Genomic DNA, 58,508 nt, shown 5'->3' on the forward strand with positions numbered 1-58,508 from the left:
CAGAAGCCAACTTGTGTAGCACAATTCTGTTACAGTGTGATATGAAATTACAAGTAAGATGGCTGGAGGAAATAATTGAGAAAATGTGAATACGCAAATGAGAGGGGTTTGTGCTGCCTGTGTTTAAAAGTATCTTAACTCGTTGGCATTGGCAAATAGGATCAGTAAGGAGTCAGGAAAAAGGAGCAGGCCAACTCACATAACAAGCGTACACAAAGAAAAAGGAATCAAAAGGCATTGACTGGAAACTCTGAAAGATAGAGTTCCCTCATTTGAGAAAAGGAATAGAGTAGATTTAACTAAAGGGAGTTGAATTTACAAGGAACAAAAGGAGTTACAGCTTAGAACAAGATAGAAGATAATAAAAATAATGATGCTCTCACCTCTCTGTACTATGCGATACGTTAACCACTGGCCACATGTGGTTGTTAAATTTAAATGAACTAAAATTAAATGAAGCTAAAAATTCAGTTCCTTGGTCATATAAAGCCACAGTTCATTTGCTCAGTAGCCATAGATGGTTAGTGGCTACTGGATAACACAGATAGAGAACATTTCCATGTCTCAAGAAGTTCTCCTGGACAATGCTACTCTGAAGAAATTAAAATAGTAGGAAAGAGGAAAAGGCAGGGAAAGAAGTGAAAGAAAAGGAATGATGATCCGTAAACTCCCTTTCCCACTTATGCTCCATGTCACTAGTCCTCATGTGACAGTTAAGATAGTCGCCGCTCTACTACAGCAAGGTTCTGACACACCTCCTCTCCGGAGAGCTGCCTGACAAATGCAAGAGTCTAGGTGTTGGGACTCTTGGAGCAGGGCATTGAGTTAAGGGTGGAGCCAGGGTTGGGCTTGAGGAAAGACTATCCAATGCATGAAGAGGGCCTGTGCACAACCTAGTACCATGCCCAGAATTCCAGGTGGATAGAACATTCATGCCATGCAAAGCTGCAAGAGTAGATTCTTTCATCTCTAGTGCTCAGTGAGTCTTCAGCCATTCACGGTCATACAATCCTACTACTAATATATTGCTCAGACTAAGTCATAGGTCGATACTCACATTCTATCTTACTCTACTAAGAGAATTTTAGCCTGACCCTCTCCTTTCATTTCATTTACTCATATCAACCAATTCTTATAAGCATTCTTATTCACCAATACTACAAATGGACATCATAGCACCTTCTCTCTAAGCCCCATGAGGAAGAGCATAATATTTCAAATCACTGTTGAGTAACCTTTTTTGCCACACATCTGTTGTGAAATGACAGCAATTTGTAGAGGTTCTGACCCTCAGAGACACCCTCCCTTTCTGGGACATGGTTAGCATCTTTTTGACCATAATCTACATCTTATCAGATGGGTCTCTTGTTCCACACTGCCATCTCGAGACTTCCTGCCACTCACAATATTTATACCCGACATAGCTGGGTAAAGAGAGGGTAACCCAAGAACATTTGCAAATGCTGCCTTGTGAGAGTCACTCTTCGGAAAGCTCAGGGCTGCATTCAATCTCCCATTTGTGTGTGTGGGCAGCCATTTCTTCAGTGCATTACCCATGTTCTAATTGGCTCACTATCCAGATTCTTGGCTCTGTGCTTGGGACTCGTCATTGCCTTTTCACCCACCTCACCTGCACAGCAGCTTTCCGTGCTTCCATTAGCATTTCAGGCACTGATCTTCATTCGTAAAATGGCCAACAAGATTTTAATTGGTGGCTCTGACTTTTACTATTAATCTGGCTTAGATACTTTAAATTTTGTTTTACTACATTTGAAAAGGGTGAAGTCTTAAAGAGAGAAAAATAATAATTGGGGAGAGAAGATACTCAGAGAAAAAACAGAGGCTTCTCTGGATTCTGGCTGTCCACTTAAAGAGAACTGAGACTTATGCAGGGGACCTTATCATTGTAAGTAGCATAGTTTTGCTTGTTTGGATTAATTCTTTTTTAAAAAAAAAGAACCCTCACTCTTAACATCAGCAAATTTTCTGGTTCTTTGATAATATCTTTAAAAAGTGACTGAATATTTTCTAACATCCACTGAAATGGAAAGCTTTTGATTTTTGATTAAGACCTGAGCGTCTGGTTATGAGTATGAACCGGATAATCTGTTTTGAAGATCAGCCTCCAGACTATACTTGGGTTTTTAAGAATGAAGGAGCTTAAACTACCTGTAAATAGAGCATAGGGGGCAAAGTCCCTATCAATTGTATCACTCTCCATCCCTCTGATCATTTTAAATGCCTGACACTGAAAACCTTCATCAAAGGAGTGAATCTTCCAACCCCACAGAGAGCTGCCTTTCAGCTGGAAGAAGGGTGTGTCCTGAGCTTTTACCGGGAGCAATGATGATCTTGTCAAGCATTTCACGGAGACCAGCCCAAGTTTTTAGGGTGGGGATCTAGACTGGTTATACGTACCTTGTGCTCTTCTCCCAGAGAAGGCAGAAACACCTCAAAGCCTGCATGTAAGAACATCTACTGAGAAATTATTTTAATCAGACACCAGTTGATTGGGGGAAAGAAAAAAGAACAGAGAACAAACAAAACTCTCTTGGTCTTGGATGTAAGAGAACCCAGCTGCAATGGACTGGCACTTTTTAAGAACAGCCACAGTGCTGCTCATTTTTCTGGTAAGTGGATTCTGTTAGAAACCCTCATAATCATGCTCATTGTAAACAAGGGAGAACTTTTTAGAAAGTGTTATTTAGTATTATTTCTAACCTAAACCCATTAAAAGTTTATGTTAATGACATGGTGATTTTACGAACTAGATTTTTAAGTAGTGTTTCTCTCTTTAATTGAAGACTCGAGCATATTAACACATCAGTGTTAACTCATCATATCACATCTCTGACACTGAAGTCAGTGCTAAGTCATGCTGGGAAAATACTAAATTTGGAAAAGTCTTATCACCACTTGATAGCATTTTGTTGTTCAAATTATTTTTTGCAGGTGGGCTCGTAAACTAACATCGCTGCTGTGTCCTGATCTTTACCCTAAACATTTTCTCATTCTCTGGGTATCTTTACTGGAAGATTCACTATAATTTTAAAGCATAAATATAGGATACATATAAATTTAAATCATAGCAGTTTGTGACTGGCCTCACAATCCAAATAATCTCATCAGTTCTATATGTGGTTGGTATCCATATCACTGATAGCAAAAGCCCCACAATGCTAAACTATGATTTTATTTAAAACAACATTTTTTAACCTCAAAAAACATGGCAGTATGGGAGATTTATAAATGATAAAATGATATAATAAGTGAAGGAATAGCTGTAATTAAGGAGTAAGTATAATTATTATGATACTGGTTCTTACTACTGGAAAGTAATGATCGTGATATAAAAGTTGTATATTTGATGTTTAGACAAATATAATGTGATGCTTTATCACTGTCTCCCTTATACGTTATTAATTTTCTCTTTTTAGAGATAACTAAGATAACAGTAGGTGTCATATCAAATTTCATACAGGTTGGAGAATTTTAAATCATAGTCTTTCTCACAGGAAAGTTAATGTAATCCAAAGAGGCAAGTGCCAGATAAATCACCCTCCAATTTGGCAGGATGTAGTGCTGTGGTTCATATTTGTTTCTACTTGCTTAATTTTTGAACTGGATTGTTGGGTTTCTATAATAACAAGTTAGACCTTTGAATCAAAGTATGCTGGTTAGTTTGAATTCAGTTTATTAAGTAAGAGAGGTAATACCAGTGGATTTGTTACAGATAAGCATCAATAAGCTGGTAGTTTTTCTTCCAAACTGGCTTCAAAGACCAGCCCTGTATCATGAACTTTTTAAATGGATCTTTAGGATCAGTTAATATCATAATTTGGGATGTGGTAGGGATTAACAAGCACTGTACCCTATGTTATTTGAGCATAGGGACAGCTGTATATCGCAAGGTAATTAAATACTTTTATTTTTAATTTCATATAAAGCTGATCCATTAAGGCCTATTCTAGTTTCAGTTGATTAGAGTTTATTCATATGCTTCGTGCTTTCATTAAATGTATAAAATATCTCATTTCTTTATTTTTATATTGTTTCTAATTAATTACATCCTATGAAATTCCTTTAAACACTGTCAAATTAGTCATTCTTCATAAAATGTATCATTTTATCAAAATCATGTATTCTCATTGACCTTTCTTTGTAGAAAAGCTTTCTGGACATTTACACTTTATTTTCTAAGTTTGGATAGTTTTGGTTTTTTGGTTTGTGGATTGTTTCCTTATTGCCATATTTTACTTTGGAATCAATCATAAGTTTCTCCTCCATCTTATGAAAATTATCTCTCTCAAATAAATAAATAAAATCTTTTAAAAAATAAAATAAAATATTTTCCCCTGAAAATTAACTACCACTATAGTGGTAAACTCTTCCACTTACCTTTCTGCTAGCCTCACCATGAAGATTTGCTTTTACAAAAAAAAAAAAAAAAAAGTCTTTATTCTTCTCTGCTGAAAGTCTATAATAAGTGAAAATCTACATTAGGGAGCATACTTGGACATACTTGGACAATTTTTAAAACCTTTAAGACATTTAAACTGGTCATATCTTTAATGCAAATCCATTTGAGAGCTGAGCAGCCATCTATTTACATGTACGTCGTGTAATCGGTTTAATATACCTGAAAGTTTAGGCTTTGTTCAGATTAGTGAGTTAGATCAAGGAGAATAAAGCTGAAAGATCTGTTCTTAAAACAAGCAAGCTGGCCACAGGACTACTCCGTTATTTAGACAAGCCTCCTAGAAAGACAAGAGCTTACACCTGTTATAACACTGCAAGCCAAAGAAATGTTACTGGACCCTCATTTATTTTTCTTTCTTTTTCTGTAGCTGCTAAATTAGCGTATTGAAAAGGGAGGATGTGGAATGCATTCGAGACCACAGAACAATGTCACTGAGGTAGCATACCCAAGAAATCTCTGTGAACGGTTGTAACAATGAGATAATGTATGGCAGGGCCCCACTGTAGGAAAGCAAAATAGATGCAGTATAATTTTTTTTATGCAGTAGAATTTCTATAGTTCTAATGATTTCTGAAAATTATTCGCAACTTTGCCAGATTCAATTAGTCACCACACATCAGTACAAACTCAAGGTGTCTTTTTATAGAAAGGCAAACTTCTGCAGCTTATACCCAAAGAACAAATAAATCTATCTTTACTGATTTCCAAGAATATCATGCTCTTGCATGGTTAATACTTGCCTTCAAAAGAAAACCTCTAAACAAAAAGAAAGAAAGAACACCTCTGGCCAGCTGATAAACCAGCTCCACAATTTCACTTAACTGAAATAAATTAGGATAGAAGCAGGAGTTTCCAAAGTATTTCTCAGCATGCAGGTTAAAATACACAGAAAAAATACATACTTCATTACATAGTTCATCAACTTACTTGAACCAGACATTTTAAATTTCCATAATTGTGTTCATTGATGCTTAAAGCAAGAGAAGGGCTAACAAACTAGTACGACCAAACAGAAAAAGGGAGGATTCTTTATGTTTTCTTTTGCACATAGTATAGTGATGCTAATTATAGACAACAGTATGTCAGTAAAATATTTTATAGAAAATGAAGATATTTTTGCTCACCTGTTCGATAAAATTTACAACTTGTGTTTTTTTAGCTTTATTTATTTATTCATGAGAGACACAGAGAGAGAGAGGCAGAGACATAGGCAGAGAGAGAAGCAGTCTCCTTGCAGGGAGCCTGAGGTGAGACATGATCCCAGATCCCGGGATCACGACCTGAGTCTAAGGCAGGCACCCAACCACTGAGCCATCCAGGCATCCCAAAATTTATAATTTGTATTTCAGGAAAACCATTTCCATTTCATAGTGTTCTTAAAAGCTTTATTATTTCACTGCAGATATAGGATCAGCATCTTCTTGCACCTTTGTAAAAACAGGAACTACAAATTTCCCATCATTTAATTGGTTGCCACAGAGTAAAACATTTTGCCACGCCCAACTTAGGTAACAGAAAAACCAAAAGCATTGAGAGATGCTGTCTCAATAAATTTGAAGGCCTGGCCCCTAAGGGACAAGGTTCACCTTTTTAACAAGGCTGATGAATGTAGAAAAGAAAACACTCTTGTCTATACCCAGAGCACATAATTTCTGGTAACTCTTTCTCCACTATACATTCACCAAGGACATCGGTGCCGAGTATCCCATTTCCTAACAGGTATTGCCTAAGGAATAAGCAGAACGCATGCTCAGCATTGCAGTTACTTATTATGCTTCTGTCAATGAGGGAACGCCCTACAGAGTGCTGGGACATGCCACTCTTGGTGGTTTGCTTGCCCTGCGAATTCCTTTAAAGGACTTAGGCAGGTCGAAGTAGTTTAAATGCCATTGGCTACTGATCTATATTTTCAATTGGTCCATGAGAATAGGGTGCAGCCTTTTACACTTGGCTAATGAAAAACTGCATCTCTACAAATTAATGGCTGCCGGTGGCTCATAAAACTACTTGACTGTAAGTTATTTGAGGGCAGATTCTGTGTCTGATTCATTTTTGTATCCTTTGTAGTGCCTCGCACCAGGGCAAGACTGCTCACTAGATGTTTAATCACACAAAGTAGGGGCATCAGAAGGCAATTTGGGGATAGTTTATATTTCTCTCCCCCTACACATTCCAAAAAGTGATCAAGAAATTAAACATAGAAATAATAAGGTTGAATTTCCCTAACACTTATTTTTATGGTGTTTTATTACATTTACTTTACATTTCATCTAAGGTTTGCCACAGTATTTTTTAGGGCTTAAGCCCTTTCATCCAGCCTTGAAGCCACTTAATATACATTCAATACATATTTTTGTCAAATAAATAAATAAACCAATAGCAAATAAGAAAACTCAACTTATCAAGGTATATCAACTCCAAACTGATAGTAATACAAAGACAAAACAGGAGTTTTTTAAAAAGAAGCAAATTATTATATTTTGGCTCTGTCTCAAGTTCATCCTTATGATGTAAAATACAGTTATCAAATATGTCAGCATTTGATGCTTAACAACTGGCAAGTGGCTATGGAAGACCATCTCCCAATTATTATATACAAGAGGTTTGCCTCATAAAAATTACTTATTACTTTCAAGACCATTTTATTGTTTGCAAAGAAATGTAAACCTCAGTATCAAAAGAGAAAAAATGACCTAAAAATGAGTTTAATTAGAGAACCATTGAAATTAGCATGCAATTTAGTGTCCTGTGGATTTTTTTTTAATATATGTGGATTGGCTCTTTAAATAGAAATGAAGGAAGGACATTGAGGATGCACTTCAAGTGAATTATATTCACTACTTTCTTAGAATGTTTGAATTAGAAAGGGCTTTAGTCTCATAAGTAGCCAATGAAACAGAGGCACAGAGGGACACACCCAGTAGACAAGAGAGATGAGATATGCTCAGCTTAATAATGCCTGTATTCATTTTTAAGTGAATCTCCATCATAAGCCTCCATAGTACCTATTTCCAACTCATTTAGGAATCCAAACTGCTCCCCTGATTATACTTACTCTACAGATAAGGTCTAGATCAATCAGATGATGTCCTTCAACTACCTCTTACAGTCTACTGATTTTAACCTCCATCCTTCTTCTCTTCCTTACCCTCTCTCCTTTCTTTCTGCCAATTCTCTCCTGCTCTGTTACACTCCTACCAAGTACTTTCTTTTTGAACCTCTCTTTCAAATAAAAATCTCCTACTTTTTTCTTTCTTCACCTTCAAAAATCCACATGTCCCTCTCCCAGAGTATTTCCTTGGACGCCATATCTCATTTTACCATCCCGTCTCTGTTTCCTTTTGTAGTCCAATTTCCTGGAAAAGAAGCCATCTTTATATCCCCTTCCCCTCCCGTTTATTCCTCAATCCCTTTCAGTCAAGAAGGACCCATTCCATCAAACTGAAAGGATACTTCTGGAGGTCACACAAAACCTCGGGATTCATTCCACTCCAGGATTTTAAGTCATCTGACACATGTTCACATCCCATATCTCTTTCAGTTCTCCCTTCCTTTGACATCTGGAACATTGCATTATATTTTCTTCCCACTTTGGCCACTTCTTTTCTCTTTTTCTTTTTGCTTGTTTCTGTTGCTGTTCCCTATTCTATAAATGTAGGAATTCCCCTTGTTTCATGCTCGGCCAGAGGCTGTTTCTTTGTTGTATTCCCTACTTTAGGGTCTTCAAATTCTCCCATGATTTAACTGTCCAACCTGAGCAGATCATATGAGATCTGAACATTGTTCATGGTGCTGATACATATTTCAAATTGCTAAGCACCTTCACCTGGCCATTTCTCTAGCATCTCAAAGTCCATGTGTTCTAATCTGCTACATTCTGCTACTGCCTTGCGCCTCACCTCTTAGTTTGAAACTGCCATCACTTGAGACTCTTCTTTCTCCTGACTCCCATGTCCTATTTGTTCTCAAGTCCCATCCATTTCAATTGTGTGGAATTTCTGCCTTGATCTTCCCTGTCTGTTACCACTGTCACACTGTCACAGCTTCTGTTCCTCCCTGCCTCATCTCTGGTCTGTTTTGATGTGGAACACTCAACTACTTGTGGCCTATAATCCTGCCTCTTTCTACCACCTGTGGACAGAATAATCTTTTAAACCCACAAGTTTACCATGCCTTTTCCATGATCAAATAACTGATATTTTCCTACTGCACACAGGGATTATGTGTTAGAATTGGAAAGTAACTTTATATAATGTATTCTCCCTCTCATTTTACAAATGAGAAAACTAAGGCTTAGAGAACTTAAGAAGTACATTGAAAGCTTTCTGACTCTACAAAGCACTATTTTTATCTCATTATTTTGCCTTTGAAAGTCCAAGAGTGACTTTGTTTCATCGCTTATTCTAGACTCTGAGCAAAACAATAAGGCTATGTCAACACAACATATTTTTAAGCAGACTTGGCAGTTTCTTAATTACTAATTCAATTGGGAGCCTGACACTATGGTGAAACTTACTTGGTCTTCTGCCTAAATTGCCTCTCATGGGAAAAAGAATGACCCAGCTTCATAAAGTTGGAAGGTTTATTAGTCACCAGGCATAGTTCTCCAAAACAAACAGTAGGCTCTGACACTTCAGTGTGGAAGGGAAGTGCAAGACAGAGAACACATGCCTACATAACTCTGTAGCTATGAAGAAATGGCTTCCAAATAGACAAATAAGGTATCCCTACACCCCCGTTCCATATCCACAAATGGGAGAGAGATAGAGTTCTCATGAGTCCACAGGTAGCATGAAGTAACATCATCTTAATTCTGTACCTGAGAGGGAGTCAACAATAACATTTGAGTTACTTATCTAAACCATTTGAACCATCTACGTCTTTTCCCCCTGGAATCACTATTGTTGTTGTTGTTGTTATATATGGACATTCCTGTTAGGCTAACATGAGATGAGATTAAAATCAGAATGTTTTGAATTCTCAAAGTTGTATTGTCAATTTTCCATAGTATAGCTTATTTAATAATTTAGTTGGAATAGGCTATCTTGCATTTTATTGTAAAACCCATATCACAAGCACAAATTTAGGCTGAATTGTATTGGATGATATTTAGCCATAAATTTGTATCCCAAACTCAATTTCCTCATCTGTAAAATGGAGATAATGAAATTATAGTATTGACCACCTGTATTTGTGAAGATTGAAGGCATGGATTTCTCTAAACACACTATCTAGTAATTAGTCACTATTCAGTGAATTGTAACAGTGATAATAATAATCAACATTAAATATATACCATAAGAATATAATTCCTATAAAAAAATCTCTTCACACTACTCTCATTAACCAAAAAATAGGTATTTTTCCTGAATTATCAATTATAACAATTTTTGAAAAATATGCACTTGGAAACCAAAATTTTATTTTTATCTAATGGTGAGATTGAAATTATAAAAAGTAACTTACTCTATCTTGAAGTTTCTATTATTAGTATTTTTAAAATGCAAGCTTCAATTTCTTTTATCAATGATGCAGATGAAGTCTAATTGTGATAATAAATTCATACGTTGCAGTTCTGAAAAAATTCAACTAGAAGTTGAAAATTTCTTAATTAGAGAGAAATAAAAACCAAGGATTTACATTATCTTTAATGACTTGAAGTGCAAGTTAAAACTTAATAAATGCAAATTAACCTTTACATCTACACCTAATTTTTAGATAGGTATTTTACTCTGTCTTAAGTATACTGACATTTTAAACTTAATATATAAAATCCATCTTTTTAGAAATGCTTTTGGGTTTTAGAGAAAAGTAATTTAAATTATCCTGATCTTTCACTACAAATCATATGTAAAGATCAAGATCAAGCTGAAATAAGGCAGAGCTCTACTTGAGTAGTAGCTCATTTGTTGAACAGGGAAAGTGTTTAATGCTGGAGAAGAGATTGCTAGAAGTTGCTTACCCACTAATTTGTCCCTACATGCCTACAATTTCTTCTCCTTGCTATGGAAGGATGCATTTATATCTCTCTTTTTTTTTTTTTTTTTTTTTTTTTAGGGCTAGCATAAAACATCAAACAGGAACTCATTTTTATAAAAGAAATCATTTGCGTGTTAGAACTTTTTATTCTCATATTTCAAAGCAAATCTATCATCTTAAGATTTTCAAAATACTAGAAAATCTCCCATTTAGAATTAGAATATGAAGGAGCAAATACTCTGAAACCTGTCAGATACTTTCAGTTCTATATGCTTTCTTTACTCTACTTTTTTTTTTCTATTTCCATCTATGGCTATTCAGATCCTGAAACTATAGTCAAAAGCTTAAGTATCTTAACTTACTGTTGAATATTACAGAATAGCATCAGAATAGCTCCTTAAGTGCAAGATTTATGAAGAAAGCCTAAATTTCCAACCCTCACTCCTCTTGCGTTCAATGTCTTAGGTCATATGATAATACATATCTGTGTAGGCGAAGAATGAAAGAGGTTAAAAAATAAAAGTAATTAAAAAGACAGGCATAACTGAAAAGTAAAGACAAAAAGAAAAGGAATCTATAACATCATCATTATACCTGGGAGATAAGCTAGATCCATCTCTATCTGGACTGATAAAATAATTCTAATGACTCACAAGATTTATTTGATTTTTAAATGATTGGATAACATGAATTGTAAAGCACTTAATGAAAATTAACTGTTGCGATTATTTTGTATTTTATAGGTGGTGGTGGAAATTAACAGTGAATTTCGAATCCAGGTAATACACAGCAAATCTATTTTTTTCCAAATTAGAAATAAGGAAAATAGTTTGGAAGTAACAACACATTTTCAAAGAAAATTCATCCTAATAAGTAAAAAATGAAGGTTATGCTAAAATTAATAGATTATCAAAGTTACCAATTTTCCTAATTGAACATCCTCTCTTTCTAATATTACAATTACCCTCTTCTCCAAAAACTTCAGTGGCATGTGAATTATGAATAAAAGTTAATAGATACTACTACTTTATCATGCCTATTCAAGGTAAGAGATTACAACACTAAAAATGGCACCATCAAGTGGCATTCAATCAGGAGGCAAAAACGTGAATGGATCAAGTTTGCTGCAGCCTGTCGTGAGGGTGAAGACAATTCAAAGAGGAACCCAATCGCCAAAGTAAGTATCAACACCAAAGCATAAAATCAAAAATCAGAATGGATGGGGTTAAGTTTCAAAAGAGCCTATCTTTTAAATATTTTATAAATATAACTCACTGAGAATTTATCATACAAAACAGAAGTATAGTCACTCATAGTATGAAAACTGAAGCCATTAAAAAGATAAATTAAGAAATTTAGGCACTGGGTTAAACAGCTAAACATTGACATGCCTCATTGGTAAAATAAGTATACATGATCATAATTTATCCCCAATTCTAGGTAGAAAAATACAGTGATTTAAATAATGAATTTAACACTTAGCACACTCAGAGGGAGTATTTAAATGTGTATTCTTTCTGCCTTGATCTATTAGAATTGAATTTCTACTTTTGGCTTTTTTTAAGTAAGAATTCACAATGTACCCTGTTTCATACTCCCTTTCATTTCCCTTTGTTTTCCTTTGTATAAATACACACACACACACTCACAAATATATCCCCACACACAGATTCACACACAGATACATATACATACATAGACACATATACAATATACGCAAACATTCAGACAGATATACACTCTCCAGTTAGATATGCTTAGAGTCATACAACATTGCATTTCAAAGAATGCAATGAATCCAGCTTCAATAAGCCATTTATTTGGGCGAAATTTCCTTATTTTCTGATAATACATCTTCCCCATTTTCAGAATTAAGGGCTTCTACACAGAGTCAGATAAGTCTTGTCACCTACATAAAACTACTTAAAATTTTCTTCTAAAACTACATTTTTAAAATTGTTTGGATCAAGAGATCAAAGTTATATAAAGACAACACTGGTAAACTGGAATTACCTACTCTAGTGCCAGTGCTAGCACAAAGCCTGAAAATAATATGATCAATTATAAATGTGGAAAGAAAGAATGAATAAATGAATGAATGGATGGATGATGACTACCTTGTCCTGGGTTTATTAAAGTGGTATGTTATTTTTTTCTTATTTGGTATAAATAGAAATTGAGTTTCTTTTATTAGATTGCTTGCTATTATGGAAAATACTAGAGTTGAAACTAGAAAAATAACTATTTCCAGCATTTCCCAAAAGATAACAGGTACTGACATTCTACAGTTCTCAAGAAAGATAGCTGTTTATCAAACCTAGCACTTTTTATTTGTTCTCTGTAATATTTTCACCTGTGCTTTCTCTGCAGATTCATTCAGATTGTGCTGCAAACCAGCAAGTTACATACCGCATCTCTGGAGTAGGAATTGATCAGCCACCTTATGGAATCTTCATCATCAATCAAAAAACTGGTGAAATTAATATTACATCCATAGTTGATCGAGAGGTCACCCCTTTTTTCATTGTGAGTTGGCTCCACACCAATATATGTGTTAAGCCTTAAATTATTTTTAGAATATTTTAAGCTCAGATCATATTTGATTTGATTTCAGGAATCCCAATATAATTTTTGGTTGTCTCAATTCATGAGCATCTTATGACCCAACAGAAACAAATAGATTAAGAGAAATGTCTTGCTGAAATGCCTTAGCAAAAAATGTTAGCTTCTGGTCTGTCCCCAGTGGCAAACTAGAATATTTTTTTTGGAAGGGCAGGGACTCTTACTTCTTTTTCTTTAATTCAGCTGAGAATATTGTTTCTCTTTAACTCCGTTGTCAAGTGATGATTTTTGAGCTACTATGGGAGGCTCTTCTGAGTAAACATACTTTATTATAAATTCACATTGCTCCAGCTCACCTGAGCTAGAAGGTGCTTTGGAAAAACTCCCATTCATCCTTAATTTAATCACACATCCATTCTGGACAGTGGCTGTGACATAGCTGCAAACCCACAACCTCATTAGCACTTAAAGCAGCTGACCTGATGATCAACTTCGTTAAAAGTCTGAGGCCTTCCATTACACACTCCCACAATTTTCTCTCCCCCGGTTCAGAAATATTCTGCATTAAATCCAAAAACAGGATTCATTTCCTACTTCTTCCCACAGTTTATCCTCAAGAAATTTCCATTGTTCCATAATTACCTGTTTCTTCAAGCACCTTATTCTACCAATTTTATTTTTCGTCTCTCTTATGCTTGTTCCTTGGCTGCTTCCATTTCCATTTATCATCATGGTCGACACTTGTTAATATTTAGAAAAAAAGGAAATACAGAAAACCCTTCTTGATCTTGTAGGCTCTTCAATGAAAACCTCACCCACCCATCTCCCCCAGACACCTTCAAATAGTAAGGGATGCTTGTGCTTTGTGTCATTACTGCTTACTGTGTATTCCTTAGGCTGCTTTAATTCCTTAGTCTTCTATTCCAAACCTATATTCCTGTCTTATTTCTGACAATGTTTGCCCACAAACTCTCTAGGTCAGCATGTCAACCTATTAGCTTTTCTCGAAGCACAAGGCATTTCTATAGTATAAGTAAAACAGCATACATTATACTTACATACCCTTCATATAGAAGTAATAATAACAACAGCAATAATAATACAAACACCCACAAAGTTACCACCTAGCTAATGAATACTACCTTTCTTTGAGCCCCCCCATGTGACTCTCCTTTACCCCATCCTCAAAGCCAATAGCCGCTACTCCTAATTTCAACAATGCATTTTCACTACTCTGCTTCTTTCCTCACATAAATCCCTTTTCTTGGAACATCTTGTCAAATCCCAGCTCCACTTTTTGGAATTCTCTCTCAAGATCTTTCTCATTCATTACATCCTCCTATTCTTTAAGTAACTTATCATGTTACCTTTTCTCAAATGGTATTTTGAGTTTGTATTTGCCTCCCCTTATTGATCATAGGTACTGCTTGTACCTACAGTCTAGTAGGAAATAATATGTCTTACTTTTTTTGGTTACCCTCAGTGCCTAGTATAGTATCCAAACAAAGTAAGAACTTAATAAATATCTGTTACAGGATGCCTGGGCGACTCAGTGGTTGAGTGTCTGCCTTTGGCTCAGGGTATGATCCTGGGGTCCTGAGATCGAATCCCACATCAGGCTCCCCACAGGGAGCCTGTTTCTCCCTCTGCCTGTCATCTCTGCCTCTCTCTCTCTCTGTTTCTCATGAATAAATAAAATCTTTAAAAAATAAAAAATAATAAAAATAAATAAATAAACATCTGTTGCACCAAATAATTATTCTTATCTTCTCTCCTAGATCTATTGCCGGGCTCTGAATTCACTGGGTCAAGATTTAGAGAGGCCTCTTGAGCTCAGAGTCAGGGTTCTGGATATAAATGACAATCCTCCAGTATTTTCTATGTCTACTTTCGTAGGACAAATAGAAGAAAATTCTAATGCAAGTAAGTAATCCATTTTATTAAGTAAACAAGAATACGTTGACTTCCAGATCACTCTTCACAGCCAGGCAATGAGATACCAAACTAAGAAGGTACTACTTCATCATGAATGTAAGAGACTAAGTACAGAAAACCATCCAGAACAGAAAGTCATTCTCAGTCTCCATAACAGCTTTCCCTTCAACTGTGGCAGCAGCTCCAGTTTGGCATACCCAAGGAGCAACTACAAAGAAATAAGAAGGGTTTTTTCATGTAACTCATACATCAGCTTTTTTTTAGATTCCTAAGGAGAAATCCCAAAATACTTTGTACAGTGGTGGCAGGGGCACTGGGAGGAGATTTAGCCTCCTAATCTGGCTGCTCTGAAGGGCAATTTCAACCATTTCTGTTCATACTGCCTTTTTTATTATTATTATTCATTTGAGAGAGAGAGAAAGAGCCCGAGAGCACGAGTGACAGTGAGAAGAGAGGCAAAGGCAGAGAATTTTCAAGCAGACTCCCACTGAGTGTAGAACCCTATATGTGGCTCGATCCCAGAACCCAAGAGATCATGACCTGGCAAAAATCAAGAGCCAGACCAGATGCCCAACTGACTGAGCCACCCAGGCACCCCCCCCAACCTTTTTTTTTTAAACCTATTTTAAAGTCATTAGTAGAAATCATTTCCAGATGATCTAGCTTTTGACCAAAATCTTCAAGATAAACACTAAACAAGCATCATTTTCCCTTTTTATATAAGATGAAATAAATACAGGTCTTGCTTACTTTTTACTCAAGTTACTGATTTTATGTATTTGAAATAGACTAGAAACTTAATCCTGTTCGGCCCACCATGCATATTGAAAACTATTGTTTGAAGTGGGGTTAATTGAGGGGTACCAGAAAACCTATAAACTAGATAGAGCATTTACCTGAACGAGCTTTGGTGATCTAAAGGTACAATGTCCTCCTTATGGATTACTGTAAATGGCAACATCTTAACTGTAAATATTCAGCCACTTCAGAAAATCAATTGCCTAGCATACCAGTAAAGAATGTCCTAAATATATTAAAAATAGCAGAGATGATTCTCATATGAATTCAAAACTTCAAGTTATCATAGTTACTTTTAACCTGAGTGGTGTATTTCTTATAAATTCCCAAAATCCTGACATTTTACTTTTATTCATTAAAATACTATACCTATTTTTGAATAGGTATCCATTCTAAAATACCATCCTAAAAGTGTTGTAAAAATTTACAGAATATGGTAAGTAAAAAATTGAATAGAAATCAATTCATTGTTTTCCATGGTACCATTCTTGAGGCAAGCACTATCATTAGTTACTTAGATATATATGTTTTATGCTTATATAAACATGCTTTTGGAAACAACTGGGAACATATTTTACATATTAATACATAATGTAAATTTTTGTTTAAAAATATTTTTAACATTTTTCCATATTAGGAAATGAAGATGTCTTCATTACTTTTAATAGCTGCATTGGATTTTTTGTATGCATGTATCATAATTAATTGCTTACTGAAAATATTTTAAAAGAATGCTGAAATGAATTACATAAACACACACAGAGATTGAGAGAGAGAATGAGAGGGAGAAAGTTCAACTCTTTCATGAATTCAGTGAGGACAGTACTATTATCATCCCCATTTATAGAGTGGAAACTGAAGCCAAAATCATAGAGAGTTGAGAGTCTTTAGTTGAGAGAGTTGGTCTGACTTTAATATCACCATTAGATTGTAGTGAAATAAAATGATATTATACTCGATAAATCACTGAACGCTGATAAATCATTGAACACTACATCTGTAACTAACTGTGTACTTTATGTCGACTAATTGAATTTAAATTAAAAAGAAAAGGATTACACTAAAATGAGAGAAGGAAAATCAGAGTAAAACATTTCTTTATTTTCTAACTATCAGTAATGTGTAAATTCCTGGTAAAATGTGATCTTTTTGTCAAGGCAAAGGTATAGAAAGGAGTTAAATTAATGATATGTTGGAGAAGTAGAAAGGAAAATGGTAGTGCGGGACACCTGGGTGGCTCCACAGTTAAGCGTCTGCCTTCAGCTCAGGTCATGATCCCGGAGTCCTGGAATCGAGTGCCACATCGGGCTCCCTGCATAGAGCCTACTTCTCCCTCTGCCTGTGTTACTGCCTCTCTCTGTGTGTCTCTCATGAATAAATAAATAAAATCTTTAAAAAAATGGTAGTGCATACATTGTACAGACCAACCAACCCTAACACCTTGTTAAAAAAGCAATGTACTATATTATAATGAAAATGCAAACTGTCCATTTGCAACCAATTTTTCTTGATTTCTAGATACTCTGGTGATGAGACTCAATGCTACTGATGCAGATGAACCAAATAACTTGAACTCAAAAATAGCCTTCAAGATCATAAGACAAGAACCTTCTGATTCACCAATGTTTATTATCAACAGAAACACTGGAGAAATTCGTACAATGAATAATTTTCTAGACAGAGAGGTAATATTGTTTTTCTTTGAATGGTTAGTTTCAAAGGAAGTAATTCTAAAAGCAAGAGTACCTAAGAAAGAAAAAGAAGACAATATGTTTAATTTTTAAATTATATAACCTTTTCATATAATGGTAATGATATAAGAAATATCTTCCAAATGAAATACATTAATATATTTCATAGTGAAATACTTAAATACATTTTAAACTGTTATTTCTCATTCAATCCTACTTGATATTTCTCTCAATTTAAGAAAACTATATTCTGAAAGTACACAAGAATATACATAAGGCGGAGGCACAGCTGTACTCTTCTTTTAAAAGTGTGATCTATAATGAAATAAATTTAAGAAACAATTGCTATTATGTCCCCCATCTTGGTAGGTCACAATGCATGAACATGGTAGAAGCTCCAAGCATTCTTACAGGCTAAGAAATTTATTTATCTTTCTTTAACCCAGAATATCCTAAGCTCATCTGAATATGAGCCAACAGAACTCTTCTTTTTCCTTCCTATATCTCACCTACTGACAGCCCAGATTATTTTTGGAAATTAATCAAAATGATGGATAGCAATTGAGTAACATTCAGACAAATCTTTTCACTTACAAATAATATAATTAGTGATAGTTAGCAAGTTAGAATCAGCATGGTTTCTATTAATACCATATGGTCCCATTATTTAATACAAAAGTATCAATTTTTTTATCATTTTTAAAATACTGATAGGATTTACCTGATCTGTATTTTAGAGATATAAATGAAGTTTTATTTTTGAATTGATAATTAAAATTTATTTTAATTATTATAGTTATTTTGAATGAGATCTGTTCAATCTCATGAACAGAGACTGTTAATGACTGTGAACACTGTTAATGACCCCTAGGTTTATAATAAATCAGATGATTTTCACACTTCTTAATGATCCAAATCCTATCAGTTTCTAAGTTACCTCTATCTTCTTTTTCACTTGTTCAAAAATAACCACTAGAAGAAATTTACTATTTACTTTTTCTCTCTCAAACTTCCTTAAAGGGGCCAGTGGGATTCCTTTCATACAAGAGTTTTAGTAGTGAAGAGATCTAAAAATGAAAGGAACTCTGTAGTCACTAGCAAGCCACCAAAGCAGACATTTTGAACCTAGAGTCCATGGAGAGACCTCAAGATGTCCCTAACAAAGAATCTTCTAAAATTATATCCACAATTTTGAATAAGGATGTGTGTATACACGTGTGTGTGAAAGGCTTCTCTGCTTTTGCTGACTTCTAAAAACTTAAGCACCATTGAGTAGAATCAAGAAGATAGAATTATCAATGACTCCACTGCTTCAGCCCACCATCCTGCCTCCCAGAAATGCAAACCATTTGTTATCTCTTTATTTTCTTGTACATTTCAGGGCTGATTATTTACAGCATGGAATTTTCATGTCATAAATTCTTGATAAACCTAATCTCTCTCCTCCTAAGCATTTTGGTCCACTTTACCCTTTATAAACTTTTTTCAACCTCTGGACATGAGGCCTTTAAATGTGTTTTCTTTTAAATGATGCTGGATAAGCATTGCTGGAAATAGAAGTGGCAACTGTTTGTGATATTTGATTCATGTGAGATATGTGGATTTTCAACATTCTGTGTTACCCCTATCTCAATCATAAATTTGTGTAAATGTTGAGCCAACATTTTAAAAGAATTTTGCATGAGACAAAATACGGACTGTCTGGATCAACTATGACATTTTTTGTAATGTGTGCTTTTAGCAATATAGCCAGTATTCCCTTGCTGTGAGAGGCTCAGACCGAGATGGTGGGGCAGATGGTATGTCAGCAGAGTGTGAGTGCAACATTAAAATCCTCGACGTTAATGATAACATCCCATACATGGAACCGTCTTCTGTAAGTATTTGTCCTTGAAATTAATAACTTTAATTCATTACATTCTAAAATTTGTTCAAACAATTCTATTTACAGAGGTGCATGTTATTTTTAGTGACATACAACCCAAATGCAGACACGTGTTTTGTCTTATGCTTGTTTATATATTACATAGGAAAAATATATGTATTTGGACAATGAAGCATGAGCCTATAAACACAGATCTCATTTCTAAGTAATGAATGACTGTAAACTTTCTTTGTAAGTCCAGAATAGTTCTTCTCTCACTCACACAGTTGTTAAGATTTTTTTTACTTCTTGTTTCAGCATATGGTTAGAATTGAAGAAAATGCTCTATCTCAAAATTTGGTCGAGATTAGAGTAATCGATTTGGATGAGGAGTTCTCAGCTAATTGGATGGCAGTAATTTTCTTTATCTCCGGAAATGAGGGAGGTTGGTTTGACATAGAAATGAATGAAAGGACAAATGTGGGAATTTTAAAGGTTATTAAGGTATGGTATAATTATCCTAAATATTTTGTTTTCTTGATCTTTTTCAAAATGCTAGTCTTAAAATAAAATGTTAACATGTCACAAAATTGAGGGGGTGAAAGAATAAAAATTACAGTTTTAAAATGATATATGATTATAGAGCTTTTTTAGCAGTTTTTCCGTTTATATCACTTTATAAAAACTGGCATTAAATTTGAACTTGAAACTCTCTTCTATTAGTATACTACTCTTTCAAAGATCATATAAACTTAGAGCATTTCTAAAAATGAATCTTATTTTATGCTTACAACAAAGTATAATCAATCCTTAAGATTTTGTTTTAGATGTTTAAATAATACTTTTTAAGCAGATTTCACATGACCTTAAAAAATATGTCTTTGTCAGCATTGTACATTAGTTATCATGCACTGAGAATATTCATCATGTAAATTAAAAGTTGTTTAGTTCTCTAAATGTTAAATGAGGTGTTTATATAAAATTAAAATTAAATTACTGTAATAGTAGGATTATCACATTCCATTCTTCCTGTAGCTCCTAATCAGGGCTTATTATGTATATAAATATACTAGAGATTTGGTCTAAGTGACAAAGATTTGGTCCAAGTCAACAGAATTCTCCTACGTTCCCTACATTAAGGATCCACCTCATGAGTGGATCATTGAATTTCCTCTAAGAGTTGGGGGGTAAAATGTGACTTCTACAGAGCTAATAGTGAAAGTTTCAGCCTGTGCTACAAGACTTGTGGAGTCTATTTTTTAAATCTGCAATAGCTATGCATGGATTGTGTATGATACAGGCAATATGTATTCTTTATGGTAAAATGTATTCCTTTCTAAACTATTTCCTTCCTTCATAATAGTCCTGGGAAATAGACTTCAAAGGGATTTTGTTCCCAGAAGAATGTGTGATCATTTATCTTATGTCTTCATAAAGTGTCATCATGCCTATAGCTTCCATTTACTGAGGCAGGGTGCGGATACCTTAGTTTTTTCCTCACAGCATCCCTGCAAATTAGGATATGCCCATATTGCAGATAAATACACTGAAGTTGAGAGAGAGTATGTAACCCACTCAAGTTCTGATAGCTAGTAAGTGGTACAGTTGACATTCAAACATAGATTTCTCTAGCTATTAAGTTCATATTTTCTCTACTACTCTATGATACCATGCTGGAGAAACAGTCCTAATCTATTTCACCCTGAACTACTATATTACTTTAAAAAATTAGTCTAGTTATCCTCAATATCTCTATCTGTAAAATGGGAATAATGTTGATTTTTCTCCCAGGCATGACATTATATGTTAATTCCTTTGTTATATGTATGTATGTATGTAACGTATATGTGAACATGATTTTATAGACAACGTTAAAGATTGAAAATTTTACTAAGTACAGAGTTTGTGAATTGACAGTCATCTAAATTACTCTCAAGTGAAATTTAGAAAAAATATATTTGGGGCTTACAGGCATAATGCATAGTTGTCTGTGAATTTCATAAGTAGTGGATATTGACACCGACTTTCATAATGAAAATGGCTACTTGAAATATTTTTTTCCAGAATATATTGAAGAAAATAAGTATTTTTATTATATTTATACTTTGTTCTATTTATTACTGGGCTTATTGAGAGAAGTCACACTTACAAAAGTAAAATTTCTTCTAAATAGTTCTTTATGGAGAAAACCAGTCACGTGATTGAACCTACTAGCTATTTGGCCCATACTTTGTAATAAATGGAGCTATTTGTGAGAAAAAATGAAATGACAGAAGCTAACTTAAACTGTCTTTGTGCTACAAAATGCATGGATTTGACCATCTATATTATTTTGAGTTTTTAAATTTGTTTGATGGATAATTATAACTCATGTCATGTACTTTCAACTTTTTTGACAAAAGATCTAGGGCAGTTGGATTTTTTTCTTCCTATATTTTCATGTGTTTATATTGCATTAAAGATAAAGACAGAATAGAGTGTATATTTGTATGTATTTATATTTAATTAAACAAAGGGATGTAAAAGTTTTCTGGCCTATTATCAAAGGATCTGTCTTTCTTCCAGAATGTTTTTTTCTTATAGTGAAACTATCTCACTCTGTATTTTCTAGCCCCTAGATTATGAAGCTGTGCAGAATCTGCAACTTAGTCTCGGTGTCAGAAATAAAGCTGACTTTCACCATTCAATTATGTCTCAATATAAAGTCACAGCAACTGCAATCTCTGTGACTGTGTTAAATGTAATTGAAGGTTCAGTGTTTCGTCCAGGTTCAAAGACATATGTAGTAAGGAGTGACATGGGACAGAATTATAAAGTGGGAGACTTTGTAGCTACTGACCTGGACACAGGTCTAGCTTCAACAACTGTTAGGTAAGACCAACATTTTCCAAATAATTTTTAACATATATTGAACTTAAGTATGTATGTTCTTTTTAGAAATTTTAAGTATCTGAATTAAAATATTTTTCATTATTTTTGAAACCATCATTCAATCATAAAAAGTACTAACTAGTGAACTATTATTTAATTCACAGCTTTTACCTTAGGAAAATATAAAAATTGTGCAAAAAGTAAAATGCAAAAAATGTAAAGATGCAAAATGTGGAAAATATTGGATCTTGAAAGTTTGACATTTCTGTATTTATGTATTTTATTGGTCATTTAGCTGATTACCATATATCATGGTTATTCCCCTAGAAGATTTTATGGACTGATTTTCCTATTGCAAATGGGTCCAGATTGAAATCAATTAGATTTAGTTAGCTCATTTCAGTTACTCTCTTCACTTTAGTGGCATTTAATATTGATAAACTATCTTGTATTCCACAGATGTGAGTTCACTGAGGGTAGATCATCCTACCTTCCCCACCCCACTCTGATCCTCCCAAAGTTCTATCCAGTCTTTGAGTTTAGCACAGTGCTTAAGACAGGGTTATTTAACCAATGTTTAACAAATATGCAAATGAGGAAATTCAAAAGAAGTCCTATAAAGTCATCATATATATGGGAAGGGTGAGTGAAAATAGGGAGATAATGAAGCACAAGCTGATGGAGAAGTAACTTTTTTGGTAAGAGAGTTAGAAGGAGCCCAAGAGGTCCCAGGATCTGGGTCTTCCAGGATAGTTCTAATGCTACCAAAACCAAATGAAAATAAGACTGTAAGAAGCAAAGATTATTCTGACATCCAAATGGGCGTGAGGTAGTTCCATCAGAAATGACTGCTAACAATTCATTTTTCTTAAATTTAAACCTTTTCTATTTCTGAATGTCTTCAAACAGAAGGCACTACCCTGAAAAAAAAAGAAGTCTCTAATAATTGCAAATGTTATGCAGAGGTTATAACCACTGACTTGAAACATGCCATTTATAATCAAAATCTGCCTCTTTTAGAAAGCTGACATTAATTCGTACTGTTTCGTCAAATACAGATATGTAATGGGAAATAATCCAGCTAACCTACTAAATGTTGACTCAAAAACAGGCGTAATTACTTTGAGAAATAAAGTTACCATGGAACAATATGAAATGCTTAATGGAAAATACCAAGGAACAATTCTATCTATAGATGGTAAGAAATCAACTTAACTTTTTTCCTGTCTAGAGGAAATTATATATACATTCAGAAATTAAAGTTTTAATTGTTGTATTTTGAAATAACCCTTTCCCAAAAACAACAACAACAACACAACAAATCATACTGGGTATTATATAATCAAATTTTTAATGATATGAGAGACAACATAACTCAGTGGCCAAGTTCATGAGCTCTAGAGTGAGACTGGATTGGTATCTTGTACCATCACTTAGTGGCTATGGGATTTTGGAGAAGTCATTTAACCCATTTATTCTTCAGTCTTTTCTTCTGTAAAATGGGACACTAACATGGATTTAGAGATCCCAAATAAGCTATTACATGTAAAGCACTTAGAAGAATGCTAGTATTCAATGTTAGTTCTTACTAATGTCAATAAATGATTTTTTAAAATTGTATTCTTAAATTACTTGCAAATAATTAGTCCAGAAGCAAAGTTAACTTTACATTATTTTTGGAAAGTTGATGTAAAACTTCATGCAAAGTAGCATGTTTGTATTATGTTTCCAAACCAACAAAATTAAAATTAAGCTGGTCACCAAAGGGATGGGAAAGGGGAGAGATGTTGGTCAAAAAGTACAAACTTCCAGTTACAAGACGAATAAGTTCTATGGATCTAATGCAGAGCTTTGCCTTGTGATCATTAATGACAATGCAATTGCTATATACTTAAAAGTTCCTAAAATAATAGATCTTAAATGTTCTCACCACAAAAAAGAAATAGTAGTCATGTGAGGTGATGGAGATGTTAGCTAATACTATGGTGGAAATCATACTGCAATGTATAAGTATATATCAGAATGACACACTGTATACCTTAAGTTTATACAATGTTATATCCTATTTATAAAGTTAAAAGAAGATAGCAGGAAAAAAGGCTTATCATGGAATTTTAAAAAATTGCTTAAGACATAACTACATATAAATAATTGTAAGTGGGTTATAGAAAAGGATAATGTTCCATCAGCATCATTCCTACACTGTAGTAAGAATTATTATAATCACCAATGTACAGCCAGAATCTCAGAGTTATGAAAGATTTCTAACCTAATAGGACGTGTTGGGGAAGAAGCTTTCCTATACAGTGGATGCTAGATTTTGGAAATCTTATCACTGAAGGAGAAAAAAAAAAAATCACACCTTGAACTTTCAGTATTGTGGGTTTTCTGCACTGAGCAATTCCTAATCAGAGATTATCACATATTCAAATCCTATGGAAAGCAGATAGTGCCAATGTGATGAATAAATCTCTGTCAAGGTAATTTAGGAGAGAATAAAGCAATTAACTACTGCACGTAAAATACAAATACAAGTAGCTTCCATTCATTTAAGTAGTATGTGGACTATGACTGATTTATTTATCTAAGGTGAATGACAGCACATACATGACATGGCATTTACTGTTTATATTTCTCAACATATGGGACAATCTTTCAGGAGCACGAATATTCATCATGGTTTGATTTAAAAACTGAGTCACAAGTAAGGGATGATTTGTGAAGTTACTGAATTCATGGGAATAAAGATGTTGACATAAGTTATTAACTCAAAAAATGGTTTTATCTTATTCAATGATTATTATACTAAATGTATTAAATATATCTTCCATTTTGAATCTTGTTGCAGATGCTCTTCAAAGAACTTGTACTGGAACAATTAATATTGACCTTCAAGGTTCTGGGTGGGAAAAAGATTCTGAAAAAGTTACCAGTTCACAAAACAGTGGAAGTTCTACTGGAGATAGCAGTGGAGGTACAGGTGGAGGTGGCAGAGAAAATCCTAGCGAAGGTGATACCACTACAAACACAGGTGGCAAAACTTCCACTGACTATGAAGACGGTGAAACCCAGACACAGAGCAACAACAACCATCAGGAATTAGGTAGTAATAATCTGTCAGATAATGTCCATTTTGGTCCTGCTGGCATCGGACTACTCATCATGGGATTCTTAGTCCTAGGATGTAAGTACTTTTAACAATCCTATTCATATGTGTCCCTCTCCCTGAAATTATGGGGAGGAGATAAGCTTTCTGATCCTATGATAAAGAATACTTTATAAATTCTTATTTTGTGCACTTATTAAGAAATGCCTATTTGCTGGTGGGTCTGTAAGATGAAAAAATCAAACTGCTTGACCCCTTATAGTGCAGTGGAGGATAAAAACTTCTTTGCATTCAATCTCAGTGCAATGGGAGAGTGCTATCACAGGCAGGGTTCAGATTGCTATTTAGGTAAAGAAGACAATCATAAATGATCCAAACAATCAGAAAAGGCTACATAGAGAAAGCAAACTTGCAGAATGTAACATAAAATACACGAGAAGAGATAATTCCCCAATTTCAATTTTTTAGCCCTATTAACTATTAAGCAGCATTTTAAAATTTTAAAATTAAGTACTTTATAAAAGTAATTTAATTACCCAGGTGTTGATTATCTCTACTGCAAGTAATATATGACTTTCACTTTGAGTTTATTGTTGATTGCCTTTGGGTAGCATAGTTTAAAAAATATTTAAAAATTATATATTTAGGGTCAAATACCTCTAGATTCAAAGCTTTCTCTAGCCCTAGCAAATTTTCAAGAAAGCAAAATACATAGGATTCTCTTCCTCCTTTCTTTCCTTTTCCCCTCTCTTACAATCCGTTCCTTATTGCTATCTTTTCTATGTTCTTTCCCCTCTACCTCACTTCCTTCTTGTTTCTTTCCTTCCTTTGTTGTATTTTCTATGTACACATCCTTTCCTTCATCTGTCCATTCATTCCAAATCATTTATCAAGATTCTATCATATAAAAGGCTCTGTGCTAGACATATATTTAGATGAACAAGAAAATCCAACTAGGTTAACAGAAAGACATCATTTGGCAGTGTAATATTCTCTATTTGTGCAAGCATGCTTTCAAGAAAAAAAAAAGCCATGTAGAGGAAAATAATAGAGGGAATAATTACTTGAAGCATGAGTAAGATTTTACTGCTGAAATTACAAAGGCAGGCATGGATGAAAGAAAAAAAAGTGAAGACATGGAAGAGGAACCGTAAAGACTCAAACATACTGCCTGTTTTGTGCAGCTCTCTTTTTTGACTCTAACATTTTCCTGAGTAATGACAGCAAAAAGTCTCATCTGTTTTAATAGTATAATACTATTTGTGAGTTGAATACTATATAACAAATGAAAATTGATTGTAGTCTAATATACTGAAGCTTACAATGATTCTGATATCTGACCATGACTCAGTTTGCTTATCGAAACTTTCATAATAATTTTAAAGTCAAATGCAGTTATATTAGGGTTTCAAATTTAATCATACAAAAGCAAGTTATTTTTTTAATGTGAAGTTTTTAACAGAAGTTCCTAATTCCAATATTCATTTCCTTTCACCAACAGTGGTCCCATTTTTGTTGATGTGCTGTGACTGTGGAGGTGCTCCTGGTGCAGGAGCTGGCTTTGAGCCTGTCCCTGAATGTTCAGATGGAGCAATTCACTCATGGGCAGTAGAAGGACCACAGCCACTTCCCACAGTAAGTGGCTAATTTGTAAGAAATGGCTTTGGTGGTCCCCAAAACTCAGCTTCATGTACATGAACCAAGATGTTGGCGATTGCTCACAGCCTATCTTATTCTTCATTCTGGGATAGCCAATGTGAAAAATGAAGAGAAGTCAAAGGTCCATCTGAATTAGATGGAAGTAACCAGGAAAGACTTTCTAAATGAGGTGCAGGTTTTAAATGGATTTCAGAAGTTTTATAAATAATGTTATTTTAGAATCTGGGGTATTTTGAGAACAAACCCAATATATAAGGATAGAAAGAAAAGAATGACTACAAGTGGGGATATGTTTCTTGTCTTTTAGGATGCGACCACGGTCTGTGTACCACCAATACCATCTGATAATGCAAATCTAATTGAATGCATTGACACATCCGGTAAGAAGTTTGCTTTTTGTTTGTTTTTTGTTTAATTTTAACAGCTCAAATGATGAAGGAATTCCATTCTGTCTTTACCTTACTATTTCTCAATTATCTTATTTGTCTTTAAAATTGTTTCTATCATTCATTTTTAGATGACTAATTTACAAATTAAATGGTAAGGGAAAACCTACAGTAATTATTATTCTTATATGTTGAATTTTTAAAGTCTTCCTCAATCATCAGAGAGTACTCAGGAAATGACTCTAGTAGGACCTATATAAGTAGGAGAGAAGAATTAATTACAAGTCAATTTTGGTCCAGGTTTTCTGTCTAATAGAGCAAACATTATTTACCAAAAAAAATACAGTTGACCCTTGAACAGCATAGGTGTTAGGGATGCCGATCCCTGTGCAGTCAAAAACACAAGTATTAACTTTTGATTTCCCCAAAACTTAACTATTACTTAACTACCAGAAGTCTTACTGTTAACATAAACAGTTGATTAACACACATTTTCTATGTTTTATATGTATTATATACTGTATTCTTACAATAAAGTAAACCAGAAAAAATAAATTGTTATTAAGAAAATCATAAGGAAGAGAAAAACATTTACATTACTAAATTGTATTCATTTAAAAAAAAATCTGCATTCAAACACACTCTGACCTCAGCTGCTATCATGACAAAGAAAAAAACTGCATCCATTCTCAGCATGTGCATAAAGTTGACATAAAACGATTTGTCTGGTTTCTTAAATTGAAAGTAAGTGTATGAAACACTATCAGAATCTTTCCAAGTTCTCAGCTGAGGCTGTGTGCAGGTGCTGGAGTCTCTCCTTGCACATAGTTAACCAAGACTTTTAAATACAAAAGGCCTTAAAACAGGGGTCTAGACCAGTTTGCAGGCAGAAGTGAGGGAATGATTAGAATGTCATAGCAAGAGGACAGCTACCATGCTAATAAAAAAATTCTTTTAAACTTTTTATTATCTTTGAAAACTGTTGTACCATCTTGCCTTTTCTCAGAGTAAACAAAAATAGATATTCTCTTCCTTTTCTCTGGGTCTTTTTAAAACTTGTCATCATTACTTTCCTACTTGCAACTCTTTAAAATAGAAGAGGTGTAGGAATGCCCAGAACTTGTAGAATTGCACTTTATTCAAAGACTAGACACAGTGGCCTCTAAACCTATTTCTCCTCCTGATGTCTCCATTTTTGGTAATGACATCAGCTCCTCTTACCCCAGAAGCAGCAGCCACTTGTCTTTTCTATCTCCCTATTCTTTAACATCCAATCCATTCTCAAGACTTGTCAAATCATCGTATCCATCAGGATTTATTTATGCATTTATCCCTTCATTACATCTAAAAGCCTTTACACAAATCTGGAACAAAGCACAGTTAGAGGCACCAGAGTCATTAAAGGATGAAAAATACACTGTCCCTAAAAATCAAGATTTTTAACATATTAAAGCCATGGGGCACATACCCCAGTCTCAACACTTTCCCTATCTATGGCTCTTCCATAGTCTGAGCCATCATTTTGACTAACTTAGCTTGAACATGGTAACAGGTTTCTATTCACCCATCACATCTAAGTGAAAACCCAAGATTCTCCATGCAAACCTTCCCCTCACCACAGCCATGACTACTCCTCTGAAAGCCAGTGGTTCTTGGGTCTTCTTCTGGATGCCCTGTACTCCTAATGTGTTGGGGTATTCTTATACTATTCAGCTTTTAGAATTTGGGTATCCCCCCCAAACTCCCTCAATTTGAAATCAAACTCTCTAAAGCATAGGTTCTTATAACCTCTATGCAGCCCTCCCTCTTCCAGCATGACATATAATTAGCAACAAATAATTAACATCAAACAATTAACAAATTAACAAACTGATTAATAATATTATTTTGAACTCAATATTGCATTTATAGCCCTTTACTTATTGTCTAGATTTTACTTCAATGAGGAAACTTACATTATAGAAAGTTATTTTTGGTCTATAATATACCAGAAAAAGAAAACTTAATTTTATCAACACTTTTAGGGGTTTACACAAATGAGTATGGTGGCAGAGAAATGCAAGATCTGGGAGGAGGAGAAAGAACAACAGGATTTGAACTAACAGAAGGAGTTAAAACGTCAGGAGTACCTGAAATATGTCAAGAATATTCTGGAACATTAAGAAGAAATTCTATGAGAGAATGTAGAGAAGGAGGTCTGAATATGAACTTCATGGAAAGCTACTTCTGTCAGGTAAGGTTTCTTTTTTTTTTTTTTTTTTCCAGGTAAGGTTTCTAGCACTGTGTCTTCCTCTCCATCCTGTGCCCCCGGCTCTACTCTAGGCTACCATTATTCCTCAACACGGCTTTCGCAGGTTCCCAGCCTCTAGTCTCTGCCTGACAGTCATACAGCTGCTGGATAAAATTTCTATAATTCTGAACTAACCACTTTAATCCTCTACTTGAAAATAGCCAATGGCACCTAGCTCTATTTACCCAAGGCATGAGGTCCAAACTCCTTAACATGACAAGATTATTCATAAAATGACCCCTTCTCTCACCTCCAATTCCTCCTCACCACCAACTCCACATACCAAGTGTCCTTGCCTTATTCACACTGGTCTATTCCCCTCCATGCCTTTGCCTATGCTGTGTCTCTCCTGCAATGCTTTTAACCATCACCTCTTTCATAAACTCCTACTCATCTTTTAAGGCTCAATCAAATATTACTGCCTCTGGAGTTTTGCTGTTAACCCTCACATTCAAAATAGAATAGATGTTTCTTTATCTGTATTTCTGTAGTGCTCTGTGTATAGTCTTTATAGAACTTTATCATTGCTAAAATATGTTTCTATGTCTATCATGGTTTTTAGCATCTTGTCCATATGTTCTCTACATGTTGCCAGTACCTAGCTCAGCTCCAGGCACATAGTAAACATTCAGTAAGCATGGGTTCAAGAGCCATAGCACACTTCCAGAATATTCTAAGAACTGGTAAGAATTAATTTTGCCACCCTCAGGAGACAGAATTGTCTGTGGATATGCACTATATGATACTTAAGCTTTCAGGAATTTTCTATCCCTGAAGCAGTCTCTGATAGATTTATATTCTTCTACATCCAAGTCTAAAATATCTTCTTTAACTCTCCCATTGGTTTAAAGGGAGGCTGATTATCTTGAAATAAAATACTAATGAAAGCCTTTCAAATAATGGGAGATAATAATAGGAGACTTGTTGAAATCCACAGGAATACTTCCTATCCATGTCCCTACAAGTGAATGTTATTTTCATGAAAAGTACAATTCTTCCTCAAAACTTTTGCACCTTGCAACTCCTTCTGCCCAGGACACTCTATCTGCTTTATTCCACCCACTGCTTTATTCCAACCGCTACTCAAACATCACTTTACGAAATGCTGCCCTTGGCCACTCTATCACCCTATCTCTTCACTCTGTGCATACCACCTCCTAACAAATATGTTTATGTATTGTCTGTCTCATCCTACTAAAATATAAGCCCTGTGAGAGAGAGACTTCAAATGTATTTCTTCACCCCTACATTGCCAATTTCCTAATAAAGTGTCTGGCATACAGTACAGATTCAAAAATATTTTTGAATGAAATAGTGAAATGACTTGGTTTGCTAATACAGATATTTCCGATACTTAACCTGAAAGTTTGCAATCCAATATTATGAAGGACAGAAATGAGATAAAAGTGCACATGTTTGGGACACCTCGGTGGCGCAGCTTGTTGAGCATCCAACTCTTGGTTTCAGGTCAGGTCGTGATCTCCAGGTTGTGAGATGGAGCCCCAAGTCAGGCTCTGTGCTCAGTGGAGAATCTGCTTGAGATTCTATCTCTATCTCTATCTCTATCTCTATCTCTCTCTCTCTCTCTCTCTCTCTATCTCTATCTCTATCTCTATCTATCTCCATCTCCATCTCTATCTCTCTCTATCTCTATCTCTCAAATTCATAAATAAATCTTACAGAAAAAAGTGCACGTCTCTGGGCTTTAGCTTTGAATTGAAGAAGATCCTATTTTAAAAAATCTTCAGTTTTGAATCCCAAAATGGCAAAGACATGTTCTGTTGTTTTGCTGGAAAAGCCATCTTGAAGTAAATCTTCACAGAACCATCAAATTCACTCCGCTGGAGAAAGGAGAGTGCAATACTGAATGAGCCCGAATCAACTATGAGCTACCTTTTATATACAAACAAAAAAAGAAAGAGAAAGAAAGAAAAAGAAGAAAGAAAGAAAGAAAGAAAGAAAGGAAGGAAGGAAGGAAGGAAGGAAGGAAGGAAGGAAGGAAGGAAGGAAGGAAGGAAGAGGGGAAGAAAGAAAGAGAAAAAGAAAGAAAAGAATAGAACCTCCCATACACACACACAATTGAGTGTACTTAATGTTCAGTGCTTCTAGGTATCTCCTTCCAATTTGGTTACAAAATAATTCATGTGATTTTTTTTGCATGTACTTTTGTATCCAAAGTGCACTATGATGAGGGAAGTCCATTTAAATAAATTTTAAAAATCAAAATGTATTAACAGGATTACAGTTAAAATAATATCCAACCAAATTCTTTCAAGAAATTATATGATGATTTTAATACATCTCTAGTAGAGGTTAGAATTTTGTCCTATATATTCTTCTTTGATAATGCCCCAGAAGCAAAAAGAATGATAAAGACTTCTATTATTGTTAAATATGTATCCATAATTTCATTTTTCTCTTTCCTCTACAAATCTAGAAAGCATATGCTTATGCAGATGAAGATGAAGGACGTCCATCCAATGACTGTTTGCTCATTTATGATATTGAAGGTGTAGGTTCTCCTGCTGGCTCCGTGGGTTGTTGTAGCTTCATTGGAGAAGATTTGGATGACAGCTTTTTGGACACACTGGGGCCTAAATTTAAGAAGTTGGCAGATATCAGCCTGGGAAAAGAAGTTGAACCTGATCCCTCTTGGCCACCTGAGAGCACTGAACCGATTTGCCCTCAGCAGGGAACAGAGCCCATCATTGGTGGACACCCACCCATCTCCCCACATTTCGGTACTACCACAGTCATTTCTGAGAATACCTACCCCTCAGGACCTGGTGTACAACATCCTATGCCTATTCCTGATCCTCTGGGCTATGGTAATGTCACTGTGACCGAGTCTTACACCACCTCTGGCACTCTGAAGCCCACTGTCCATGTTCATGATAATCGACATGCATCAAACGTAGTGGTGACAGAGAGGGTTGTTGGCCCAATCTCTGGCACTGATTTGCATGGAATGTTAGAGATGCCTGACTTGAGAGATGGGTCAAATGTTATAGTGACAGAAAGGGTAATAGCACCAAGCTCAAGTCTACCCACCTCTTTGACTATGCCTGATCCCAGAGAATCATCAAATGTGGTAGTGACAGAAAGAGTAATCCGACCAGCTTCTGGCATGATGGGCAATCTAAGTATACACCCTGAGTTATCAAATGCCCAAAATGTGATTGTGACAGAGAGGGTTGTTTCTGGCTCTGGCATAAGTGGTATTAGTGGCCCAGCTGGGATAAGTGGAGGCAGTGGCCTAGTTGGCAGTGCAATGGGAGTAAGTGGTGGTGGCATTGGGCTGAACAGCCTGGGAGGAGGTGGTGGCCTGAGTAGCAGCATGGGGGGCACAGCCACCATCGGTCATGTGAGGAGCTCCTCTGACCATCACTTTAGCCAGACCCTTGGATCTGCCTCCCCTAGTACTGCCCGAAGCCGAATCACAAAGTACAGTACAGTACAATATACTAAGTAGCCAGGATCCCAGTACATTTGTTCTCAGTAATGGTGATTTAGATTCCATTCCCACCACCAAAAAACTAATGATGTGTTTGATGATGTGCAGGTAGGTGCTAAAAAACTGTGGAACAAGGTCAGAAACCACAATGAGAAAGACGGAAACAGTGCTATTGGGCAAGAGCTCTCCCTAGCATTTGTAAACTTTTTTCTTATATTAATACTTATGGAATCATGACAGTGAAGTAAAACTTGAGACAGGGTCTTCTTTGCTTCTGTGTGGCCTGTCATATATCTCCAGCACAGGGAATAAATTAAACTCAGTCATGCAAAACCACTGGCCTTAAGATGGCTATCTGCACAACTCTCCTTACTCTGTTTTGATTTGCCATGTAGCTCAGGCAATATTAAAAAAGGACTAAACATGTAACATGAGCTCACATATGTAGGAAGAATTTGAAATATGTGCTAAGCACCTGGTCAGTTTCACAGATAATAGGAATAAAAATCCAACCATGTATTCAGACCATGATGAACCATTAAAGAAAACAAAATCTGGCTACACAATCCAGTTCACAAGCCATCAAGCACTCCTACCTTAATAATTGCACTAGATAAAATAAACCTCAAATGAGGAACAATTTCCTGGGAGGAAATTTCCACAAGGGAATGGCAATAGGGGAGATTCATTTGGGGAAAACTGGAAATGTCTGAACCTGAATCTTGAGATGGGGCCTCAGCTAAAATTCACATGGAGTCCAGGAGTTTTCTGATTCTAGTTTGTGTTTTGTGGTAGATGTGAAGTTGCAGAATATCACACTCGTTCTTCTTATCACTGTAGCTCTTACCTAAAGGCAGAAAGCTTGCCAAGTATACTTCTCTGACTGAAGCAAGTAACACCTGACATGGTTGTCATCCCTAATGGTAAATTACCTTCCAAGGAAGCAGATGGATACCACTTTGTATTTTCAGATGTGTGTTTAGTAAGTGTTATTCACCTACATCCAGCTCTCTATTATACATCTCTTAAGTTAAAATAATTTACTTAAGCTGAGCTGTGAAAAAACTCTGCAGTATGGTTAAGCTTTGGGGGGATTTTTTTAAGGGGATCTAAAAAAAGTTTTTAGAACATGTAAAATGTTTAATGGGAAAAGTTAGTTCTGTAAAGTAATGCTGTACTATTAGTTTTAATTGAGTTTAGTACTTTTAAAAACAACACTCTGCTGCTATTTTAAAGAGGTCAACCAAAACCTTTTAACAGAGTTGATGATATTGTGTTAACTTATGTGAAATTGTACTAGACAATCCCATATCCTTACTCTATCTCACTCCCTAACTAAATTTTCTCACTAGAATAAATCTTATATTCCTTATTTAATTTGTTGATAAAACTCTTGGCTTATATAATATTCCAATTTATAGATAGTTCCCAAATTATATAGTATGATATATTTTTCTAGCTTCAAAATTTAGCAATATACTATTTATGATAAGCCATTTCTGTGTGTTTGCTATATAGTAATACCTGGTTTAAAAAATCTCTAAATAGAACCAAAGCATTCTTAGACAGGGATAAACTTGCTATGGCAAGATAGAGAATTTTTTTTTCTCATTTCTAAATTCAGTGTTGATATGAGCTCACTAAAGTGAAACTAGATATGACAAAATTGTTCAAGGACTATTCCCTGTTGATTACTCAAATTTCCCAAGGTATTACAAAATCCAAGAATAGTCAACTTCCAACACTTTTCAAAGGGAGCTAAGGAGTGAACTATTTTATCAGAGCTATTTTGCTCTATGTTATAGTAGATGATGTCAATATTTTCAAAGCCACAATATACATCTTATTTTACATCTGTAGTCTATGTGAAATTTTGATAGTCTGTAGCATGTCAAAATGCAGAGGTGTAAATAAAGTCATTTACAGGGACTCTTTTATTTCTTTCTCCCATTTGGGGAGGGGGGAGCTTCCATTAATGATGGATAATCTTTCCAGAAATAAAGTCAAGATGTATTTATTGAAATATGCTTGATTATGCTGGATCCAGGAGTTTGAAGGAATAAAAATAATTACTAGTTAATTAATTCAAGGGAATGGTATCTGACCAAAAGTAGCTTCTGTGTCACTTTGATTTCTCATCAGAAGTGTTTTTTAAAGACTCTGGATATCTTCCAAAAAAGTTTTTTAGATTGTCTAACAAATGCCAGAGTGACCATCTTTAATAACTGTTGTTATGAAGATCCATTAGTAAAAAACCATGGAAGATATAAAAAATGACAGTATTAGTTGTCAATTTTTCTAGGAAGATACTTTCAAATAAATTTTTTGTCAGGATTACACACTGATGTTCTAACTCTTTATTCTTAAATTTTAAAATTATCTTTTTAAGATACAGTTCTAACAATCCTTTAAAGGCATGTCATTTTTTCAATAAACAACCTGTGGGCATAAATCAATTCTCCTCTGTAGATCCTTTACTCCAACTCACAGACCTTAGGTCATTCTACAGACCTAAGATATGGAAATTATTTTACAAGTAAATGTTATAATTCAAATCTATATTGGAGGCTGAATCTCAGATCAACATGCTCTTAATAAAAGGGAGAGGAAAAAATAGTAGTTTAAATGTTCTGTGTATAGAGTTTGAAATAAAGTGATGGTCCTTAGGGTCTGACTTCCTAAAGATATGGTCCTTAGGGTCAAAAATTAGTGTGTCATAAATATTGCATAATTTGATATCAACCAAATTACCATCCTGAGCTAATTTTAACATTTAGTTCCAGATTTGTCTGCTACATATTATTAGTCTGTATGTATATTGCCAAATGTAACTATATGCACTACAAATTTACAGAAAAGTTATCGCCTGGGGATATATTTAGGGCTTCATCTGGACATCTGTTCTACACTGCCACATAGTTTTACCCTTATAATCTCCATTCAATGTAATTTCCTGACAATTTTAATCATATAGCTTCAAAAATTACATAGTTGCTCTAACTGGATGTTTTTAATTATATATACAATTCATTTCTGAATTTATACCAACATCTGAATGTTGGTATAAATTGGTATAAATCAACCAAGGTGTAACACATATGATACCCTCTGGCTAGAATAGGAATTTAAAGGTTTTATCATCATTGGCTAGAAGAGCCAGTTTAGGAAAGACATTCAAAACCCAAAATGAACTTTTAAAAGTATTTGCCACATTCTCCCATGCCTATTTAATAAATTCCAACCTTTTGTAGGATTTCTGGTATTTTTAAGACTTACTTCACTTTGCACTGCAATACACCAGTCTACACAGATTACTAGTCCCCGTGAAATAGAATCTGCATTCTGGTTCTAGATTGTTCAATTTATATTAGGACAACAGCACGAATGGATCAACCTATTAGCCATCAAAGAATTTTAAAACAAGGAATAATCTATTGTTTAACTGTCTGTATTCCTTCCATTTAGTTATATTTGAATTACTAAACACTATCATCAAGCAGTACCTAGTCTTATTTTTTTCTTTTGCTATTTTACAAGTATTTTTAAACTCTAATATTCATCTTTGGTGATGTTTAAAACAGGTGCTTTCTTTTAGGTTTCAATATAAAAGTTCTTGGCTCATTTGGGCAATAGTTCCTTGCTTGGTCCTCCGTTGGCTATTTTAAGTCAGTTTGTAATTTCCAAAGACTTATGTTTATGGCAATAAAATGATTGGTATGCTTCCATTATCTTTTCTGAATTTTAAAGGTGGGGCGGTTTAGACTGTAAGGCATAATTAGAGGTGTTCAAATCAAATGATTATTTTCAGCCCATAGGAGGGAAGAAATACTTTATTTTCACATTGTTAAAACTTATTTACATTTCCCATTTTCTAGCTCTTTTTTTCCCCCATTGTTTACTGAGGAGCCTCCTCTGCAGAGTACTTGTCAGCAGTGTCCAAGCACTAATAAATAAATGACAGGGATCCCTGGGTGGCGCAGCGGTTTGGCGCCTGCCTTTGGCCCAGGGCGCGATCCTGGAGACCCGGGATCGAATCCCACATCGGGCTTCCCGTGCATGGAGCCTACTTCTTCCTCTGCCTGTGTCTCTGCCTCTCTCTCTCTGTGTGACTATCATTAAAAAAAAAAAAAAAAAAAAAGACAAAAAGCTGGGATTTTAAAATTCTGTTTGAAATTTTTAGCATCTTTATATTTTCATCTTTCTCTCTTTCATACTCTCATTTATATTTTTGTTTACACTAGCATTGTATTTCTTTTAAAATGGATTTTCTTATTAGTTGCTTTTAAAATCACCCCCTTTCATCTTTATCGGGAATGCATCTCTTTTTTGCTCTCCAATGCCACTTTCAGAACATGATCACGTTCACCTTACACAAAACCTTATCCTTTCCAGACTCATGTGATCTGCTTGTATTCCTCTCTCTCTCTCTCCTGCTTGTGTCATTCATTGACCTCCCAGCAATGTCCTCACTTTTACTAAAGACTCATATTCTGACACACAGTCCATTGCGATCTTTCCAACTCCTGAAAGCATTCACAGTAACTTAAGTGACTACAGGGGTGAGGCACCTGACCCCCGTTTTTCTCCATCCCACCTCAGCAGGGCAGTACTTTGGGTGCCCATTTCAGTCTTCACATCCTCTGATCACTTCCTCCTTATCCTTTCAGTTCACTTGCTGAAGTATTCTGATTGCACAATTCCTCCACTTAATCAAAACTTCTTTGCTTTCACTCTCCCTGCTTTCTACTATCTGCCACCCCACTTCCCTCTGTGTCTAATCAAGCGTCATGAGCTTAAATATGCTGCCTCTTGGTGAATGCCTTCAAACTCCTTGCCCTGCTCTCCCCTTTCATATCCCAAATCTTTCATTCTTCATCTCTGTCCTCACACAAACAGCTCAGGTGTGACTGACTTTTTTTTTTTTCATTTTGAATACTTAATCTCAAATCTCAGTTTAATATAAAATGCTTCCCCACAATCCTACCTCCATCTCTGATAGACTTCCCATCTCATTATACTAGGTCACTATTCCATACCTTCTCTGTCCTCAAAACTCCTGCACCTCTTCTTTCCTCCTCATTCTTAGTTGATGACCCAATCTTATTGTTCACCTGACCTATACATCTTCCTGTACTTGTACTCTCTCCCCCCCCCCTTATTACAATGGAGTTGGTGTTCTACTTTTATAAAAAGACAATCCCCAATTTGTGCTCAAGAACTTTGCTCTTTCCCTAATAGTCCTTTTTGGAAACCATCTCTCTCTCTCTCTCTCTCTCTCTCTCTCTCTCTTTCTTTCAGAGCATGTTCATCAGCACCCCTCCATAGAATTACTGCCTCATTTTTTGTTGGTTTCACAAACTTTTTAAGACTTATAAACACATGACTTTTCTTTCCCATGTCCTATCAAACTTCAACCCCATCCCATCAATCCACTAAAATGGCCCTTGTCAAGTTTAAGACCTACAGATTGCCAAACACAAGGTCCACTTTTCTATCCTCATCTTTATTAACCTGTGGAAAGAATCTGAAAAAATTAACTATTCTCTCTTCCTTGCAACAGTTTTCATTCTTGGCTTTCATACCATCCTTTCAAAATATAGCTTATATTTCACTGCATGAATGAATAAATTGAATGAATTCTCTCTTATTTTCCTGTTTCTTTGCCATCTACCCAATTATCAAATGATGGTGTTCCCCTTAAAGTTTGATCCTATGCTCTCCCCTTTCTACACTCTACACTGTCTCTATGAGACCTCATCAAAGCCTCTTTTAAAATGTTCAAAACTAAGCACACTTGTGCTCCCCAGTACTCCGTCCCAATAAATAGAACCCACTGCTCAAGACAGAGACTAAGTACTCGTCCTTGATTTCATCCCTTCCCTCACATCCCTTTCCTTCATCTGATCCATCAGTATGTGCTAATGACTTTGACTGAATCTATAACCAAAACATAGCTCAGGCCATCCAATAGCTTCCATCTCCATATGGTCACCCCCTCCTAGAACTGTATCTTATCTTGTCTATTTCCATAGTGGCCTTCTTCAAACAGTTTTCTGCAGATAAGCTTATGTGGCCTTCTTAAATGTAAATCAGATTAAGCCAATCCTCTATTTCAAGAATTTTAATAGATTTCCATTGCATAGAATCCTAGAATGGCCTATAGGGATCCATAGGTACTAGAATAGCCTATAGGGACCCATCTGATCTGGTATGAAAGATGATGGTGGAAAGATAATGGTGATTTGGACTAGAATAGTTGTAACGGAGAAGGCGGAAAGAAATGAACTGAGGAAATGTTTTGACCTCTGCCATGAGAATTCACTCTGTGTGGCACATTTTCCTCCTTGTTTTCATATGGTTACATTGTTTTCATCTTTTAGGTAGCAATCTAAGTATCATTCCCTCAGAAAGCCATTCACTCATTCATTCATTTGTTCATTCATCCTGCAGATACTTAGTGAATGCCTAACAGTGTTGATATGACAGCAACAAAACAGATAAAGTCCTTCTGAGTTTACATTCAGGATAAGGAGTAGGGAAGGGGGCAGGTCTGACAATAAACAGGAAAATAAAGTGTGCTAGATGGCAGTAACATGTCTATTGAGCAGACAACTGAAGAACATTAGGAAACAAATCATGTGGCTATCTGCGTACAAGACATTTCAGGTAAAGGAAACTACAAACCATAAACAGTAATGAGGTAGAGAGAGAGAAGGAAAGCAACAAGAAATGAAATCTGAGACATAACAGGGATGAGACTGAGTTTGAGCTTTCAGGTCATTGCAAGAATTCTGACTTATCCTAAGTGAAATAGAAAGCCACTGGAAAGCTTGGGCAGAGGAGTGCTCTGCTCAGATTTGGATTTTTGAAGATCACTTACAGCTAGCTCTCTTAATGAGGGACTCCTACTACCTGGTTTGACCATATAGTTTAATAGCAAAACAAGCAACAAAAATAAAAAGAAAAACCTTAAGCAGCTTAATAAAGAGAAGTTCAAAAGAAATTGGAAAAAGGGCCTTGAGAACTAGCTTAAATTCAAATTTCATTATAAAGTTTCTTGAAAAAACTCAAGCATAATAAACACAGATGGAACATATTAAATTGGTCCAAAAGACTGAAAAGGAGCCAATTTCTGGGCATGTACTTAGTGCCTGAGTTCATATAAGACAAACACTAGCTGACCTTTATTTTTCTTAATTTTACAAACAAAACTTTAGGAAAAACCTGGTATATCCCTGTTTGTTCTGTGCCTATGTGCTAGTCATCCCTTCTCAGATAAAACTCAGGTGGAAAAGCACACTACCTGAAGAAATCTATAAATTTAATGTAATCCCTATCAAAACACCAACAGTATTTTTCACAGAATTAGAACAAATAATCCTAAAATTTTGTATAGAATCACAAAAGACCCCAAATGCCCAAAGCAATCTTGAGAAAGACAAAACCAGAGGTATCACAATCCCAGATTTATTTTTCTTTTCTTTTTTTTTAAAGATTTTATTTGAGAGAGATAGTGAGAAGAGCATGAGCAGGGGAGAGAAGGAGAAGCAGGCTCCCTGCTGAACAGGGAGCCCAATGTGGAGCTTGATCCCAGGACCCTGAGATCATGACCAGAGTCAAAGGCAGACAGACACTTAACCAACTGAGCCACCCAGGCACCTCACAATCAGAGGCAGACAGATACCACATATGGAATTTAAGAAACAAAACAATGAAAAAAAGAGACAAACAAGAAAACAGACTCTCAAATATAAAGAACAAGCTGGTGGTTGCCAGAGGGGAAGGAGGGAATGAGTGAAATAGGTGAAGAGGTTAAGAGTATGTTTATCATGATGAGCACCGAATAATGTATAAAATCGTTGAATCACTCTATGGGATGCCTGAAACTAACATAACACACTGTATGTTAGTTATACTGAGATTAAAATAATTAATTAATTAATTAATTAATTAATTAATTAAACAAACCTAGAGGGAAGAGCCTTGCCTCAAGAACTTTTCTACAACTGCTCAACATGTCAGGCTCTATTTCTCGTTGAAGGTCGTATCTCGGGGCACCTCGGTGACTCAGTCAGTTACGTATCCAACTCTTGATTTCTGCAGGTTATGATCTCAGGGTCATGAGATTGAGCCCCAGACTGGGTACCTGTGAGTGGAGAATCTGCTTCTCTCCTTGTCCCCCTATATTTCCCCTCACTTGTATACACATGCATGGGTCTCTCTCTCAAATAAATAAATACATAAATGTGGTTTTTAAAAAAGACTATATCTGGTTGGACCGAGAATGTTAATTTGTCACATTTTCACTGGAAAATAATTTGCTGTGTTCAAATTAATAGCTATCTTTTTCAAAATGTATGCCAGTTCCTCCTTGCTCAATTACTGACGTGGGCTCCTCAGTTTGTTTTGATCACATCTGAGACTGGATTTACCCAGAATTAGACCCTGAAAAATAGGATTTCTGGGCAGTCTGAGGAAGAAGGGGATGGATGTGAAGAAATCCTGGTAAGTGTGAAATGAAGTAGAGAAGGGAAAACAGCCAATAGAGGCCAATTATCCCCACGGATAACCAAAGCTCAGCTCTCCTGGGGAAAATGTTGGAAGTCAGTGTAGTGCATGCAGTGCAGAGTTAAACTAGCCCAGAAATGAGAGAGATCGCATACTTAGACAATGTCCATCAGTTCACAGTTGAGGGGCAAAGTGGCTATAGCATTAATGAAGTGAAGAAACAGAATAGCTGGCAGTCAGAAATTGGATTTGTGGGTACTGAAATATAAGGGCAAAATATATGGAAAGGACACCAACAGGGTCTGTTACAACCACTGGTCTACTCGGCAGCACTCTGGCGAAACATGCTACAAGCAAGAAATAAAATTTTCAGATTTCACGGCCCTTACTTAAACATTCCATTGTAAATAAGAATGGACCATAAGTTAATATATAGATAAACTGGATAACAAAACCCAGTGGTATAAAATAGGAAAGTTTGCAAGTCCCCTTTATCATTAAATTGTACCTTTATGATATTATATGATTCATGTTAATTAGATGCCTGTCCCTGTAAAGTGTTTAGACATATAATCATTCTCCTATAAGAGATGACTTAGCTTTACTGTTACAAATTTAAGAGTGAGCTTGATAGATAATTGGTTTTGATATCTATTTACTGCTAGAAAGAAGGGTCATGAATCTATTAAAGTTATCATTTTTTGTATACACAGCCCAACATTTTAATAGCTTATTTCCAATAACATCATGTTAACTTACTCAGTATCTAAAACATGTCCTTGCATCTAGCTTATTTAAAAGGTACACCAAAAATTGTATTGTCATTATTTGGATATAGAAGTAATTAAATAACACATTTTGAATTAATGTGTGATACAGAGGTCAGCACAGCAACAAACAGAAACTTAATAATTATGTATTGAATACATAATATTGATACAATCAATCCACTACTCAACTCATCTAAAACCCATCCTTGTACTGACCATCTACATGAGAACTGAGCCCCCAGATTATACTATATTGCTTGTCAAATTCCACCATTCCCAATAGAACTTCTCCTTCCTAATTATTATTTGGCCTGATGATTCCTCTTTAAAATGTGGAACAATATAATTTTAATTTTGTTAGATTGTAAAATATATTTTGACCAATTGTTTTAAATATGCTTTGGGGGAAAGATTAGATATATAAAAATTTAGATCTTGCTAGGATATAGTTAGAATTAAAGAATTATTTTTAGATTAAATAATCTAAAAAGTAGTTTATTTTCAAATATAACTACACATTTTTCAAGTGGAAAAATTTAGAAAATAGAGTACAAAAAAGTTGGGATGAAAATGTGGCTTTCTTCATATGACAAAGGTCATGGTGGCAGTAGAAAAGTGCTCCCAGGCTCTGTGAGGTTGATATATCAAAATGCAGAAACTCAATAATTATTTGTTGTACACATAAATAAATGCAATCCATTCACTACTCAATTTTTCTAAAATATGTCACCTGATAGATGAAATCAAACATATGTATGTAAAAGCTCAGGCCTTTCTACATACTGGTTCTCTGGGAGAATAAATGAAGGTATTTCCTATCTCAGAGAAAGAACATTTTACCCCTGCAGCTTAGATGAAAGGCGTATCAAAATAACGACCCATCTCTGCTTTTCCTTTCTTAACCAATAAATAATTTTTGAGCTAGTATCTTGATTGCTAGGGTAAGTGGAGGGCATTTAGAGAATATGAACTTTATAGTTACCGTGCAATGGAAAAATCTCCCCATTATAAAATAATAAATTAATATTTTATTTCATAAGTCATCTTCTATAAACATGATTATTGAACACCAATTACCGGGAAAACTAATTTACTTTCAAAATAAAGATGAAAATAATTTGAGGCTATGGGTTGCCTGGGTGGCTCAGTTGGTTAAGCATCTGCCTTCAGCTCAGGTCATGATCTGAGGGTCCTAGGATGGAGCCCACGTCAGGCTCTCCACTCAGCAAGGAGTCTGCTTCTCCCTCTCCCTCTGCTGCTCCCTCAACTCTTACATTCATGCTCTTACTCCCTCTCTCAAATGAATAAATAAAATCTTTTTTTAAAAAAAAAAAAGAAAATCTGAAGCTAGAAAACTTAGATGTAAAGCTTGCAATGGGGAACTCAATCCAAGTTAAACAATGAATGGGCCAAATATGGGTGCCTATCTGACTGGATTTCTCTTTGCTCTTATCATTGACAACCTAAAAGCACTCCTTCTAAAACATTATTTATGGGCAGCCCAGGTGGCTCAGCGGTTTAGCTCCGCCTTTGGCCAAGAGCATGATCCTGGAGACCCACATCTGTTCCGTGCATGGAGCCTGCTTCTCCCTCTGCCTGTGTCTCTGCCTCTCTCTCTCTCTCTCTCTCTCTCTCTCTATCTGTGTGTGTGTGTCTCTCATGAATAAATATATAAAATCTTTAAAAAGAAATAAAATAAATAAAACATTATTTAACATTATTTATGAAGTAAGGATAATTAGCCAGATTTTTTAAAAGATACATATGTATTTTAAAAATCATTAAATCCAAAATGAAGATTAAAAACCAATTAAATAAAATAAAATTTCAAAAAAAATAAAATAAATAAAATAAAATAAAATTTCAATCACAGGTACAAAACTGTCAAATTAATGTGCTATAAACTAGAGGAGCAAGCAATAAGAAAAACCTGTTTATTGACTGTCACTAAAAATCAAATATTAGCACATAGAAAAAATAGCATATATATACCTAATACCATAGGCTTTAATAAGTGGCAAGTCTATTATAGACATACACAATCTAGAAATTATGAAGAAAGAATACCAAAGAGAGTGTACTATGTGCTAGTTTCTCTAAATGTATTTAATTTAACTTCCAAAATCTGCCTAGGAAGGAGATAGATGAGATAATTGCAATTTACAGAGATAAATTAACTCACTCATAGAAACAAACCAAGCTAGTGAAATTTCTGGAATTTGAACCAGATCTACATCTTTAATGTTTTAATATGCAACACTAGCATTCCAAATTTACATTAACTATAAATAGCTAATTCTATGAGCATGACAAACTAGAAGCTATAATTAGGGATCAACTACATAAATAAAATAAACTACATAAATAAAATTAAATTCTACACAACAAAAGCTAACAAGTGACAAGGACACATTCTTTCGAGATCTAGTGATGTAAGCAAGCCATAGAATTATCAGAAAAAAATTCTTCTAGGAACCAGTTCTCCCTCACTGGTCACCAGGGGAGCTGAAGCTGAAAGGCAGACTCCTTAAAAGATGTCCCCTGTATTGTCTGTAACTAAGCTTCCTCCCCTATTGAGATCTTTGGATATGTGGCAGGGTGGAGAGGCACAAAGACAGCATTTTCAGGGTAACTCGGGAACCAATCTCAACTAGATTTCATAAGTAAAACCCAGCAGAAACAAGGGAAAGCAGAAAAATACCTAAAAAGACTTCAGATACTAAAATCTTCAGGCACATCCTATCAAACAAATAGAAATCTGGGATGCCTGGGTAGCTCATTGGTTGAGCATCTGCCTTTGGCGCGGGGCATGATCCCAGGTCCAGGGATTGAGTCCCGCATCGGGCTCCCTGCGAGAAGCCTGCTTCTCTCTCTGCCTATGTCTCTGCCTCTCTCTCTCTCTTTTATAAATAAATAAAATCTTAAAAAAATAACAACAAATAGAAATCTAATGAAACTTATATACCTAGTAAGGCTGATAAGAACAAAAAGAGAACACACAAATAAAAAAAAAATCAAGAGTTCTTTAAAATAGGACATGATTATAGATTCCACAGACACTAATGAAATGAAGAGATTATGAATACCTCGTTGCCAATCAATTAAAATATTTAAATTAAGTGGACAAATTCAGAGTGAAAAGTACAGTTTATCCAAACTTTCAAGAGTCAAACACTCAAAGAAGAAATAATTCCAATCTTAGACAACTTTTCTACATAAGAGAATAAGGACTTCCAATTCTCAATTCATTTTATAAAACTAGCATAACTTTTTGACAAATTCATCAAGATCAGTATAAGAAAGGGAAATTATATGTTAATTTCATACATGAACATGGACAGAATATTCTGTTTAGGGGAGTGGGAGATACAGGCTTCCAGTTAAGGAATGAATAAGTTTCCGGGATGAAATGTACAACACAAGAGAATGTAGTCAATGGTATTGTTACTGCATTGTATGGTGACAGATAGTAGGTACACTTGCAGTGAGCGCAGCACAACATATAGAGTTGTTGAATCACTGTATTATATTTGAAACTAATGTAACATTGTGTGTCAACTATATACAAAGAAAGAAAGAAGAAAGAAGAAAAAAGAAAGAAAGAAAAGAAGAAAGAAAGAAAGAAAGAAAGAAAGAAAGAAAGAAAGAAAGAAAGAAAGAAAGAAAGAAGAAAGGAAGGAAGGAAGGAAGGAAGGAAGGAAGGAAGGAAGGAAGGAAGGAAGAAAGAAAGAAAGAAAGAAAGAAAGAAAGAAAGAAAGAAAGAAAGAAAGAAAGAAAGAAAGAAAGAAGAAGAAGAAGAAGAAGAAGAAGAAGAAGAAGAAGAAGAAAGGAAGAAAGAAAGAAAGAAAGAAAGAAAGAAAGAAAGAAAGAAAGAAAGAAAGAAAGAAAAAAGTTTAGCAAAATTGCTGGATACAAAAATCAAAAGGCCAAAATCCATTGTATTTCTTTTATTCTTGTAAAGATTTTTTTTATTTATTTGAGAGAGAGACAAAGAGAGCACAAGTGGGGAGAGGGGCAGAGGGAAAGGGACCAGCAAACTCCCGGCTGAGCAGAGAACCCTAGCAGGGCTTGCTAGGGCTCTATCCCAGGACTCTGAAATCATGACCTGAGCCAAAGTCAGACACTTAACTGACTGAGCCACCCAGGCACTCCAATTATATTTCTGTGTATATGAAAATAAATGCTAGAAACTATAACTAAAGAAAATATGTCATTTATACTAGTAAGATAATGCATTTTTGTTGTTTTTAGTCACTAAGTTTGTGATAATTTATTACAACAGGAACAGGGATAGATAGTAGCACTGTTTATAACAGCCTACTCCAAGGAAAAACATAATCATTTTCAAATGCAAAAAAAAAAAAAAAAGAAAAGAAAAGAAAAAAAGAAAAATCAAAACAAACTCAAAAGAGAAAAAAAAAAGCAAAAAACAGTGTTAATGTTTTTTACAAAAGTTGATTTCCCTTATATATGAAAAGTATTTACAAATCTGTAATAAAGGCATCAGTAACACAGTGGGAGAGAATAAAGAAGTAGTCTTCACATAAAAAGAAACACAAATAACCAATACCAACCCCTTCATGAAGAGATGCTAACCTTACCGTATTTTGAAAAATATGTTTACCTGCTGCCATTTCTGCTTATGTAGGCCTAGGTTAATTATCCTCACTCAATAGTTCTTAAAACTTCAGCCTGAACCCCCAGAATTACATGAAGAGCATGTTAAGAAAAAATAATTTTGGTCCCATCTCCAGACATTCTGATTCAGTAAGTCTGAGGCCAATAAATCTGCATTTCCTACATATTGGACCATATGATTTTTGGCCCATGTGGCCCAAGAAATACATTTCAAAAAGCACTGCTTAGCTTGTGACCTTCCTCCTCCTGAATTTCTTCCTAAACAGCCTAAGCCCACATCCCACTTCAGAGTCTGCCAGATGCATAACTAACAGCATAAAGGCTAAACAATATACACAATACAACTTTGCCAAAGAGGGGGCACTGCCAGTGTCACTGAGGTAGCCAGCATGATATTTATGTAATTTTCATAGTGCAGAAGTGCTGTCATTGTCATCATGATCCAGAGTCAGGGAGCAGACCATGATGAAATTTTTGTGGGATAAGTATGCAGCAAATATGTAATAAGTATGTAAGTGTGCACTTTAATTAATACACAGTGAGAAGCCACACTATTCTTTCTGCACTTACTTAGAAGACATCCCACACCAAGGACATGACATCACAGAGAGAATTAACAAGGCACCTCTGTCAGGGTGTAAGTATGATTTTAGGGTATAAACTAACATCATCCTTATGGTATTAATATAACTCTTTAGGAAACTGACATTTAATCTCTATGATTTCCAACACCCACTAAATAACCTGGTTTGCAGGCACCATGGTTGCCATACATAAATTGGCTTTAACAAGGAGATAGGTTGTTTATCTCCAGTGCCATTAACTCAGGGTGGACAGTCAGAGGTGTATTCACAGCACAGCTTGAGGTCAAAACTAAGACAAGTGTTGTTTACATTTTGTTTATCTACCCAGGCCCATGCTAATGAAAACTCTTTTGCTTGGGGTCAACTCTAGAACCTACTTGCCTACTGCATTTGATAAACATAGTTTAGGACCATAAATATGTTTTAAATTTCCTTTCCTCTAACACCTGCTAACAAGAAATAGAATTGCCCATGGATACTTAATATTATCCACCAGTAATCCTACACTGATAAACTTATGGCAAACGCTGCCTTAACATCATGTTCACACAATTTGGCCTAAATAGATTATGTTTCTTTTTTTCAAAAAGAATCTGTACTGGCATGGATTTAATTACCTATCTTTGAGGGCTTACTTTTAAAAAATGTAAGTGTTAAAATAACTAACTTTTAGGTGGACATGATGTATGGAATGAAAATGTCTCACTACTTTAAAATGTCCCAGTATGAGACAATATTACTGAAGCACAGAACAATACTTAACTATGAAGAGCATCTCTGAAATTCTACATACACTTTCATCTGAGCAAATAAAATGCTACTGGTTTGATATCAAACATTAATAATAAAACAAATTTACTCTTAGAATTCTGCTTGCAGAGCCAGCTATTAAACTTAATAGTCTGGTAACCTCTAAACTATGTAAAGAGTTTTTGTAAAAGGTAATAGCATTCAGCCATCAACCCTTTTTTAGTTGGCTTTCACATATCCAGCCAACACTGAATAGTGGCATGGTATTTATATAAATTGACTATAGTCGAGTAGAATTCTTGTTCTACTTTGGCACTAATAAACTCTACAGACTCAAGGCTATACCTATAACAGGCATTGGGGAGAATGAAGAGTGAAGAGGTTGCATTAGATCATTCTAGGGTATTTTTAAACATTAATATTTTTGTACTCTGATTTTATGATGGCTAGTACCCCGCAAGAGAAACAAAAGTAGCTGTTCTTTATCAATCTAAGCTCAAAATCATGACCTAAGTTTTGCCCAGAAAACTAGTCACTAGTCACTAACTGAAATCCTTTCATGATTCTACTTTGAGATAGCCTCCACAACTCTCCAAAGGAGAGTAAATACAAATGAGGTGTTGGGGCATCAAGTGTCCATTCCTCAGTTACTATAAAATATTTTTTAAATAATAAATTTATTTTTATTGGTGTTCAATTTGCCAACATACAGAATAACACCCAGTGTTCATCCCGTCAAGTGCCCCCCTCAGTGCCCGCCAACCAGTCACCCCCACCCCCCGCCCTCCTCCCCTTCCACCACCCCTAGTTCATTTCCCAGAGTTAGGAGTCTTTATGTTCTGTCTCCCTTTCTGATATTTCCTACCTGTTTCTTCTCCTTTCCCCTCTATTCCCTTTCACTATTATTTATATTCCCCAAATGAATGAGACCATATAATGTTTGTCCTTCTCCAATTGACTTATTTCACTATAAAATATTTTAAATCTTTGTATAATCATAGTCACCAGATTCAATTCTTAATCACTGAGTACAGGAGTTACAAATGGGGAAATCTGGAGGAATTAACTAAAAAATCTACAAGCTATTTCTATTGTTTGCCATTTCTTTTGTTTCTTTTTCTTTTATTTCCTTTCCTTTTGTTTTCTTTGAAACAATGAACGTAATAGTGCATTACAATAATATGCATCATAGGGCAAGTTGACTGTTGTTTAGCTAACTAAAGAAATTCATTTTTGTTTTATTTCAGTTAATATTGAATTAGAATAATTTAATTTGTCTAAGAGAATTAGTGAAACAGATCTAGATCTGTCACTGTTTTTCACAAGAGGAAAATTATACTCTTTCCTGGCTCTGTTTGATGGAGGTATTTGCACAGGTTTCCACTTTTTGTTTTATCATGATTAGTTGATTTCTTCTGAAAAATAAAAGTTTTTGTTTACCTGACTTGCTATTCATTAAATTATTCTAATTCAATATTAACTGAAATAAAACAAAAATGAATTTCTTTAGTTAGCCAAACAACAGTCAACTTGCCCTATGATGCATATTATTGTAATGCACTATTACGTTGACTCAAAGCCTGTTTGGAAGTAGTGGTGAAAATAAAATCATCATGACAGCCACTGACTTCTTGAACTTTTAGTTCCTTCTTAAGCTCTGACTGACCTATTGTTTATAACCATAAGTCTGCTAACAAATCCTTACTGGCTTTCTCATTCTCTACTATTCTCTAGTGACTCCCATTGCAATAAAAGGTCTCCCAGATTCATTTCTGCTTGATGGCCCAGAGCATCGTACTGAAAGCACTGAAGCTATAGATCCTCTTCTATCACTCCTCCTTTGGATATAGACACCAAAAAAATTTATGTACATGGGCCATGGTAAATGGGGTGGCACACAGAAAGAGGATGTCAGCTATATATTCTTTAAATATTTGAGACACTTTACATTCTCCTCTCGTGTTTCTATACTTCAAATCTGAAGCAGCATGGCACACTGAATTTCCACAAGTCACAAACCATCTTCTTAGCTGTTTGTGGTGCATTTCTAGGGCTAAAAATGTACACAGTTAGCCAAAGACTATTCCTCACTGATATAGTGCAAATTCTCATTGTCCTTCCTTCTTTATTCCAAAATAATTCAAATGTTTTGTACAAAAATAAAAGCAAAGCCACAACACAGTTATTCACAATAAAAAAAGTCTTTGGTAGCTTGTATTGGAAAGAACCACTTCACACCAACTTATCCCTTGGAAATCATTTCAAGCAACGGTGTCCTTTATACTTCTGACATATAGAGAAACACGGGGAAAATACCAATGTGTCTCCAAAGCCCAAAGCTCACTAGCACTATTGATAGAGGATATATTTTGAGAGTAAAAGTATTTAATTTAATGCTGTTCTATTAGGATAGAAGAAAATATAAAAGAAAATTTTTCCAAGGTAGATATAATTGTCCCATTTCAAACCCTCTGAACAATTCATGAAAACAAAAGATGAAAGCTCTGTTGTGTGTAAAACAGTGACAAAATAATTTTTTACAGCTTATTTACCCAAGCATAGTTTTCCATAACTCTTGGCTTAAAGACGTATCTAACATACAATGAAATAGTAAATTAATATCCGGAGGACAATCTGATATACTTTAAACCTGATACACATACTTAATCAGGTCAGCCTATATATTTTTGAATGAGCCAGATATCCTCAAATATTAGATTTGGCTTGGGCAGGTGTATCCAAATACTGCCTTTTTGTAACAATTCACTTTTTCCATTGCTTAACTATAATTTCCTGCTCTTTCTTATAAATATTTTCAACATATAATTCATTCATTTTCATTTTAGGATACTATGCCACCCCTCTAATGCTCTCTCCTATGCTCCTCAAAATGTCAAACTAAGATTCTCAAAAACTAAGTGTTATTTAGAATACTTTCCATTAACAGCAATAGAGCCCGTCTTGTTTCTGAATTATAGCAGTGAGGTAGTAAAGACAAGATGCAATCTCCAATCAATATGTATTAGCAGTAGAGAACTCTATCAAATTCTCCAACAAACTTGTATCAGCAGTTAGAGGACATTCAACTACATTTTCTTTTTATGTTTGTTGATGATGCTTGCCAACCTGCAATTTTTTCACGGGAAACTATACCTACTCCAAATCCACACTAACAAAGGGTAAGAGAGAAATGAAAACAAGTAATGATTTTCAGAGACATCCCTGTTGCTCTGGTCTTTTCCTCTTAAATTCTCAGGCTTATAATTCCAGTTTTTTCTTAATCAATATTTATCAGGGTTTAGACGTGTTCCTTACCCATGTTATGTGCTTTTTTTAAATCAGGGGAAATGCTATGAAGAATGAGGAAACTCTATCGTAGTTTCTTTAAGACATTAGTGTTATACCGTATCTAACAGGTTCAACTGTATATTGAGGAAAGAAGGTGCTAAAATGTGGGAACAAACATCCTAGTGAAATTAGAGTCTCTTTATTCTAGCCTTATTTTTTCAGAACATCTTTAGGGTTGAGTAATGCAGTTTGACCATAGTACTTCTTAAGGAGGGAAGCAGGAATTAAGAGATGAGAGTCTCATTATTCTATCTTTCTCCCTACACCATCTTTTGGGCCTGATACCTTTGCACCAAATCCTCTGCTCAAAGTGTGAGTCCTTGAAGTTGGTTCTGTAGTGGACATGTGTATGTGTGTTGTCAGTATATATAATTTTGCTTTTATGATGTTGGCAGAAGAAGAAGCCTACTAATTTTATTCAGCATGATGATAGGCCCTAACATTTTAATTATTTTTCATGTTGTGAGTAATTTATTATTCATTGGGTATCTTCCCTGTAAATCTTGTCCTCACTCTGTAAGATTTTTCTTTGGTGTCCAACAAAGGGTTTCATTGCAATAAGAATCAAGGTGTGTCTGTGTTCTTACCCAGAGCTCAAACAATGCCAGCCTTCCAGACCAGCCCAAGAGTTTGGGGTGGGGAAACAGAGTCATTATAGAACATCTTCATTCCTCTGCTCAGAAAGCACCAGAGTTATCACCCATGCCCTCCTAAAAGGGCATCTTGAAGCACATCTTGCTGCAGAGCTGAATTCAGAACCTGGAGGACTAGGACTAAAATCACATCTCACTGGGGTTCGTGTGCAAGAGAGACTCGAAGGAATGGATTGGCTCCTTTTCAGGAACATTTGCCTTTTGATCATTTTAACGGTAAGTAGAATTTAAAGGCCTGGCAAGGAAATGCAGCCTTAAGGCCTATCTATTCTGTTGGTTGTCAGGTTTTCTACATGGGATTTATTCCTTTTTAAACCTTTCCTGTGAGTTCAGCTGCTGGTGACTTGAAAGGACTCTCCATGCTTGAGGGACCTAATGCCATAGAAAAGCAGAGCGAGGATCTGAGTGAATTATACTTCAGTGGCATCATAGGCACAATCTAATTCAGATTAAATGTCTGGACAATTCTAAAATTTCTAATCAGAAACAAAATTATTTTTCTATTTTCTTTTATTTATACTTAAACCAAACAGATTACTGTCAAAATTCCCAGTATAAATGGATTCCACATATTTAGGGAAGTAAAGTTGGTCAAGCTCATTTATTTTAAACAGTTATGTTATGTTCCTGTGAGTTTGTTTTAAGGTGAAAGAATGGTGGCTATGTCAAAATTACATTGTGAATAACTGAAATATTTCAGCCATGTGAGAAAATTTTTCCTGTCAGAAATGGCTAAAGAAAATGAAGAAAACCAAGCCATCAAGACAGACCCTTTCTGGGATTATTAGGGCATTTCTACAGTCCAGGAAGGAATCATTTAGATGATATAGTTCTTTAAAATAAACATGGCATTCTGGATATTATACTACTTTCCTCCAACCCATGGGTGCTGAAGTGCTTTCCAGATAGGTATCATCCACAATGAGTGCCCTATTCTTGAAAAAGCTAAGGCAGCTCCTAATGCCAGATCCCTAGAGGAACAAAGATCAGGTTGGTCAATTCACTAATTCTCAATTAGAAAAATCTGTTTTAAAAAATCAATTAAGGGGCACCTGGGTGGCTCATTCCGTTGAGCATCTGACTCTTGATTTCAGCTCAGGTCATGATCTCAAGATCTTGGGATCAAACTCTGTGTGGTTCTGCACTCAGCAGGGAGTCTGCCTATGATTCTCTCTTTTTCCTCGTTCCCCTCCCCACCCCCACTCATACTCTCCCTGCCCCAATAAATCAATCAATCAATCAATCAATCAATCTTGGGGGGAAAATCCATTAAATTGGGTTAGATTACATTAGACATAAATCTGTTGATGGTTAAATGACAGAACAATTCAGCCAAAACAGTTAAGAGAAATGAAAGGGATAGATAAGAGAAGGAGATCATTAGGAAATTGTACATATATTTTTTTCAAAGCAAACAAAGGCTAATACTCTATTGTTGGCCTCACCTCAGTCTCCAAGGAATGTCCATAGTGATGTCATGACATTTGCTTAGAAAATGATTTGTAAGTGTTATTCTCTGGGACTCATCTGAGCATCAATTCTAAAAGGCAGAGGGCAGCCAAGGGTAGGGAGATAAGGGAGCACATTGCCATCCAGTTGGCCCAGCAGGTGCCATTCTTCTGGACTTCACAGTTTCCATGAGCTTCAAAAGCAGTGCAGGAGTCTAACGCTGCCAAAGGGCACACAGCCCAACCTTGGAAGGGAACAGTGGAGGAACATTCCATTCTCTGAGTTTGGGAGACAGATTATTAAACAAGACCATTTGGGAGGCTTCTGAGTGGCTCAGTCAGTTAAGCGTCTGCCGTCGGCTTAGGTCATGATCTCAGAGTCCTGGGATCAAGCCCCACAATGGGCTCCCTGCTCAGGGGGCATCTGCTTCTCCTTCTCCCTCTCCCTCTCCCCCTTCTCCCCTGCTTGTGCTTATAAATCTTTTGTTTTTGTAAGGAAACTGATTGCCTGCATCCAGATTTTAAAGGCTACTTCTGAGCACAAAATTTTGCCTCCTACTCTCTGTACAGGCATGTTTTATGACAATATTACTTAATTGAAGAGTTAATGTTTCTTCTCCTTGATCTTGAGAAAGTATTATATTTCAGATTCTCAGCATCCTCTTTTGGTAGTATACATTTATTATCCTTATTAATTTTCATGTTTTTGATGCTTAATTTCTCCCTACTCCCCACTGATAACTAAAGTATCTGTGTTTTAAATTTCTTGGTAGTTGTGAGTAATTTAAGGTCTTTCCTAAAAGATTTCTAATAGATCTTTTAATATATCAATTAGTAACTTTTGTAATTAGGAAGTAGAAATTGCTGGCATATACCAAGATTGGAATAAGTTAAGGAAAATCAATATAATATTATGGATGTTGTGGAAAACAAGCACACCTACTTGTCTTTCATTACTTGAACTTGAACTCTGCCCTTTTTACATTAACTAAATCAAAGGCTATCTGGGCATCATTGCAGCTTATACTAATGAGGGTGTGGCAGCTTCTCAGAGATGGTACTTTGTGTCATCTATATCTCAACCACAGAGAGTACTTTAAACAAGATTGTGACGTGATCTATAAATGGTACCCAAAACTCAAAGCTACAAGAGGGTGTCTCATTTTATCACATGAGCCCTTTGGCATCTTCCTAATGTTCATCATGTTCTACTCTGAAATGGGTTGGGGTGGTCAGATACAGTCAAACTGGACTAGGATTCAGAAGCTTCAGGGGTGAGTCACAGCTTCCCCTCAAAGGAACTGGGTAACTTTGGCCAAGGCACCCAATCTTTCAGGGCTGCATTTGTGCTCCATGTAAGGACACACTGTTAGACATGACGTCACTAAGCTTCTGCCAATGCAGAAACTCTGAGATTCTTTAATTACCTCTACCAAAGAGTCATGCAGTAGAAGTTCATATCTGGCTCCCAAGAATTATTTTCATAACTTTAGTTGAAGAATCTAAAGATTTAGGTCATGCTGTGGATCATATAAGTCTTATTAGTAAGGAATCAAGACAAACTAGTTATTAGCTGTGAGAGACATGTATTTTATCAAGTTGTTATCACTAAAAAAACAGCCACGTAGCTTTTATCGGATAAGAATTTTTGCACATATGGTGATCATTCATGATCATGTATACATATGAAATGTATACATTCCAACTAAGTCTTCTCCTTCTTGGAAAGTAAAGAAGGTAGATGGCCAAGCATATGAACATTATCTCACTGTAAGTTGAAAACGGGTTTCAAAATTTAAAAACATATTTAGAACTAACCAAGCCACTTATCAATTTAGTTCTCACACAAAACAATGTGATTTTGCCATGTAGAACAGAAATTTGTGTTTTATTTTATTTTCAGACAAATCTCTAGGAGTATAGACTTATGGGAACACCATTAATAACAACAATAAAAATATTTATCTGATTTTGTTTTTGACTTGTGCTAAACAGAATACCCTAGATAACATTATATGACTGGTTTTAGTACTGCTTGTTACAGATACATGGATGTCCCAATTGGGCCAATGCTGTATCCTTTCTATGCTTCCTTTATATTGTCTATTATATTCCAATATCCTTTCACACTTACTGGCTTTCCTCCCTCTTTCAATACCTAACACCAAAAGTTACATGGAAATAAATCTCACCTCTATTATTTTTGCTGTTGTTGATATAAGCAGCTAAGAAATTATAATACATATTTTAACCTGAGAGTGTAAATTTAGATTTTTGCTTTCTGATTCCTGCAGACTTTATGTTGGATTTAAAATAATATATAATTTAATATATAATATAAATAATATAATAATATATATTATCATAACATGACCAATAATTTTAATACGGTATTCTCAAGAATATCTACCTGTAGATTTGTAAGATAAAAATCTTGCTCTAAAAAATATTTCATGGCTCTTGAGACTCTATGATATTTTCCTTTTTTCAAAGATATTTCTCTTTTTAAGAAAACATCACAATCCTGAGTACATAGCCTCTGACTCCTTGTTAGTCCCTAACTATCCAGGCAGGGATTCCTTACAAAGCAATGAAACTGTTGTTTGAGCTGCTGGGACATTTCCTTTCTTTTCCCAAGTGGCAGCGCTATTGGAATATTTCACCCACAAGGAGCACCTCTGATGAGAGGGTTTGTGGGAAGAGTGACTGGAGTGAAACCTTCAGATATTACCGCATGAGAACTCTTTGCCTTTCCTTTCTACATGGAAAATTACATGGCTTGCAAACTAAAATGCCACTACTTGATATACCTTCAATTATAAACAAAAGTAGTATAATTAGGCTTGAACTTGGCATCTCTAACATACCCCTATGAGGATACCAATTGCTTTACTCAATTATTTTTATAAGTATTATTCAGGAGAGAACTGCTTATTAATAAGTTAGTCCTAGATGTGTAAATGGATTCAGAAACTGACTTCAGGGACGCCTGGGTGGCTCAGTGGTTGAGCATCTGCCTTTGGCTCAGGGTATGATCCCGGGGTCCTGGGATCCAGTGCTGCATCAGGCTTCCTGCAGGGAGACTGCTTCTCCTTTTGCCTGTGTCTCTGCCTCTCTCTCTCTCTCTCTCTCTCTATCTCTCTCTCTGTCTTTCATGAATAAATAAATAAAATATTTTTTTAGAAAAAGGTAAAGGGGGATCCCTGGGTGGCGCAGCGGTTTGGCGCCTGCCTTTGACCCAGGGCGCGATCCTGGAGACCCGGAATCGAATCCCACGTTGGGCTCCCGGTGCATGGAGCCTGCTTCTCCCTCTGCCTATGTCTCTGCCTCTCTCTCTCTCTCTGTGTGTGACTGTCATAAATAAATAAAAATTAAAAAAAATTTTTTAATAAAATAAATAAAAATAAAAAAAGGTAAAGGTAAGGCACAAAAATGAAAAATAGCCTTGTTCAGTAGCAATGACCTAAATCACTCAGTATGTGAAAGAACAATGTGTAGACTAATTTGCAGTAAGCACGCATAATGTGCTTCCAATATCTTTGCAAAATCATCATATTCTCTCTGGGAGAAAGCACTGACAAAGAAAAATAGGCCCAGAAAAACTTCAACAATTCACCAAAAGTTAGATGGCTATCGAATATTGTATATCCTATTATTCTCCCCAGACTGGGTACATCATTACAGGTTGGAACTCCAACACAAAGAACAGTACCTGTCACATAATATTTTATCAAAGAATAATGAATGGATATCATTTCTAATTTATCTTTCTCACCAAGTCACTTCACCATATTTTCCACCTATATGTTAATAGGTCACTTTAATGTGGCTAGTGAACTTCAGAGTAAGCTTGTGGGTTTAAAATTGAGACAACCATGGGAGTTGGATCTTGGGGATTTAGTCTGTCACTGCATTCTCATCGTACTGTCTCACACTAACAAAGCATTTTATAGTTAACGAAATCATTTCACACACATAACAGGAATCCTAAGAGATAAATAGAAGTATCCTTGTTTTACAAATAAAGAAGGGTATAAATGTACCATAAGTGGCACAGTTATAAATTGAACTACATGTCCAAAATTTTATCCAGTTTCAGAATTGATTCTTTCCCTTAACTGGGCCAATGCTACATCCAACCCATGCTTCTTTTATGATGTCTATAATAGTCCAATATCTTTTTTTTTAAATTTTTTATTGGTGTTCAATTTACTAACATACAAAATAACCCCCAGTGCCTGTCACCCATTCACTCCCACCCCCCGCCCTCCTCCCCTTCTACCACCCCTAGTTCGTTTCCCAGAATTAGCAGTCTTTACGTTCTGTCTCCCTTTCTGATATTTCCCACACATTTAGTCCAATATCTTTTTACATTTATTTGCTTTCCTCCTTTGAATGTGGGAGCCCCTTTTGGGCAGATACTCCATCTCAGTCTTAAACACATACTTGGAGAGTAAGTAGCACAGGCGTATACGTTTTAGCTTCAGAGGCATTTTATACTGCCAGAAAAAGTCCAATTCATGTTACTTCAGTTAACGCAATTTATTGTAAAGACATCCAAAGGAAAAAAAGAAGATGGGAAACCCTCTCATCAGACTAGCCCACAGAGAGCACAGCACACTCAGGATACCAGACATCTCTCTGGGTTATTTCTGTTCCTTCGACTGCATGTGCCCTTAACTTCTCTACTCCATTATCATGCAACTGGTTCTATCCTCTCCATTTTGTGTGATG

General features: G+C 35.4%; 1 protein-coding gene across 1 annotated transcript; it reads left to right on the forward strand.

Annotated features, from left to right (window-relative positions):
* The first annotated feature begins 1,636 nt into the window (after window positions 1-1,636).
* On the forward strand, window positions 1,637-36,800 carry DSG1 (desmoglein 1). The gene is made up of 16 exons (XM_072829129.1): window positions 1,637-1,906; window positions 2,437-2,630; window positions 11,203-11,238; window positions 11,505-11,636; window positions 12,830-12,985; window positions 14,800-14,944; window positions 17,273-17,439; window positions 19,187-19,321; window positions 19,628-19,813; window positions 21,921-22,180; window positions 23,239-23,378; window positions 25,029-25,364; window positions 26,788-26,921; window positions 27,253-27,325; window positions 29,356-29,564; window positions 32,059-36,800. Exons 2-16 carry the CDS (start codon window positions 2,583-2,585, stop codon window positions 33,091-33,093), a joined length of 3,192 nt encoding a protein of 1,063 aa, XP_072685230.1. The 5' UTR covers window positions 1,637-1,906; window positions 2,437-2,582; the 3' UTR covers window positions 33,094-36,800.
* Window positions 36,801-58,508: the final 21,708 nt, after the last annotated feature.

Source organism: Canis lupus, chromosome 6 (genome assembly GCF_048164855.1).
Source record: "Canis lupus baileyi chromosome 6, mCanLup2.hap1, whole genome shotgun sequence".
NCBI classification, from domain to species: domain Eukaryota; kingdom Metazoa; phylum Chordata; class Mammalia; order Carnivora; family Canidae; genus Canis; species Canis lupus.

What these genes read in the sequence shown, in the direction of transcription:
- DSG1 (XM_072829129.1), top strand. Translation starts at nt 2,583, where the DNA reads ATGGACTGGCACTTTTTAAGAACAGCCACAGTGCTGCTCATTTTTCTG. An exon ending in ATAATTTTCTAGACAGAGAG is followed by an intron (nt 17,440 to 19,186) that starts GTAATATTGTTT and finishes GTGTGCTTTTAG; the next exon opens with CAATATAGCCAGTATTCCCT. An exon ending in TGGAAAGCTACTTCTGTCAG is followed by an intron (nt 29,565 to 32,058) that starts GTAAGGTTTCTT and finishes CTACAAATCTAG; the next exon opens with AAAGCATATGCTTATGCAGA.